A 72,089-nucleotide genomic window follows, 5' to 3' on the forward strand; every position below is an offset into this window, starting at 1 on the left:
TCTTTACTATTAGAGACATCTGATTTTAACCTAGAAAAAGATTCAGCTCATCACAATAGATTTATGAGTAACTAAAGATGGAGCGAGTATAAATTTGTATAACTTCTTCATGAGTGACAGACTACAGAGTTCACATTTCAGAAATATTTAGCGACTGTTCATAGTCTGCTTCCACTGTTCTGAATGTCTTCTTTAAAATGATTATGTTATAAAATGTTCCATAGCTTTTAATGGCTTCAGTTAATACCTACCAATAAGAGAGATACCATAACTGATGAAAACACTGAACAGTGACATTACTTGGCATATTCAGTGTTTAAAGCCTGAGGTAAGTTTTTTGTTTGTGGTTTTGGTGGGGTTTTTTGTTTGTTTGGTTGGTTTTTTTACCCACAGAATAAGCACTTCCCTGTTCCAGACACCAAGCACTCTGTGCTTGCATGCTTAACATGGCTTATACATACCAAGACAGATTTTCAGTCCGAAGTCCACAATACGATGACTCAGAGTTACTCATAAGACTTTAGTCCAGCAAATAGCAAACTACATAAATGAGTTTTTACATATTTAAGTACATTTTAAGTGTGTATTCAGGTTCTGTTATTTGAGATCTTTGGATTCTCATCTCTACTGCAAAGGTCAGAAATTATTTTTTTAATAAAAATCTAAACACTCTAAGCACTACAGCTTTAAAGTAAAAAAATGAGTATTGTAAGGCTCATAATAAAATTGCAAAAAACATGACCACACAGTTTTCACCACATCAGGATACAAACCTGTACACTAGAAGAGTTTAACCATGATTTACAATATTAAGAGGGGAGAACGGGAAATAGACTTCCTGCATAGGATTTATGAAAGCTTTCAAGTTAGGAGCACAAATCCTGCTGATTTACATTTGAAATCACAGTGGGTTCTTTTCTACATGCAAAAGTGAACTCCTGATACAGCATGACCAGCCATAATTCAGGGAATTCATAAATGAATTAGTCACAGCCTACTATGTATTTGCAACAAATACATATTCATATGTTAGTGTTCCCAAAATAACGAGTAGTAATGGAGTGTTCTGTACACGTCCTTTCTGCTGATCATCAACCAGAGCCACCAAGGTCCTAGGCATCTCCATGAGTGACTCAGTGTTTCAGTGAGGAAACTCAGCATGAGCTGGGGAACTCAAGACCTAGCAGGTTCAGTCCTGGAAATTCAATCCTCCTGTGATGAGGACATTAGTAGAACCATTTCAAGATGACTGATCAAAGGCTTAGGACATTTATCTGATTTCATCCTTGTTAGTCTCCTGCTCTTATCACTATATTACCCAGCTTCCTGCTGTAATAAGTCTAACTTTTTTAAGAGGCCTATGGCAGATTTCAATGACAGGTACTGAGGTGAGAAAGTACAGTGTTCTTACTGCAAACCTGAGAACATCGCTTTAAAATACTTGTTTTTTAAAGAAACTAAAATGTTTGCATGAAGAAAACAGACAGGAAATCAAGCTTAAATTCACATACAGTTTGTGTTTATGCTGTGTATAAATGTATCTTTGTAGAACTGGGTTTAGTTCTAATAGTTATAAAAAATAGCAGTTACTAGTGCAGGAGGGAGTAAGGAAAGAGTAGAGCTAGGCAGAAGTTCTGTATGAAAAAGGCAGTAAGTGTGCTGCTCATAACAGCGAGTGTGAGAATAGATAAAAAGCAAACACTGGACCAAGTACAAAGCATGGACTGCAACAACTTATTGCCTCTAGCTATTATATGAAATTCTTAAAAAAATCCTGAAGGTAATGGACTTGGATCATAGAGTGGGCAAAGAATATTCTTAGAACTTCACAGGAACAAATATTTAACTTTCAGAGCGTGGTTTCATCTGGGACTCAGATATCAGCTAGCATGTATTATCGATCTTAAGTGATTTTCAGCCTCCAGTAATTACAGCTTCAGTGTTTACTGATTCCTTATTGAACTTTCTATTTGACAATAGTATTTTAATTCCGTGATTGAGACCATCCATACAGCAGACCATAGTAAGCCTGTAAAGCCATTCCTCTTCTTTCTCACAAATGAAGAAGGCAGCACAGCTGAAACAGCACAGAAAGGAAAAAGGCTCCCAAAGGTTACCATCCTTCTGAACTAATGGGAGAATCAAGTAGTGACCAACTCCCAATGATCTGACTCCCAGTGCAATCCATGGTCTATTACCAGAGCTATGCACCTCAACATTACTGCTAAAGTTATAACCAACCAGCCCTGTCCAACCTCAACAATCACTGGGGCTCAAAAATATTCAAAATAGAGCCTCAACTTCTAGACATCTTTAATAAGCCAGTGCTTGCCACCACTAATCTCTTCAGAACAGAAGAATTCCTTGTTAAGAAATCAGATGCCTCACTTCATGTACCTAGCCTTGAAATTTTGGGACCAAGTCATTCTCCATGCTTTCTGTGTAGAGTAAGAATCCCATTTACCTCACAAAGGACACATTAAGATGAGTACACACAGACATTTCATAAGGAAGTCTGATCTCCAAAGGTGGCTAACGCAAAGCATTAGCGCTACCCTTTCTTTCAAATATTAAAAAAAAAAATGTGTAGTTTCCACTGGCATTGAAGTAGTGCCTAGAACCCAAATATCCTCATCACAGGGAGAATGCATTCCAAAGTGGATAGTGAACTAGTTTATTTGACTATACTTCCAAGGAGACTTAACCTTTACACAGAACAAATGGATGATGAACAACATTATTATGCTTGTTGCAAAAGTGACCATGTGTTATGCTAATAAGAAAAATGTTCAGCTGCATGAAAATAACCTTCCCCCTGAGATTATTCCATTAAAGTTTAATGTTTGCACTATACTTTCTTTTGAATACAGATCATCTGTTCGCAACACTGCTGTCCCATAGAATCATCTGTTTTTTCCCTTTAATGTCAAGGCCTCACTAACACCGCACTCTATCCTCATTATCAGGTTTATTGCATTATGCTGCTGTTCATAAGCTTTCAACAGTGGGAAATCTAATTAAATTCCTTACCATATTTTCCTTTTCAGAATTGTTCTTTTGTGAAGGGTGAAGTTAAATTTAGATGAATTATGTGTCACTTGCAACTCCTTTTAAACACAGCTCATCAGAAGCTACCTATGAACAGGTTCAAAATACTTCTGAAGTGGGCCTGTCTTACTGCATTCAGCCTAACATAGGCTGTTGGTTCCAAGATGTCTGACTTGACATTGAATTCATGTCCACTCAAAGCAAACTCCCATTCACAAACCGTAATAGAGGGTAAAAACAGAAGAATAGGACTTGAATGGGGGAAGAGAATGGTTCTCCCTCAAGCCAAAGACAACCATGGTTAAACAAAGCTGGCTCTAAGTCATCTTTACACTCTCCCTCTCTACTAGTTGCTCTGGGCATACCAGTATCTTCACACAAATCAAAACAGCCACACTGTTACCTGTGCTCTCATAAGTCTATTGGTTCCAGCAGTTAATATTATACCCTGAATTCCTTCTGCCAAATTCACAGGAGTGGTGGTAAATGGATGCACAGCAACACCTTGCCCACACAGAAGATCCTTTCTTACTAAGGATAAGTAATAGCAAAATGGCTTCCTGACTAAATATGCATTGAATGTTACTACAGTGCAGGAAATACCTGGTTTAATAACTAAGTAACACCTCTGTAGCACAAAATCACAAATCTGCGAAATCGTTCAGATTTTTGCCAAGTGATGACTAATTCAGGAAGACAGTTAATGCACTGGACTGGAACTCAGACTACATGGATTAAAACTGCTGCTCTGCTATATGCTTTCTGTGTGACCTTGGTGATATTCTATGCTATACAGGTTCTTATGCTGTGCTCATCCCTCTAACATCCAAGCACCTTCCAGCTCATCCACACCTGCACATTTACATTAGCAAAAGGGAAAGGTTAAAGGAACAGATCTTGCACCCACACAGGAAGATGTTGTCTATGACGACAGTCAGTCATTCCTAGAAAATTAATTTTTTCTGGAGAAGTTTTCAATCCCTCATTTGTAAAGTGTAAATTAGCCTCCTTTACAAGGTCTATAAAGGGATATAGCATTGCGTGCTTAGTCTCACAACACTTTGCACTAGGCAGCTGTGAGGAATGCAAATTTATGACACCCCAGCCAGCACAAGAACAGCAGTGCTTCATATACATGCAAGGTACTTCAGTAAAAATTTAACATGTTTAAGTAGGCTGAAATACCTAAATATTACGTAGTAGGATTTGTGGATCTTGGGATCCCAAGAAGTTTCTATAACTCCTGAAGTATCTTTCCATAAGTTATCTGGGGTGACAACTGTGCCTTTCGGAAGTAGCTGCTATAATAAGGCCCATATCTCAGCTGCAGCAAGGCAGTACTGTAAGAGAAAGCTGTAAAGGAGATATTTAAAGTATTATTGTGGTCTAGGAGGAAATAGACACTATTTTCTTTCCTGCTACACTTAGGCATGTGACCTCTTTACATGCAGAGCTTGCAGGGGAAAATAAGTGTAATGAAAAACATCAGTTATGCAGACACTTACATTCCCCGTGCAAGATTCCTCATCACCTGATCTCTGACCAGTAGCTTATTCAGCAAATTAGCTTTCTCTGTTACAAAACTCGAGAATGTGACTTACTGCTTTTCAGAAAAAAAAATCTTTAGAAATAATTAAATTACTAAATGTTATACTATACATACCTTATTGCGAACAGTTTGCTTTGGAAAATGGTGATATGCTTGATTGGGAGAGGAAAGCTACAATCTTTCTGTCAAAGATCAGTGTTCAGACCTGATTTAAATTCATGAATAATTCTGGTATAATAAACACTGGGAAATGGAAATACTGTGGCTCAAGACGTGAACATAACTAACTCTGCCTCAGAAAGCACTATGCTTAAAATATGATTTGAATTCTTTCCCAGTTCTACCCACAGTTTTAGCTTGCTTACTACTTTTTAATAAATAAAAATATTTACCTTAAAACACATTGTAGCCATGGTAAAACTGCTCCCATAGGTTACATTACAGAATTAACAGCTGCCTTTTGGGCTTTCTCTGCAGAAAAATAGCAAGTATCATCTCATTGTAGGGAATGCAGTTACCCAAAGCCTGTGCCCATTTAAAATACAACAAAATCATTTTGTACCTCTTCCAGCAAATGCTGCAGTAAAATGAAAACCTATAATTCTATAATCAACTTTTTTCCCTTTCCCACCCAGCCTTCTCTTTATATATTCCCCACCTGGGACTGATTCTTACTATTTGACAAGTCTCAAGTGATTTTTCTTCCTTTCATCAATCCTTTCAAATTATAAATACCCAAAGCCACATATGAAGTGGATCAAACCCAGCCTCCACCTCAGTGCTTTTTCTACCCTGCTCGTCCCAGCAATTTCTTACAATCTTTTATCCTATGAATTTGGCAGAAGGAATTCAGGGTGTAATATTAACTGCTGGAACCAAAGTATTTTTAAAGTCTACACAGTACTTTTATTAATAGCAAAGCAAGTACACTCTAGCTTTAGCCAAAGTGCACAGCAAGCCCCAGCCTGGATCTTCCCATGCCATCCACCCGGCTTTGGAACAGGCCCTCTGTCGCCTGTCAGTGATCTATAAGCAAAAGATTCAGACCAAATATAGCGCTTAAAGCAAAGATGAAGTATTTCGAGAGAACTGAAAAAGATCATGTCCAGCTGAAGATCTGAACTGATTTGAACCCTCAATGACTGCAGTTAATGCTCTCATCTTTCTTACTGCTCATGATTCTGCAAACATTTGCCTTAGACGTGCTCTATTTTCCTATCCCTGCAGCCAGTGACTCCGTACACTGTTCAATAATTTTCTATTATGCCTAAGAAGATGGGGTGTAAAGTTGCTCATGTTTTCTGAAGAAAGTATTTCTTATGTCATTAAGGCACATTTGCAACAAATTGCATTTTTCTGAACTGCACGCGGCTTTCTGCTTTGCACATGGCTTTGGGCTGGAACACCTCATCCCACAGTAGAGCCTATGGGGAGACAAGATGAGTCTGTTATGCCCCCTTGTCAGTCAGTGGCTGGGGCTTGTCCCTGTTCTCATAGAAGAATCACTGAGTGTCTTCAAAACCAGTAAATATCAGCAGATCACTGGCCATATATCTCCATAACAGATCTGGCCCTGAGCTTACCACTTCCGGTTCCACCCCCCCAATCCAGTTTCAGTTCTTTGCGTGAGAACTACTCCGGAGAACTTTTTCCTCAGTAACCCTACAAACCCTGAGCGAGCAGACAGGGTGTCCTTGCTGCCCTCATCACCTCAAGACCTATCCTCAGCATATACCTGTTTTCCCCACCAACACCTCCATGTTGCTTCTGCCACACACACCAGCTCCTCCTCCATATAGACTTAAATGACATTAACCTGAGCTCTGACAACAGCCCAAGGTAACAGAGCTTGACTTGGTTCACAGCCACAGAAGCACACTATTGCTTTTATTCACTTAAAATGAAATTCTGCACTTAACCAAAAATTGTCTCAATAAATGTTGAGATTTAAGAAACTGGAGCCTGAAGCTAATAACACCTAGAGAGAACTGATTTTTTATTAATATATAATTAATACATGTCCTCCTGCAAAGTAAATGTGATTATACGTGCAGTTGCAGTAAGACAGATGTTGTATTAACATAGCTCTGACTGCTATTGAGCACAAATGGGAACCCGAGCTCCCTTTGTACAAATGGCTTCTCCTGTTAACCGTCCACGCACTAACACGGGCAGCCAAAGCACATTCTGGAACTATGCTGTCCATTAGATTCTCAACATTATCCAAAAGCAGTCTGCAACTGGCAGCTGTTTATTTGACTGAGCAGCACAAGCACTTAGCAAGCTGTTTACATGGGATATGTGCCATGGAAGATATCCCTTCTTTGCTCCTATTTATAGATATTTATCTCCATGTAAATAGCAACAATTTTACTTTGGAAATCTGAGGAAAGGCCAAGTAAACACAAGATTTGTATACAGATCCATTTCCAGGAGTCTTAACACAATATTAATCTCTTTACAGAACTTCATGCTGATCAATAATGATTCTGTCTTGGCTGAATTAAGACAAAAAACCCCATCAATTCACCTGATAACCTCTGGAGGGCTGCATCCATATCGCAGAACACATTAAAGCACAAAGGTAAGTCTGTTGCTGCAGAAGTACACAAAGGTGAAAAGAGATAGTTTCTGTATATTGCCTAGATAGAGAAGAAAATATGCCCCCAAATCTGCTCCAAATTATACTTCAGGGCAGAGGAATAAAGGAGGTGTCTCACCCTGCACCTAAGAAGTTCTGTTCACAAGTTTTAGGAAGGGTTTTAAATTTGCTCTTTTCACTAGAGATATCACTGTCTCTATTTGCAAGAAACATTTAACATGCTTCTGACCTATAAACATTCAAACTAGTAAGCAAGAACAAGCCTGCCTAGGTAAATGAGTACCTGGTTCTACCAGGTCATAGTAGGTATCTTGTCCATATCCAGTCTCACTTGGACAGGTCTTAAGAAGCAGCAACAATAGCATGAAAAATTCAAAGTTCCTTATGAAGTTCACCTGTTAATCAAGGTAGTGCAAAAAAATTACCATAGCTGATGCACTGACATATAAACTTATATAGCCAACCTTTAACAGGACTCTGCACAAATGTTCAAGCAATCTGGATTAATCAGACTGAACAATATATAAGAAACTCAGTAAGAGTGGTCTTGCTGGTGTAACAGTAAGCATGTCTACAGCCTACAGAAGGGAAGAAGTACAGCACTTTTTCTCATGGCCACACCAGCCAGAAGAGTAAAAACTACAATCAGAAAGTAGTTATAGTGGCACAGTTTTGACACAGGGGATATGGAGTCCCACTCCCTATCAGGAATTAATAGCCTATGCTTGACTGCCAACTAAAATAGCTATATAGCTTCTCAGTTGGAGTTGCGCCACAAGCATGCAGCTTGTGTGCACCCAGCTGCGTAGGATGCTCGCTTGATCTCTGTCATCTTGCTCCTCTATGCTGTTTATACATCTTACACAGCAAGGAACCAGATTCATACAACTCCTTACTTACATTCCCTCTTATCTACGGGAGAACTAGTTCAGCTCCCCAACACCACTAGATCAGAGCAAATGCTGGGAAAAAAAGAAAGCATCCAACAGCCCCACACACACTTCATAACAGCATCAGGGAGCTTATCCTCAAGATTACCCTCCAGAAACTACCAACATTAGGAAGTCATTCATTTTCAAGACCATCCTAAAGTAACATGGCAACCTAAATAAGAGCACTGAGCAGCCCATGTCTTTACATGACTACAATTAGAACAACCCAGGCATTCATCGTCCCCACTTATGTACTGTCAAGCCTTTGACTGATGCAATGAAGAATGGAAAGCAGAAACTTTGCTTGAAAGCAAAAGTTTTACTGGAAAGCAAATATTACCTTATGTGAGGAGACCTCTCTCTGCCCACTGAAATTTTCAACAACAAATATCTTAGCATAGTCCTGAGGTGAGCTTAAATACAGCCCCAGACCATGGGCAGAGTGTGGGTGGAGGCCCCAGGTGAAGCTAGTCAGGGCCATTAGGGCTTACTAGTGCCCTCAGGACCCTGATGCACAGGAACACAGCATATGGGCAAATACTCTTGAGTGATCCAAGCACAGAATTTCTCTAAGTGAGAAATGGGTGAAAAGTAGAGCTAAATCTTTCATATTGACATACAAGGGAGACTTCTGCTGGCAGAGCAGGTGCTTGCAGTCTCCTGGTATACACTCATTACTTCTGCATCCAGACATGCTATATCATGAGCAAGATTAATTTGTGAGTGACATAATGCCTTGGAAAATCTATTAGCTTATAAATACTGTTTGAGATCAGCAGCTCCCTCTATGGAAGACTGGAGGCATGTTTTCAACTATGGGGCTTGCTTACCTTCTGTTTAACTTCTGTGCTAGGCACACAGTCCAAATGCACTGGCATGGGGTGACAGTAGAAGACAGTCAAATCTATATGACATAACCAGAGAGAAGGTCCTTGGATGAAGAGCTGCTACCATTGAAGGCAAACCAGCTTCTCATGTCTGAACTCCTGCAAGCCAGAGCACATATGCCAGAAATCACATCTGGATGTGAGACTTTTGTAATCACCAGAACTTCATCACAATCCAGTGTGGTGAGCAGAAGTGCCCAGTAGGATAGTATATGGACACTAAGAAAGAAAATCTGTTCACAGAATCAATGACAAACTGTGCCTTTCTACAGCAAAAAAAAACCCCAAAACCACCCACGTAAAAGACAAGTAAGTATAATAAAGAGCAGTTCTATTTCTTCACAGACTTGATATCATATATCCAGTTCACACAAACATTAATGCAGAATCTTCTTTATTGAACCTGAATAACTTAAGAATAATAGTGATATTGGATGAGAAACAAGTGGGAGTTTTGCAGAATAGTTAAAAATAGACAGTTGTAGGAAACTTTCAACACTTACTGTGCTGAGTTAAGTAGCAGACAGTTCAGACACTTCAGTGTCTGCCTTCAGCTTTCTTTCAGTGTCACAGCTTGTTATTTACAAGTCACTTATAATAAAACTACCTGAAATGAATTGCGCAACATATTAAATTCCACAACATATTAAACTATACAGAGGATTAACAGTCAAAATATAAGAAGCACATAAAAGAATGCTCAACTTTCTCTGGGAAATAGGATTTTAATTCTGTAAGTTTAAATCCTAAATAAGAAGTAGTGCATGCCCCATCAACCAGAACAATATGGTGAAATGAGATTAACTATACAGTAAAAATGAAAAAGGTTCCCATTTTTTTCTGGACGATCTATTTTGCCTGTGTTATTATTTAATGTACAGTCTGAACTGGCATTGCTGCCAAAAGAAACAGCCCAGACTTCCCCGCAGACCCAGCGCCAAAAATTTTTCTTGCTATGCTACACCTCCTACTCTGTGCAGGCATAACCACTTGCATAGTCATACAACAAAGCCATATCAGGGAAGAGCTACAGTCTGAAACCAACTATTTCATCATTATTTTTTGTTAAATTAGCTAGCGCAGCCAAATCCCTGATCCTGTTTCTTCATGTGGTCATGACAATGCTCATGCTGGCACAAGCAGGAGCAGCACAAATACAGAACCCAGAGGTTCGGAAAGGACCACCTCTTGCAGTTGCAGCACCACCTAATGCTGTCTTTAAATGTGTGCGAAAGTTCAGCAGTCTCGGGTCTTCCTTCTGAGGCTTTGAGCTTTTCCACCACTGTAGCCAATGAAGGAGGCCCAAATCGCATCCCTACACTGCTCTGGGCAATGGACACTTCTGCCCTTAGTGACAGAATGTATTGTGTCACTTATCAACAAGCAGCAAGGTGAGATCCTACTCTGACACTGCTGTTACTTTAATCTACATCTTGGATGAGAGACCTAACTGATTAGGACTACCCCAACTGGATAATTATTTTTGATCTGTGCTGACCCTCCTTCATAATGAGCCAGAGGATTAAAAAGTATGGTTTCTAACTCTGCTCATAGTACTATACATGTATGCAAATTAAAATATATGCAAAATGCTTGTTTATGAGAAAAAAAAAATCTCTTACATACTTTATTTTGAACATAAGGTGACACTGAAAATTTGAAAAGCACGGGGTGTTCGAGAATTCAGCTCTTTGGAAACTCTGAGCCAGTCATAGAGAGGAATATAAATATTGAAAACAAAACTAACACTAAAAACAAAACTATACCAGAGACTATGGTGGTTAGCAGCAGCTCTTTTTTTCTCTTAGATATCTGTGCCTCCAGACCATGCTGGTTTAGGTGCATCTACTGGTTCAGAAGCCCTAAGGAAATCTGTAGAGGAGGAAACATTCTGGCATTCATGTGATGGTGTCTTCTCTGCCTGCAAGAAAAAAATATGTGCTGGAAAGATGAGAATGCTAAGCATTTCTTCTGAGTCCCAGCTTCTTGCTCTGTCTGCTAGGAACACTGCTCGAATAACAGAAACTGCCAATAGCATGACTGGGTTGTAAGTATAACTAAGAAGCTGAAATATCATTATTTTCATCAAAACGGCCTCACAAGTAACATATTTTCTGATTTGGCATGAAATTCACTCTCAAAAACTTTCAGGATTGACAAAAACTTTTTCACTGAAGGTCTGAAATGAACACATATCAGCACATAAGCTGTTGAAGCTTTTTTCTTTTTCTCAGCATTGCAAAATCACTAGTGGTTTTCTTATTGTTCAGTAAGCTGTTTAAATATTTAGAGAATTTGAAATATACTAGGATCAGAATCCAATTCTGAGTTTGTGTATGGATGCTCTGCAATTGCAACATTCACTCCAGATATTGACTTTAAACTTAAGAGCAATTGTTTTCTTTGGGTTGTCAAGCCTTCCTTGTGACGGGTACAATGACAAAATTTGATGTTGTTAACCAGTACAGATCTGAGTTGAAAGCAGAGTAAACTCTGCAAGTCCTATAAAGTTAGCTTTGTTTAGGTTAAGAAAAAAGCTGTTTGTCTAAATAAAAAGAGATCACTTACAATCTGAATATCAGAGCCAATAAGTGGTTTAGTGGTATCAATAGTTCATTTGATAAAAATAACAAAATGGGCTGAGTTAAAATAATCATCATATATTTAGCTGTCAGAATAGTTGGATAAAATTGAAATACTGCTGTTTAAAAAACTGATGAAATAAAAATCAGATTTTTGTTACTGTTCACTCGTCTCTGCTAAAAGAGAACAGTTTTAATTTATTTTTTTTTTTAATAAACACGTAGCAAAAAAAAAAAAGGCAAAGCAAACTGAAAGGGTACTACAGAAGCACCGAGCGGGAATACTTCGGGCTTCGGCGCCATCTAGGGATAACAGCTCCTGCGGACGCTGATGGCCAGTACCAAAGGTGAGCACGGCAGACCAACCCTTGTCATGGTTTGCACAAATGTCTTCTCTTGCATTTGCACTCCTGGAAGCTCCTTTCAAAGCCATACTCTCAACCAAGAAAAATCAAAAGCAGCTATGTCTTACATGTATTTTACCCAACTGCAGTGAAAGCTTCTCCTCCTTGCAGCTTAAGATCACTTTTGACTTCACAAGCGCTATTTGTGATATTGAGAGTACTGAAGTGGGTTCCTAGGGCCTGCATTGCACCTCCTCACAGCATGAGAGAGTTCAGCCTGAATGGAGGTCACTGCTCAGTCAGCATCCAGTTAACAAGCTGTATGCAACTTCAGATACACTGCAAAATTACAAAGCCATATATAACCTTTACCAGGTGCTGTTCCATAGTAAAGAAATTAAATAACATTAAATACTCCCCAGTAACTACCTTCAGCATTGTGCAAGAGGCAGTATTAGCCCACTCACAAACACTGACTCAAAAGGGTTTAAAACAACAGATTTCTTTCAAGAAAAGGAGAAACCACACCAAAAAAAAAGCAATCTGGTAAGTCCAATAGTAGGCAAAACTATCACCCTGTAGGGCATACTTTAGCAACAGTCCTGAACCCAGCCTTGTCCTCCATCCTTGTGAGTAGCTGCAGAGGTGAGCACTTTTCATTTTTCTCATCACTGATGGCCACTGCTTGGTACTGCCACCTGCACACTGCTGAGCATGTCACAGCACCTTCCACCCTGCTTCAGCTCTTCAGAGGGAAACCAGGGCATATAGGACCCAAGACACAGACAGGAAACATCCCTAGCTGGATTCACTTTTGTCCTTTTTTCTTCCTCTCCCAGGTTTTATCACTTTGTTCAGGGACTCTTTTGTTCCCCTCTTTTGACTACAGCGTTGATAAAAATAATTTGAGCCTGATCACCTCTCCTTATATTTAGACCTAAATAGCAGGCTTTTACTCACCATAACAGCAACATTCAACCTTGTTTTAATTTTGCTTTTTACGAAAACCCAAAATAATCAAAGCAATTGCCACTGGGTGAGGTCTGGCTGTAGAGCTGGCAGGTTCCCACAGCACAGCATGGCACAGCCCAATTCTGCAGTGGTGCAGAGGAGACAGGAGTGTCAGGGATCAGGTGAGAGCCAGAGCAGAAGCTGTTACAGCAAAAGGGAGCTGCACTGGTAGAAGAGGGCCTTGAGGGGAACCGGAGCCCTGCAGCTGCCCCCTTGGCAGCAGTCTTGTCTGGAGCTGGTGGGAGGAAACCTGTACTTTTTGATAGCACAGGTGGAAAGAGTCCAAGCAGTTACCCCAGACTAGATGGTATATTTCTAAATTTCTTCATTTTCACCGTAAATAACTCCAATGTCTCTGTCAAACTTGCATATCCATTTACAAAACCTGCGTGTTTGCTGTTAGACTTCTATACCTGGAAGACACTGTACTAAAATGGGATATGATATCCAAAACAGAACATCCTTTCCAGTTGTCCTTTTGGCCCACTTAGTTTCCTTCCGAGCCACAGTACAGCTGGCATTGTTTGGTAGTTTATGAATCAACCTGTTGAATTGCACTGAACAGTCCAAATTCTGGGCAGGAGAGTTCTTCAATCTGCAATACCTACTTTTTAAGCTTGCATCTGATTTTCTTGTTAGCAGAGCCTTTCACAGGTCACAAGAACAATGGATTGCTATCACCCGAAGTCACTAAGTTTGTCTCCTTTTTCCTTCCCTCATCTCCAACTTCCCTTTCCCAGACTAAGCAAAACATTTTTTTCAGTCTTTCCTCAGTAGACATCCATTCTAAGGTCTGCTAGGTGTTCTCCTCTGCATTTGTTTGCAGCATCTCCAGACAAACTAGACACGTTATGCCACTTATGGCCCTAACAGAATGGAACAAAATATGTACCTGAAAAAAAAGTACTCTTGCTAGAATATCTCTAACTACTTGTCTGTTTTTTTACAGCACCTTAATAGGTATTGGATTCTTTCTGTTTTCTGAATAGAGTTCAGCTGCACTCTAGTGGCTGTATTCTATGATTTCAGATATTTTAGAATTGTCGAAATTCCGTATTTCCACCTACTCAAAGTAACACAATTCACTAGCAACAGAAAATATGCTTCTTCAAGTCTGCACATTTTTTTTCCATCCAGAAAAATCATTGCTGAGGGCTGAGTTCAGAAAGAGTACGCAGAATTTTTTTTTTTGTGAAATTGGATTTGAAGCCAGTGTCTCAGACACAGTTTTATTCAAACCATATATTTCAGATGCAGGTAGGTTGGTTAGCATCTACCTCGACTGCTAGTCCAATTGAAGTGCCATGTATATAAACCAAGTATCAAATTTGTACAGCGTTAGCAATTCAGTGTCCATCCCTGCTCTTGAAAATAGCAGTCGTTCGTGATTGGTGTCGGTCTGTGACTCAGCCACAAGGTGGTGAGGAAGACTCGTAGTTCCGTTCCTGCAAAAGAACTTTTTTCAGTTGGCAAAGACTCAGTTTTGGATCTTGTATTAATGCATTGACATTGCATTAATGGTTAATGCTTGACTACAAGAATTAAGGAAATAATGGATAAGGACATTTGAGGAGTACAAAGTGTGGCTCAGTGATTATTAAAGACAGCAAGGAATATATAATAATACCGTGGTGATTTTTAAAGGGTATAAAAATGAAAGCTTTTTTTCCATGTGTTATAGTTAGGTATACAGCTTGGGAATAAGGCATGCAATGTTAAAAAAGGAAATATAGGCTGGCAATGGTAAATATTCCCAGAATAAAAGGAAGAAAGTACCCAAGTCTTTTAAAAACAAAATTGAGCAGGGCAAAAGAAAAACATGTCATAAAGATCCACTTTACTTTGGGACTGAGATGAACATGAAGACTAAATTCTTATAAAGTTTGAACTTTTTTTGCTTTGCTCTAGGAAAATGGACACGTCAACTGAGTTATTCTAGAAGAATAAGCCATTCTGAAAGCTGTTCAAAGTAAGCCCTTGACTCCACTTAAAGCAGGGTGCTGCGGCACAGAACACCACCAGAAAGACGTGAGAGAAAATGGAAAATACTGAGGCTCTTTGAAGGCAGCAGAATGTGGGCAGTGTGAATTTCCCTCCTGCGGTGCCTGAAATGGTGAGGCTCTCACATTTTCAAAGATCAGTCACCAGACCATCACTACATCTGAAAGAACTATACCATTGGCAGCTGTTATTTGAAGAAACACATTTTTTATGTGAAGGTTGTATCACTGCAGGCATCAACTATAAAAGATCTAATTCTTTAAAAAGAGGGGAAAAAAGGTCACAATGGAAAAGGTATGCACGTGATAATAGTTGTAGTGTCCATGTTTCTCAGCATCTGAAAATCTAAGAAAGAGCTTCAAATCCATTTCATGGAAGATTGCCAGCTGAAGTATATAACAAATTATATTATAGAACAGATGTATCTTATGCTGCCTACTTATTGTGTCTTCATTTCTTGCAATATAAGATTGAACTACTAAGATTCAAAGCATGTGATCATTCACAGCAGACAGTTAGGATTGTTACCTCTGAAATGTATTTAGTTATCAACCAAATTTCTGCATGTAGCCTGTCAAACTTGACATTCTTCCCCAGGAACTCTCTGTGGTCCTGTCTGTTGGCTGCAGTTCATTTGACTACCCTAACGCTATCCCTGCAGTCATTCTGTCTTCCTCTGTAAAGATCAGACGTGGTTACTTCCCAGACATCCTCCCTTACACTCCTACCCAAATCTGCCTAGAGATTCTGGCATGTGAGCTTGCATGAGTGTGGACATTTAACTTTTTCTCTCTTGATTTCCTTTCTTGGTGACCATCAGTGTTGAAATTGCCTCTCTGAGCACAGGATACTGGAGGCAACAGGAGCACCTAGGAGAAAGTGCTAATTCTGGAGATAACAACAGTGACTCTGAAGGGAGAAAGTGCGAAAATAGGGGAAGAGTAATCAGAAGAACAATGAAAAGAGTGAGGAAATAATGTGGGGTCTTTTTTCCAGGATCAATATTTTCCTTTTGTGGAATATAAGATTTGCCACATTGCATTTCTGGGCCACAAAGACAGACATTTAAAAGCATCTTTCAAAACAACTCTCTGCAGTCTGGGATTGGGGGCCATGACTCATGCATGGTTATTTGCGAGTTGAACAACATTTTCCATTGACATGTTCAAATACATACATAGGTTGGAAATGCAATTTTAAATTTTTGCACTATTCTAGCATTATATCTGAAAATTCAAATGTAGAACATACAAAGTGATGTTTCCTCAGCAAGCCTCACCTGGCCACCACATCCTAAGTGTTTATCACATTACAAAAGAAGTTCTAGACAAAAACAAAGCTCAAGTACATGTGCAGCTGGGTTTTGCTAAATGAAAACTGCATGTAGCTACAATTACTCCCAGTGACATAGACAGGATCCAAGGAAATAATAATGATGAGATAAATGTGTTAGAATTTCTGTGTTAGTTGCTCTCTAGACTAGGAGATTGACTTTAAAGGTGCCTGCTTTTCTCCTATCAGCATCAGAATAAATGATGCTATGATTCTTCTATAACATCATCAGAATAAATTTTGACCAGACTAATTAGTTTTACATTAGTACAAATAAGGAATAACATAATTGAAATTAGAACTGCTACACTGGATTTGGGATAGAAATTAGATTAGAAGGTAATGAAATACTGTAACAGAATGAACAATTAGAAATTATAGCACAGGCTTCATCCTGTCTCTGTACTGTAAGAAACTTGTTTCTCTGTTGAAAGACTTGCTGCGTGATTGGGTGTCTGAGATGTAAGCTGTGTAATCTCCCCTTTACCACTGCTGATAATGCACCATCAGAACAACTTCTCCTTTGGGAATCCTTTGTCACAAGTTAATTTAGTCCTATTTCATCTCCAGACCCAGATTTACAATGAAGAGGTGATGATATTGCTGTGATACTGTCAGTACATGCCTCAGATGATTCATACAGGTCATTTAAAATAAGAACCCATAAACACAGCTATATCATGTATCTGATAAATGCTACATTGTTTAGAACAGCTGTTACAGCAGTTTAGTTTTAGAGTTTTAAATACTATGCTGCCATCATTTACCAAAATTTCTCCAGAAAAAGCAAGCTACTTTAAATCAGACTGAATTTCAAAAGGAAAACTCTTATATACAATACTATAGAGACTTGTAGATATGACCTCAAATACATGCACTCGTATGCAATGCACTTGCAAATTACAAATGCAAGGTTAGAAGGTCTTCAACGACTAGAAATAGCGAGAGTAATGCATTTCATTAGAAAGAAGAGAAACTTTCCTTTCCAGTGTTTCAGAACTATGCATCTATTCTTATTAATATAGGAAGCTCAGAAAATACCACCTTTCGTGCAGACTGCTGGAGCGGATGTGAACAGTGACCCCAAGCATTCATACCAGCACAACTTTGGGAGGAAACTCCGCATCAAGAAAAGGGAGAATGGACATGCTGGCTTTTTTAAAAAAACAAGCACATTTGGAATTACTAAATGTAGTCTCACCAAAGGGACCTACTGATAGGATGGTGCCTGAACTGGCTATGCTGACAGATGCAGTCTTTCATGTCCCTGTGGTAATACCATGATTCTGTGGATTCTTTTTCAGACACAAAAATCCTCATTAGAGGTAGCCCAAAAACGGAGCACTGAAACAATGACAATGTAATAATTTTTCATCTAAGCTTGTCCATTTTTTAGTTTCACTGAGAAATTCCTTATTTGAAGGAATGCTGACTGTAATTCCATCCCTAATTCATGCATACTTCCTTCCCTACAACTCCAACAATAACCTTTTATTGCTGTACAAATCAAAGACAGATAATGTGACACTTCAGGTAGTGAGGTAAGTTGAAGAAGTTTCTCTTAAGTGAAAGTTTTCATCTTTGGAGGGGGGCTTGCCTGGGCTAGACTTGCACAGAAGCAGTAACCAATGTCTATGCAGATAATATGCTAATATTTTTATACTGTATGGAGTGTGTAAATACATAAGTATTTATGTATGTAATTACAAGCAAATAGGGTCCATAGGCGCTTACTTGTATGTAGCAGGCAGAACATTTTCAACACTTTGCTGTGCTTCCTTGTTTACTTATTTATATTCAGACAAAGGAAGTGGTAAGGCTGACTAGCTGACAACTTTTCTGAGAAGAGACCATTTTGAATTAGAGGAAGCAGTATCTCTTGGAGGTCCTAACACCGTAGTTCTAAATTAAAAAAAACAACTTAAACAGGACTTAAACAGAAGAAGCTGGGCATTAGGCAAGGAATTACTGGACACGCTGGAGGTGGTCACACACAGGGAATATATGGCTGTTTCATCAATAGCACTGCTATGAACATCCTCTGAAGAGGAGAAAACTTACAATGGATTTACGAAACATTCCCTACCGTTCAGACGTGGTTACGTGGAACCCAGATGACTTAGCAGAATATTTTAGGACGGTAAGTTTAACTGTGTTTCGTCTTTGTATGATGGAGGAGCAAACTACTGTAATGTGTTAAATTTACATATTTTTATAACTGGCAAAGCTTGCTGCAAAACTAAAAGCAAAACCACTGACAATTAAGAAGCTGAGCTAAACTGGCCAGTGAAATCTATAAATGAATCTTGGAAGTGTGTTTTAAATTGAGTATAAGAGAAACTCATGGCTTTTCAGAGAAAATATACACTTTACTACAACAATCGTTGATATAACATATTAACAGCTGTAGAAGGCATTAATGTGTGAAGATTGCAAGCTTTCTAGGTCTTCTTCAATGATTTTCAGAAGAGATTTTTTTTTTCAAATTGCTCAGTGTTCACAAATGAGCCTCTGAGTGTCTTTGCTAATCACATCCATGAGAACCCAGCCAGAAACTTAGCAGTTGTGGATACACGACTCCTAATTTTTTTAGGCTCAGTTGGAAAAACCTTTCGCTTTTTGGTTTGACTTCTCTATTCTAAAACTTCTTGGGCTCAAGATTACTAGCTAACACTACTAGCATTTTTCTGATGTTACCTTTTGTGACTAGACAGGCATTTCTCTTTCTTTTGACACCTTTTTCACTTGTGACAATCTATAAATTTCATTTTACAATGCAGAGGAGTTTCCACACTGAGCTAATAATTTGACAGGCAATACAGGAATTCACTGCCAATATATATCCTCTGCACAGCAATGCTGACACCTTTGTAATTGCCCAGGAATGTGTAACTGAGCCAATTTTACTGAAATTTCATTTCTGTGTGTTCTCTGTAAATTGCTTATTTTTCAATTCACATCAGAGATAGTGCCTGCTCCATCTTCCTTGCAACTGAATACATTCCTCCCAAAGTCCAAAATTGTCAGCCTGGAATTTAACATTTTCAAGCAAAGCCAGCATAGCTGGTTAATATTCAAGTGAGCTGTCAGACTAGACTTGTAAAACCTGGAACAGTTTGGGCTTCATTTTGAAATAATGTGAAATTTATTGTTTCAACAGCTCCTATAACTCTGTAAGAGTTTTCTTTGGGGAGTTGAGGCAAGTTTGATACTAGTATGCAAAACTAGCTAATAAAAACAAGCAGATCAAACACAAAGTCTGTGTCTACTAAATCTCCAGAGATGTGAAACTGCCAACTACTTGCAAACCTCTAATTTTAGGGTGTAGGGGTTAGTGGCACAGGCAAGTGAAACGAAGAATTGGAGATGGAACAGATGAGATTATTATCAACAGGCAGCTTCAGACAAATACGAAAAACATTACAACACTGGTGCATGGTGGTCTGGATCACCATTTACAAGAGACTAAGAAGGGAAATAGCTTCCTGAAAGAGTTGATAATGATATTCTTAACAGTGATAAAAGGATAACTGTAAGTTCTATCATAACTGAATTTTTGAGTACCTCCCCTCTACTGATCCAGATACCCCCCAGGATAGAGATAATCTTGACATTCCACTTTTGGGGAGGTGAATGAGGGCAAAAGCTGCTTAAAGTCATCTAAGAAATATGTGTAAGACAATAATGTCAGCCTAAGTCAGCCAGCTCTGGACAACTGTCATAAGTGACCAGATCTTCTCCCCAGCTAAACTCATACAATTTCCCTGACACATATTAAAGGCTCAAATATTATAGCTTAGGAATGCTTTATTTGCATCTGACTAATATATTTTGCCTGCAGCCATATGTTCAAAGTCCAGGATTCATGTCCAAGAGGGATAAGCAATTTTTTTTTCCTCCTAAACTAAGATAATTGTGGGATGATTTTCAAAGGACAATCACATTCAAATCTTCTCTCACCTAAAGTGATTGGTCATGACATGAGGGCAGTGGTAAGATTTTCATCAATTCATTGTTAGCTTACACCTTCATATTAGCAAAATTCAGCCAGCATACACATCAGTAATTTATGTAAAAATACTATGATGTATTACTGGCATTAATAAAGTTCTCAGTTTCTGTCAAATAAGAATTCTTCATATTTAACAGAAATAACATCTAATTAATGATTCTAGGTGTGTTAACTTAAAGCCTATGTTAATTTAAACCATGCATTCAAAATAGGGAAGGACCAATAAAGAACCAAACCTTCAAATAATTTCTAAAGATTTTAAATTTTTTTTAGAAAAAGCAAAGATGTTTGTATTTGTAATATCCTGAGGGTTATTTTTAAAAGCAGAACCGTATGTCACACTGATGTGTTCTACCAAGTATAGCAATTGCTCACTGCTGCATACAGACTTGTGCTGGTAATGTCATGATCACACTCACTTTATGAAAGAGACATTATTTACAGGTTTAAGTCCTCAGTCTGCACAAAAATCTTAATCTGTATCCTAAAATATTTAGCAGAGTTAGGTCTGTTTCTGCATATGAGTAACTGAAGGTGGCTCCTAAAAATATTCTCTCAGCTGTTCAGATGTTTTCAGGATCTGTTCTCATACAATACCAAGTTACAAGATGACTCCTTAAAATGAATAAATAGGATAGAACTAAGAAAGGACATAATGCTCCCTATAAGATGTTCTCTGCTTTAGAGGAATTATCACAGCAGCACAAGATCATTTGTCTGCATAACTTTCACTAACTAAAGTTTCAGGCAGGACCAGAGCCATTCTTCTGTCTTGAAGGCTCCAAAAAGTCATGTTGTCTGCCCGCTCTTTGGCTTCCTTCTGGTGTGGACTTGATCAACTTGAAACAGAAAAAATGCATTCTAACCAGATCCAAATTATAAGATGTGTTCTCACATGATGCTTAGAATTTTTTCTCTAAAAACTTAAGACACCCACTGGAAATATTTAAGAGTCATGTCTTGCTAAATGTGGCTAGTTTTTTGGTTTGGTTTTTTTTTCGAAGTCCCCCAAATTACTGTTAAATTTTTGCCAGGTAGGACCAGGAGTCTTCTTTTCTTATGTACATGATCAACTTCTAAAATGCATGTCCTTGTCCTAGATGCTGCTGTAAAATATGATATATAAATAATAATATAATAATATAATAAAATAAAATATAATATAGTGGAAAAGCTTTCCAAATATTATAGATAATTTCCAGGATTAACAAGGGACATCAACAATGAATTCAGTGACTGGGATCAGGCCTTCGGTTTTCCAAGACACTAACGTTTTTGCTGTACTTCCTATTTTCCACAACTGTTCATCCTAGTCAGTACCACAACTATCCATTTTCCAAATACTTCTTTGGGCCAGGCAACTGTGAGGTGTTTTTTAAATGTGAGGAATTACATGTTCCTAAATGGATGAAAATCCTCAAGTCCACTGAAGAATCTTGTCTTAAAAATCTATGTTTACAGAACAAAATGAGCCATTTAGACAGGCTCTAGCATACAAAAGGGCAACCTGAAGCATCTACTCAAAGCTTGCCTTATGTCTAAGTGTCTTAATCCATTCTTATAATTAAGGGTGTAATAATCATCTTCTTTTCATTGACAGTTAAAGTATAAGGACTGTGAGAAAGTTGTGAGAAAGCACAGCATAAATGGACAGAGGTTTTTGGTAAGTAGAGTTGTAAAATTCCTTCCTATAAAATTCCAATTAAGTGATTGTTTCAACTCCTCCTTGCTTTGCATTGGCGGATGCAAAGTACTTAGCTCGCAGATGGTTACTGAGGTATAAACAAGAGAAGTAAATGCCTTTGCTCAAATCAGCCAGACTTGCTTTAAATATGGAATGCTGGGAACCCAAGCATGTTGTTTAATATGCATATATTTTAGTATTTTTTAAACTGACAGGGAAGTTATAAAACCACAATCTTGTCTTGAATTCATCTCTTCCTTTATAGAAAGTGCTTGTTTTCAAACAATAACTACAGAAAACTCACATTTATTAATTGCCCTCTTCTACTAAAGAAGACACAGACGTGGTCAGAATGACTGGCCTTCTATTGTAATCACTATTTCATGCCTCTATAGTAAAAATGAGATTTCTTCTGCAGCAATACACAAAATCAATGAACTTTAAGAGCACCAAAACTAGTAAGCAAAGTCCCAGTGGGTTTAAATCAACATTGCTCCAGGCTTTACCAACAACTTGGCTTAACTTTAGAAAGGCTGACAACTTCCATTGTTTTTAGGTCTTAAATATACACCCATGAAGATGTGTAAGGGCTTTTATTATTACTTCATTTTGCTTCTATTTTATTTTATTTCCAAATATTAACTATTCTATTTTCCCCAAAAGTAGTCATTTTGATCATTTATATAATTAGTCATAGTGGGGAAATCTATGCATACCTCTTCTAAAGCCTTCTTATTTTTTATTTACTTGTCCTAATGTATCAAGCTTTTTGACATTTCATTAAAATGCAACATAAAAATTTTCAAACAGCTTTAGTAGGAACAGGATATTACACCTCCCTCCTACTGGGTGGAGTCAGAATTGTTCAGATGTGTGTCATAGGATTTATCCTACTAACCCCTAAGAGATTCTCCTTACCTCAAGCACTAAGGATCTGTGGCTGGAGTGGGAGTTCTGGCGCTGGAGGCATTATGAAATTGTGGAAGTTTGTGAGGCACAAATAACAAGAGCAATAACTGTGTGATTCCTAAGCGATTTTTGTAATTTCCTATTATTTCCAGAGTGTTTCTGTAAACACATAGCTCAGAGTGCAGCATTTCTTCAGAAGCATCCTAGTAGATTCAAAGGATGCTTTTCTATTAAGTAAGCAAGCAGCTGCTCACGTCTGCTGAGACTTTTTTTTAAGCTTTTGACCTACTTGTCAATTGTATAATTGAAAAAAGGTTCACCTGTTAAACAGAACAACAAAAGGAGACTTTAAGTGGAATAGTCTAGAGTACAATGCAATCTTGAAAAAAAATTGCTTCTCTGTATGAATGGTTTTTCTAAGAAATATCTTTTTACATATTGTAAGTTATTGGAAACTGCCAAATTACATTCGCATGGAAGAAACTGTTAAGACTGAGTGTTTGCAGGTTTTGTATCTATTGTCAAATCTATATGGTAAACCTGACTGTAAAAATATTGCTGTCTTATTCATCAGAATAACATCCTAGTTTCAAAGTCGCATTTCTGTATCTACTGGGTACCACAAGGAAAGTCCAGTTGAGATGTAGTAGGAATAAAACCAGAGGGATTCCATGTAACTTATTCTAATAAAATTCTCTAATATTTAAAACGGCAGCATGGTCCTTTTATGAGAGTTTAAACCCATAATATTTTTCAGGTTTATCACCAGAACAGAATTCCAGAGAGAAGCTTAGGAAGTCTTTAGAAAAAATTACAATTCTTCAGTAAATTCTGCAGGACATTTCCATAAAGGGAGTACATTTTTTTGTGTTTTACTCCTGTGAGTACTCCCAGAGGCAAAATAGTGCTGAAAAACACAGAGAGGATTTGTTCTGTTCAGAAAATCATTGATAGCATTATGAACCAATGTGTAATTAGAAACTTCCTACTGTTGGCAGTAAGAAAGACAGAAAGAACCAGACTATCATCCATGTTCCAAAGACGGTTTGCAAAGCTTGTGATTTACTAAACAAAACACTTTCTCAGAAGTTTTCATAATGTACTACTCTCTTAAATTTGGAGTTGCACATGATGGAAGGAGAGAGGGGCTGACTCTCTCAGCCAGAGTATCCATAAAGCTCTCAAGACTTAGCACATCTCAGCTCAGGTCAGGAGTAAACTGCAACCTCATTGCTATATTATGGTTGAAGGGGGAAGAAACACTCCCCCCCATCCCAGTTTCTAGAAAGATTTTTCTAGAAGGCTGCCAAGGATGCTCTTAAGTCCAAGGAGTTTTCCAGCTACATCTCCACTAGAACATGTGATTTTACATATACTTTGATGTTTCAGATAAGGTTCTTAGCACAAAACCCTCCTTTGCTCCAGCAAATGGTGTTCTATTTTAAGATTTACAGTTTTACCCTGAAACTTTGCAATCGTACATAATTTTGCCTGATTTCACCATGCAGACATGAAGGAATTCAATATATCTAGCTTCTGAAGTCACTTAAATACCATATTTTTAGCTGTACTAAAAAGATGTGAAGCAAAATAGCATAAAATCAGAATGTATGGTAGAAGTTTGTCTTCCCTACCAGGAACAACTCTTTACGAAGGGCATTTCGTTGCACATTGTTTTAAAACTACAAGTGTTTAAAAAAGCGTTTGAAATATTCTGTCCTTTTACATTCACTGTGAGAAGCAGAATTCCAAAATTGCCAGCAAGAATGCCACTGATGATGATTTCAAGCAGACCACACATGTTCTATTAAGCTCACACCCATAATCAGTAGCACAGTATGTTACCAGAATGTAACTCTCTATTAATTGTTTGACACTGTCCACTGAGATGAATTATAGTAGCTGAAGATTTCTTTAAAAATAAATACATAAAGGATATGTTTTCCTGTATGCTAGGTGATGGCAATCTACAATGAAAAGCAATACCCAGAAAGCAAGAGAAAGAAAAGAGAAAAAACCCAGAAAACTTAAAAACAGTTCTGGAATTTTTTGGTTTACTGTCTGTTCACCTGCTTTAGCTTAAGTATCTTTGACAATCTCCAGGGAGGAAGCTGTTGCAGAAGAGGCTTTTATTTCCAGTTCTTTTGAGAAGCAAAGCAGGGATGGATTTTAACCTTGCCTGTAAGTCAATGTGAAAATATACCATCAATAAAGAACTGGATTAGAACCCAAACCAGAAAAGAAAATGGCTTTAACTTTGCACAGAGTCCCATTAATTTGATATTAACCCTAGAAGAATGGCTCATCTGCTGGTAAACAAACAAATTTAACCAACTCTCATCTGGTAAGAGCTGGTTTAAAGTTTTACTTCTCCTTACAGATCTTTTTAACAAACTATCATTAAAACATTCTAGCTACAGAAATACTATTCTTTGAAACTAGATGTGATTACTTTGTTGAAGTCCTTTGTGTGTAAACAAATACACATGATGTTTATGAATCTCCTAGCTAGTTTAATATAACTGGCAGCAACATAAAGTAAAAACCAACATCCAGCAAAACAAAAAAAAAATATAGAGAGGATTTTTTATTAAAATGGGTTCACTTCTCTAATGAGCCATGGGATGGGCAGGCTGTTACCTTGCATTGCTTTCCTATGCACTTTATGTCTCTATTAGTTGAAACTTCATGCCACATTTTTGAATACGCAAACTTTTGTAAATCTCAGGGTGTTCCATAGACAATTTTGTGATATATACCATGTGTTTCCTTTTCAGAACATGTCTGAAAATGACATTCAGAAATTTCCGAAACTCAGAGTGCCGTAAGTAAAACCAAACCAATTTAACATTAAAAACAATCTTAGCTGGTCTGCAGTGAAAACTCATAGGAAATATCGGGCAAATGATTGCAAGTGATTAGTTAGAGACCTGTTTATTGCACTGTACTGAGAGAAAAAGAAGAATATTCCAAAATAAAAGGAGCGTTGTCATGACTACTCAACAATAATGATGCAATAAAAAAAAATTGTCTGGGGGATGTTCAGAAGAACTTGTCCATAAATTTTTTGACTGACAGCAGCTACACAAAGGTTAAACTTTTTTGCCAGTATTACCTTCGAAGTATGATTTAACTGTTCACTGCTTAACTATTGACTTTAACTCACAGGAAAAAAGATGTCAGGTATGTTGAGGAGTTCAAGCGACTTTCATCATGTGATTTTCCTTTAGGTAGGCATTAAAGATAAATCAGTCTGGAACATTTGATTCAGTGTTAAATATCTTTCCTCAGCCCCTGTGGATTAGGCCTTGAAAAAGTTTTGCATTTATCTGAATAGCTTTCATAATTTCACAGAAGTTACTAAATGAAGAACAATATTCCCATTAAATCAATACTGAGTATCAGAGAAATTAGCTTCTTCTAATATTTCATGGTGAAAAACAAAGGATTTTATTTTGCTATGAGTTGTCTGGTACATATTTAAGCTGGAAGTTAGAAGGTTCCTAACCATAAGACACATGGAGCTCTTCACGATCTTCTAAAGAAACTAAGGAGAAAAAAAGAGGAACTGAAGTTGTTCCAGCATGGCTGTTTCTTTGTTGCTCATTTCCCAGTTCCAGACTCACTCCCTCTATGCGTATCTTGATTTTGCTCCGGGAGATACAGTCTGCTTCACCTTTTCTGGTGCATCAGAGCTTGTGTAAGATGTTTTGGTGAAGCTAAGAATACCGAAAAATTTTGAAATACCTGTGTGGTCTGCCACATTCATGCACTCATGGGTAAGCTGGTGGCTAGATCTGAGGGCAGGAGGATACCTCTGTTCGGATCAGATATGCAAGGACTTGAACTTGAAAGCCTCAGACATGACATGTTTCTTAAGATCATATCTATATTTTCACACAATAAATTTCCCAATAATAGGGATTGCTGGTATATGATGTGTTAGTAAGGGGGCCCACATGCTATAAAAAAAAGATGCCCAGATGTCTCAGCATTTTTGAACTTACTGTCAATTAAAAGCAACATTTAACTATGGTTACAGAGACCGAGGGACCAGAGTTACACCAGATTGTCTGTGAAAAACTCATCTTACCATACTGTAAAAACACATTGCTTGTAATTCTCTGATAATTTGTCTCTCCTTACCAGTCATTTAGCAAAATTCCCTTGTATTCTCCTTGTTTGAACTAATTTTGAGAACTTTTGGTGATTTCCTTTCAAATTCATGAGTCAAAAGTGGTCAGTGGGAGGTCTAATAAACAACATACAAGAGAGACTAATGTCATAGGTGAATAGTTAAAATGAAATCTAACAATGTGGAGTTGCTCCTATCTCGTCTAATCTATTGATATCTCAAAAATGTTTTGAAAATTCGATTTTCACAGTTCACTTACCTTATAACACTCTAGCAGAAAGTGAACAGCCTTTTCTAGTCAGATCTTTTGGGTTTCTCAACAAGAAGAGAACTTGAAATCAAGAGTTTTAAAAGAAGAGCGAAGCTTGGTGCACAACTTGAAGAACTGAATAAATAAGTAAATTAATAAATCTGAATGATAGTTTTAGACCTAATGCCCTTGTTCTCAGCTTTCTCCTTTCTCACTTACAAACAGGGAAACAATTCACTAGAATATTGTGAATATACATGGAAAAAGGTTGGTGTGATGTGGGGTCCTCCATGTAATGCCACTGTTTAAAACAAGAATTTAGAGCTTTAACAGGGAAGAGAACTGGTTGCCATTTAAAAAAAAACAACCAAAGAACAGAATAAAATTCATGGGTAGAATAACCTGCCATTCTTTTTAACATTAATTTCATTACTCAGAATTTCATTATTCATAACCTTCATGCTCTCACCAAAATGGAAAGTGCTTGCTGTTGACTTCTATTAGAACACATTCGCTCCTTACTTTTATATCATAATGCAAACTTCACCTAGTAGGAAGAGTTTTTCTAGAAGCTGAAATACACGTTAGTATATTGTAGTTATAGTACCTGATACACAACAGTGCTAAAATCTGAGCATATTCTGTAAAAATGTTTAACGTAAATAGCAAGTGTCACACTTAGAGCATTGACCAGTGGAATGAATAAAAAGTACATATACAAGAGAGATTGTTCTCCAGTAATTTTAGCAGGGTTATGCTGACCTACATGTACCAAGAACAGAACCCAGCACTTGCAACTATATAAGGTTTGCAAACCACAGCCTATATCCACACAGACCTCCGGAGCTGGGTATGTGGTTTTACTAAATATATACTTTTGAGCAAATCTACTGATCAAGTTTTGAATATAACTGTGTCACTACTTGGGGACGATTCTGTGACTTTTACAAGAATCTTTACGTGTCTAAATAGGTAACATTTGTCATTACAAAGAATGATAGACCACTTCCTGGAACTAATAAACCCCCCCACAATCTTCTATTATTATTAACAGAATTATTATTTTGAAAGTTTATCTCCACCAGCCATGTTACAGCTGCACATCTCCATGAATCTTACTTTTAAATACCAAAAAAGGATTTAAACACTATTTTGAAAATTAAAATACTTCATAAAATCTTTAAAACTCTCCATTAAAAGGGCTGAGCTCTTTACTGAAAACTTTGCTAAAAATTTACATATATAAGGACACCATATAAAAGTGGCTGATGCATCCAGACGGTCCTGCAAGTTTTATCCTGGCTACTGTTTTGCAGGCACAAGGGTTAATGGACAATAAGTCTGCGCAGGATTCACTGCACCAGCATATGCATAGGCCACACATAGATTTCCTGAGGGATCATAACAAACTCCACAGTCCATTTATCTCAGTAGGGATTTCCATCCTTGTTTACGGTCACCACCTAACTTTCTTGTATGCCTGCCAGAGATACTGAGGTCTTGTAGACAAGGTGATCTTTACTGGCATGGTTAAGGAAATCTATTCCGCATGTCTATTGGGGCATGATATCTTGTGGAGGATGGAAAATGAAGACTGAATGAAGATCAACTTTGTCATGGAGTATTTGAGAGGATCAAAACCAAAAGTTGTCCTCATTTTATGCGTAAAGCTGTGCCAAGCGAGGTAGATGTTGGTCTCTTCTCCCAAGTAACAAGCAATAGGACGAGAAGAAATGGCCTCAAGTTGCGCCAAGGGAGGTTTAGACTGACATTAGGAGAAATTTCTTTACTGTAAGAGTGGTCAGGCCTTGGAACAGGCTGCCCAGGGAAGTGGTTGAGTCACCATCCCTGGAAGTATTTAAAAGACGTGTAGATGAGGCGCTTAGGGACATGGTGTAGTGGGCATGGTGGTGTTGGGTTGACGGTTGGACTCGATGATCTTAGAGGTCTTTTCCAACCTGTATGATTCTATGATTCTATGAAACAGAGCATTAGACGAACCCACACGCCCTTCTTTCCTTGCAGTACCTAGGCCTTTAAATAAACCTGCAAATTTGAAACTATTCTTCCATTTGGGGCTTCTCTGATAAATATAAGTAAGTTTTTACTCTCATTCAGAATATTTACATTGATGATGCTGTCACACTTTGGAACCCTGTTTAGAAAATTAACTTTGCTTAATGCTATATTTTGATTTAATATGGAAGCCTTTCTTTCATTCCAACGTAAGTGCACAGTAGAATGAAAAGTCTAGTTCAGGCACAAGGTCCCAAAGCAAAAGGCAGAGTACAGCTCCACTCACTGCTTCACTTTCACTCTTTCCTTTAGACAACAGGGAGGTGAAAAAAGCCACTTGGTCTTTGCCAGTTCTGTGCTGTAGTTGAACTGCTCTGGGTGGACATAGGGAAGAGGGACTGAAGAGAGATTCTTGGACTGGTTTAAGGCAGCATTCAACAGAATGTGCCTTACTTAATGTGGTCAGAATTAATAAACAAGAAAAAGCAAAGATCTCATTCCAAATAACGTTGATGATTGCTTGATACATGAACCATGATATAAACACTGAAGTTAGTCTTTGCCACTCTTATTGTTTACTATCTTGAGATAAAACATTTCCATGTTTTCAGTAAGTCAAGGTACTAATACAGGCTGTTGATCCCTTCGGCTATCCTCAGTGGCAGGCTGCTAGCAAACCTGAGATTTGAAATTTTCAACCTTGGTCAGAAAGCTTATGGCATATCCCATAGCACTTGTGAAAATTTCCAGTAATAAAAAGAGCATCATTGCACTAAAGTACATAATTGCATCTGCCAGTTCAAACATGGTAAGTGTGTGAGTTCTGAACAGGACACATTCAGAGCCTGCAAATATGGCACAGTCTGAAAGTTGTTCTACGTTCAGTGCAAACCTAAAAATTAAGAAATCTATAATGCCCTTCTCTTTTAAAAAGGTATGCCCTGGGCATAGGTGAATGTGTGCACACATGCTCTCTCTGATGGGATGCTAAATGTTGTTGAAAGGTTTAGAACATTATTGATATTCAGTCAGTTTTGAAGCCAACACAGTAGCATTGCATCTGCCCAACAGACTTTTCTCAAAGGCCAAAACAAAGACTTCATCACCAACTATGCTCTTGACAGTGTTCAATACGCAACTACACAACTTCCTGGCCCTAGAGGACTTTGCCTTCCATCTCTCTCACCCATACTAAGTCCTTTATCCCAATACATGTAGAATGGATTCTACTCACGACAACAGTATCTGCAGTTAAGCGAACAAAAGCCAGTTTTGGAGTACTGCTTTGGGGGTTGGTTGTGTGGGGTTTTTTTTATTTTCAACTTCCTGCCAGTTTTAAGCTAAGCATCTGGTGGAAGAGGTAGAAAGAGAAAGAGAAGTCTGAGTAACATTTTCTGCAAGTGCTGTTGCCTTATCCTCTCCTATCATCCACTCCCACAAGTCAGAAAGCAGTGTGGTTTTGGTACTTCCTTCCTCACATGGCTACAGACTCAGCTGCTCAGTGCACCAATCTTCCGCAATAACGTTGCTTGTAAAGTGCTACCATCCTAAACTTTGCTTTCTTCTAATAACCTCCCTGAGCTATTGGTTTGAAGCATTTAAAACAAACTTGAAATAAAGATCAGACACTGTATTTTAAGCAGCAAATGATTAATATTTTGGCAGCAAGATAAGATGAGCAACTTTTTCCTTTTAATTTTTCCTCAAAAAACAGTTGGTGTTAATCCACATAGCAGCCAGCCCAGGTTTAGTCCAGAAAGCTTCCAAACACTCAGGTCTCATTCACACCCATGGAGTCTGAACTAGAAGAATTATTAGCTCTGAAACCAGTGACCTTCATTTTACTTCTTTAGCTGAAAATAAATACAATATTATGAAAGATCCTTCTTCTACCTCTTCTACAACAGAGAATAAGCCACACACAAGTTCCGTAATCCACTTCTCAACCAAAGCACTGGTATACACAGTGCACTGTTCACCCTGGAACGTTTCCTGATGTCTCACATGGAATTTATTATTCACACAGCAACTTCCTTACCACCTGCAGCAGAAGGAAATCTCTTGTGCAGAGGAGTGTTGATTGCATGGGAAAGAAGAAGAGCAAGAGGAGTCCTATGCCTATAACTTGGCATTTTTCTTGCTTTATACAATTCGCTTGGGTAATGATGTCAGATTTAGAGAGCTGTAATTGTTCTTAAATTATTAAAATTTGTGCATGTGCTTATTTCAAAAGGGGCAAGTATGACAAAATTTGCTTCAAATAAGAAAACTGCAAAGTACTGTCTTAAAGAAGAAAAACCACAAAATATTCTTCCTCTGCCTTTCTATTTTCATACTTGCATCCTTGAGTACATAACCTTAACTTCAAATTACCCATCTTCATCCTTTTCAGACAGCATGACCATACTGATCTGAAATTGCTTGTTCTCTGATACTTGCTGGCAGCCTGATCTGTCCCCATAGCATTTTCCCTAAGAAAACAGAGCAACCCTATGCCGTGAATTTATCTTTTAATCTGAATTACAGTAAGGTAAGTATTAGGAAAGTAGCAAGGGCAAGAGAAAGGATATTCAAAATAAAAGAAATATTTTAGCATTGTTCAGGGTAAAATAAAATAGTATCTTTTTGTTGGTTGTTTTTTTTTTAATGTTAGATTGCTTGAAAGCTTGTCTTCCTCAAGTCCCAGCCCAGAAAAGCAGTTAGACATGAAAGAGATGCACAAATTAGGTCATTTGGAAAAAACTAGGGGATTATTATTGCTGAGCAGCAGAAAAAGACATGAAAGAAGAAGAAAAACAAAATAGAGTGGTAACTGCCTGGCCATAAACAAAGATTTTACAATACTGAGATAAAGTTTGATTGGCCAGATCTAAGATGTATGGAAAAGAATTCTGTACTAACAAACAATAAAGTTAAGATTTTACAGAATTTAGAATCTGAGATAAACAGACATGTTGAGTTCCTGATTTTTTTCATACTACTTTTATTTCCACAGTTACTGTCTCTGATAGACCTAAATAATACAAGCTAGAAGGAAAATGGGGTATTTTTAACCAGATGTACGTAACCATTTTGTTTTGGTTGTCACAGGACTTTCTTAGTGGGACTTTCCTCAAAAAGAAATAATGAGAATTAATAATCAGACCATGACTCATCATAAGCTTTCTTTGAAACAAAAATTTCATTTGAAACAAAATAATCATAGAGGCAAACTTCATTACTAGCAGAGCAGAATTCTGTTGCTTTCAGTGGACTTAATTCTGATAATCTCAGTAATGACTATCCTGTAACCGCAGAGTTGTTCTCAGGGAGTCAGTCAACATAAAAACTCTCAGTCCAGATGTCTGTGCTGGCTATGGATGCCAGCAATATTAGCAGCATAAATGCATGCTCCTGACTGAAATTTTACTTAAGATTGCATTTCATGGGTTGTTATTGACCCTACTGCTGTATACAAACTACACGAGTGATGACAAATACATCAACATGCAAAAAATCTCTCTAGACATACAGCTATAGTCTTCATATGTTCCATGAATATTTCTGTCCTGCCCTACCCTGCAAATGTGTTGTAACATGGAACTAAATCAACCTTTTCACCCTCTTTACTGGAGGGATTCTGCATTAGGTATATTTTGGTTTCAGAGGGAGGGAGACAAAAAGAATAGAGAGTAAATATAGGGTACATTTAATCCCTGCTTTTGCAACCATAAGCTTGGTAGAAGTTGTTTCCTGATACATTATCTGCTTTTTCCATGCAAAATAATACAAATGCAATCACCATTATTTAAAGCAGTGTTATAGTGCGTGATGTCTACCACACCCAAAGTTTCTAAGGCTTGCTGGGTTTAATGTTTATTTTTAAACTTGTTCCAACAATATGGATTTTCATCTATGTAAAAAAAATCTAGTTTTCAATTGGATATGCTATAATGCAACTTTGCAATAAGATGGTAAATTCAATATTCTTACCACATAGTAAATAATAATTCTGAATTACCAGGTTTAATTTAGTAAATATTGAGGGAAAGCAACTAAGGAAAGTTTCAAGGAGTTTTTTGAAACTATTTTTGTGTTTTTTTTTAAATAGAATTGTAAGTAAACTAAGTCAAGAAATAAACAGAAATGAAGGGAGGCTATCTTTCTTTCCAAAATGGTAAGTAAAACAATTCAGCTTTCTTTTTCAAAGCTTTCAGATATATCTTTTCTGGACTGTTTTCCATTTGATCAATAATACCTGGATCAGAGGGACAGCCTGGAAACAATACAAAATAAAACTCTGTTTTGTTAATGTTATCTGTTAAGAATAGCAAAGCCTGGGCTCATGAACACCCTAGATACTTCTGCCATGTCCAGAACCAAATAACATATAAATTTCATACAATTTTCCACCTGAGTAAATTAATCTTTAGGAATGCTATAAAGCCTAGGCACATATTATTGCATTAATAAACCATCATTAATGCATTTCACAGACCTATACATCGTTACACTTCTTAATACTTTATGACTTATCATTGAATATAATATTCTTGCAATAGAAAAAGAGCAAAAATTGCAAGAACATTGCATGAGGAATTTATATTCATATGCAATGAAAATCAAAGTCTAGTCTACATAACATGGTTTTACATCATCTGATAACATGATTTTACATCTTTGCATTAACTAGAGTTCAAAACTAGAACTGAAAACCACAAAAATATTTATCAACCCTACAAATATTTATGAACTTGACTTTCAGCAGCTTGTATGGAATTACTAAAGAAAGTTGCTATTTTCAGGACTGGGGCCCCCAGTAAGTTTATTTACTGAGTCCCCTTGTTTCTAAACACTCGATCTTACTGACTTGAATTTTTTTCAAGACAGCTTAACTTACATTAGGATTCTGTATGTGAAATATGAAGTAGTGTGTTTTTGGCATTTTGGGTGGAGTTAAACTCACCTATATAAGCTTCATTCTACTGTTAAAGATAACCATTACCTTTATTTGCAATAGATTTTAGTATGCTTAAAATATTTAAGAATTGCAAAAGGAAGGAATTTATTTGTTTGTATCTTTGTTGTAGGGCCCAAACACAAAAATGTCCTGAAAATCCAGGTAAGTGTGTACTGGCAGATAGTGTCTAACAACAAAAAGTGTTTAAAAATATTAAAATATTAAGTTAATCCTTGCAGAGCAGAGTAAAGGTGGGGACAGGACGTGAAACAAAAAACGGGAAAAGATGAGAGCATAAAGAAGTTGCAAAAGGAATAAAGAGTAGTTACAGGAGAACAAGTAAGAAAAAATATTTTAAAACAGAAAAGATGGTGAAGAAAGGCAAGAGCAGGGACATCTACATGAGCGTTCCCAAACTGCCTTTCTTTAACCCAATACATAGTATCAGTGCTTATGTATTTCTGTTCTAACACCTCTGCCCCCTGCCCCTACTCCTAGCAGCACCCTATATTAGAGAAGTAAGCTTCTAGATGTCTGCTGTGTTCTGAATCTTTATTTCAATTATTTTCTTAATAGGTCACGAGCATTTAAAACTTCTGCAAGCTACCATGTTCTCCCAGTCCTACTGAAACTAAAAAAACTTTTGATATGAAAGATAAAATAATATTAAAAAAAGAGATAAGAAGTCTGTGCTCATTCTGAAAGCATTCTACTTCAAATTATATTTAAAACTGGAAGTGTAGGACAAAACTTGAAGTGATAGCACATATATCATCTCATACAAGGATAGGTATACTCTTAGTTTTGAATCAGAATGTTATTCGTAGTACCTTTCATGAATATCTGCCTGCCTTTGAAAGGCCTACCTTGTGCCTGTGACATAGTATTGTGGTTCAGAACTGATCTGGGATTTGTTGTGTCGTTTCTGTCAAGTTATGTCTTGATAGTTTAAAGTTGTACATGCTAAGAAGCCTGTGATTATGCTTCTTTACGCAGGATACAGTCAAGAAGACGGTGGCTGGTCTTCATTTGTGAGTATCAGGATTAACAAAACCTACTGGTTGAATGGATTGCCTCTTCTGTAAGGTCCATCATTTCTTGCATTATCTACTTTGGGCAGCACGGATGGAGTGAGCAATGGCAGGGGGTGTTAGGATGAGGAGAAAGAGAAGCAGGAGCATGAATGATTGGAGTAGCTGCATACAAATTTCTTCATTGAGAAGAGGGTCTCCCCCAGTAATGCAAGGCAAAGCTTCAGAATGGCAGTCCACTGGCTCAAGTAGAAGCTCACAGCCTGTGACCAGGTCTCCACAGAACCTTAGCTGAATTTTAAATGGCCATTTCAAGCTCTTAAAAGAGATGGCTAGGAAAGGAAAGGTTGCTATGTTATTCAACGGCAAATTCTTGCCATTTTATTCTCTAGAGTTGATTTGTTGAAGAATCTAATTTTTTGAAGCCAGCTGGACTGCAAAAGTTCCTTTTGCCTTTCAGCATAGAAAATGCATTGGTAAACGTCATTTGGTGAAGCATACACAACTCAGCTAGCTGACTAATCAATAAGCTGACTGATGCACAGTCCAGGTTTATGAAGATCTCTTAAATTGACCAGTGCCAATGCTTTTTTTGCCAAAAATGGAGAGGGATTTTTAAAAACCACTTCTACTAAGTTTGCAGGAGATTTGCTGCTATTTTAGGAGCACAAAAGGTAAAAGTAGCCACCTATAGAGCACCTGGGCTCTATGTCAATACAGAACTAGTCTGGAACTTTTAGCCAAAATACCAATGACAAATTGAATATTCTTTTTCTTGTAAGCCTTGGCAGGTTGCACATAAGATATGTGCAATGACCACTACCATATTTTCACTGTGATCTTACTAGTCCTGCAAGTTGTATAAAGCTATTTTGGTTCTGGTCAGTGGCAGGCACCAAGACCCATACCAAAGACCTCATTTTTTCTGAAGCATTTTTAAATAGTTGAGTTGCAGGCTGTAGAGTACATGCTATTAAGTAAGAACAAATATCAACAGGCATCAACTGCTGCTCCAATGTGTTTCTAGGAAGCACTGAACTGTTTGCTGGCACCTTGTCTGTTACCTAAAACAAAGGCACTGTACATTACAATAAGCTATCACCTTATCTTGACCTTCCACTGCAGTTACTGTTATAAAATCATACTCGTCTCCTTTCTTAAGCTGTTGAGTGCTGTATGCATTAATAAAATGCTGCTTCCTTTCCCCATTTTATTTCAACAAAAAATTTTTTCACTCAAACTGGTTTTAAAAAGTTGATATCCTCCAGAGTGAAAGATACCACAGTGAAAGGCCATAAAGAAATTGTACTGAAGTGTTTAGTATCCTGTTACAGCACCCACCTTTTATGTACATTTGCCAGGATGAAGATGATGACTATGAAAGCCCTGATGATGACCAGGAAAAGGAAGATGAGGCTGACTATGAATCACCAACAGAAGAACCTGAGGAAGCAGAACATGACAGTGATGGCTATGAGCCACCTCCATCCAATAATGATGAAGCACACCACAATGTCATATTTCCTGCCAAGTCACTTGCAAACAACACAGATTATATAGGTAATTACTAAAAATTAAGTGTTATTAATAATTTGTAAATGATATTTTCACACATTATCATCCACATTTTAGGTGGCTGGTAATGGAATATAGAAGGTTTTTCTTGAAGTCAACAGTCTAGTTCATGAACAAGATCTAGTGACACAGACTTACAACATGTTGGTGGCTTTGTGACTTTTAAAGCTAAATTTCCTACTTCAGACAAGCTCCATTAGATCAAAGATTAGTTTCGTGTGATGTGTGCATTATTTGGCCTTTGGTTTGAATCTGCATGAAGTTAAACATATGTGCATACTATATGAGCTTTAGCAGTGCAACCTTCAACAGAGCAAGTTGTCACAACAGTGGCAAAAAACTCTAGTAAAAATTGGGAAAAGACAGAGATCAGCTTTCTCTGCCTGTCATTTTTTTATGTCTGATTCTTCAGCAGTCTGCAGTTGTGGAGTCAAATACAGGAGTACAAAACTGCCATTTAGACTGGCTGGTGTTTCACACCGTCACTGCACTGTAGTGAATGAAAATAAATAGTGTGGGCCAACATACTAGCAGATGGAGTCACCTCACCACCAAAGGGGCAGATGAGCCAGTAAACTGCCAAAACAACATTGATCATAAAGCAACTGTCCATTATATACTAAAACAATGCCTTTATGATGTATTAACTTAAGTATGCAGGTTATTGCAACAGCTCTTTTTCATAAAGATCTAATGAGAATAAAATAACCAAACTCTGCGTAGTTGTTTAGTTTGGGAATTTTGTTTTCTTTAGACAGACCTCCAACAACTAGATCATCACATCAGCCTCCAGTACCTCCCCAGCGACCTGGTCCATCCCCAGTACCAGCCTCATTTGGGGGAAGATGTGCTTCTGTATGTTTCTTTCTTAATATTTCACCTATTTCTTTGCCAGTACCTTCTAGAAGTCCAAATGTAATGCCATTTTTATTCAGATAGTGTAGGTAGAGGAAGAATTTCAGTCATCAAAATAGATTTGAAATCTGTTACAGGGTGGCCATTTTTTCATGGAACAATTAAATTTCATGGGACAAATAAATTATTTCACATTACTTGGCTATTTCTCACACTGGAAATTTGTACCCACTTGTGAATGCCTCTCCCATATAAATTATAGTTTTATAATAGATGCCTTTCTGTTTCTTCAGTGATATTTGTAAAAAGAAAAAAAGGCTAAGTCTTTCCAAGCGACACTTCTAGCAATTGTCCAACTGAATTAAGATCACAGAAAAGTATAAGGGACTGTATAACGCGAACCCTGATGACCCAGATTTTTTTCCTCTTTTTTGGTACTGTGAATACTTCAAAACCAAAAGCTATTGTGCTGTTTACAACTGGCATTATAAGTTCACAGTATGCCAGAACAGATGTACATTAGACCTACCCATGTACACAAGTAAAGGTAATTTTAGGATGTGACAGAGGGATTTTTGGTCTGACCCAGTGTCATAGTTCATATATATAAAACACACAGGACTCTTGGGTGTCATGAGTTCTCAAGACTGCTGTACCAAATTGCTGCTCTATTTTTTTTTGGAATAAGACCGAACATTGGAAGGCATTTGTCTGGAGAAATCTAGGTTTAGATGCAAACATCTTTTGCAGCTGCTGACAATACAATGCTGTTTGACCCCAGCTCTCCCAGCAACAAAGAACAGTCCTTTCTCTCCCTGCCTCAGTCAGCAACAGTCAGTAACACAGACTTAATACGTATTTCTCAACTTCAAATTTACATCCACTAATTTCAATACTGGTTTTCAAAACTAACATCTGCTGCATTGAAAGGGCAAAGATACAACAGCATGGTTGAAGCTCCTGTTTCCTTCCTTTGACAATACTCATGCCCTCTCCAAAGATAATATCCCACTACAGTATTCCTTGTGAGACTAAACAGGTGGAGGCAATTCTGTATCTAACAAAAAAACCATGTATGTAGGTCATTCTTCAGGAGTGTTAATGGCTCCTATCCTCCCTGCGTTGAGCAGAGACCTATTCCTTGTGCTGTACCAAACATTGGCAGATGTGGTGGGGTGGAGTTAATACACTAAAATTAAAACAGAAAGATGAAGACACACTTTAACCACATGTAAAATATTTGTTTTAGCTGCCAGCTTTTCCTCCTCCACCAAGCAACAATGACTTGAGTAGAGACAGAAATATCAAGCCTTTGAAACGTAAGTACAGCTGGTTTTCTCTTTGTAAAGCTTTTCCCACAGGCTATATAGCACTTCACTTTTGCCTATATCTCCTCAATTCCACTCTATTCTACTATTTATACAGAAGCGTCACTTGTTATTCTAAGAAGTAACACCAGTTCATGGCTATGCAAAATAAAGATATATTGACTTATACTAGCAAATTATCTTACACAGCTTTTGTGTTTAGCCCCAGCTCCTTCTATAGACAGAAGCACAAAACCTCCACTGGATCGTCTTGCTCCACCATTTGAAAGAGAAAGCCAAGTATCAGGTCAGTATTTGCTTATGCTAATATCAATGGGGTTTTTTTAATTATTCAAAATTATCAGTTTGAATATCATTCATGCAAAAGAACAAGGCTCAACCAAACGCACTGTCATCCAATCACATACACGATCTGTTTATGAATAAATAATGTGAACAGTATTATAAAGTGAGAGAAATTGTATCTAGAAACTAGCAACCCTAGCTCAGGACTAGCTGAACAGAAAGACATTAAGAGAACCCTGTGCAATAAAGGTCTGATGTAATACTTAGGTGAATGAACAAGGAAATATTTAGTAGGTTAAAAGAGGAAATAACTTTTGCATACAAAGCTAATGAAACTCTGCATACACTACTATATGTAATTTGGCACCCAGACTTAAAAGAATGCTGAGAACTGAAAAAACATAGAAAAAAAATAGCATTTGTTTCAGACCTGAAAACCATATTTTACAAAGAATCTAAAAAGACTACTGTATGATTTTTATTTATTATCTAAACACTTTCATCTGTTATATGATGGCATAAAAGTATCCAGTAATTCAAAGTTGAACCATAGAAAATATGATTGTAAAACATGCCACTTTGAAAATTTTTAAATTTTCCTTTAATAAGAGATATTGCAATTTTGCCATCTCTTGCCAAGCCAAAATATTTTTCTGGCTTACATCTCAGGAGGCTGAGTGCTTCAATCTGCAAAATTCACTTTCAAGGATATTCAAAACTTGTTTGTTTCATAGAAGGTTTAATTAATTACCTTAACTTTCATTTTTTCTAAATGTAAGCTTTTACTATTTTCAGGGAGGAAGCCAGGCTTTCCTGAAAAGGTAAGGTCTTTTTTGTTTGGTGCTTATTGGTGTTTTTTCACCTATTTTGATACACTTACACATTCTCGTAACTATTCCTTGTTGTTTTACAGCCTCTGACTTCACAGCTAAGGTAAGAGTTTTGCCTCTGGAGATGAGACTCTCGATGCCGGTATTACCCAGTTATCTCTTAGTAAGCAGCTTTTTGCCTTTATTTCATCATCTTGCTCCTGCTTTAGATCCCTGGGGGAACAGCTAGCAATGATGCCAAAACCTCCTGTCCCACCATGTGACAGATATGAAAGAGGCAATCCATCTCCTCTTAGGAAACAAACCCCTGTAAAGTAAGTGTTCATTTAATTGAAATTTAATAAAGGATAAATTAAATTTAACAAAAATATGGATAAGCAACACAGGATAGTATAATTTATTGCTACTGCATGACTGCAGTGTCTGCGGATATCAAAGTTTTGCTTTATGAATATGCATGCGATGTGCTGTGAGCTACAGAAAAACGTGAACACACAAAAAGCTCTCTCTCCAGTCATATCTGAAACAGCCATTACGTAGGGCATGACTCATTTCCAAGTTGCACAAAGAAATGTATGATCCATGTTTTTTCCACCAGATTAAGTTCTTGCTCTAGGGAACATTCTTTCATGAGTTCTATCGCTATTTTTTTTTTAGGATGTTAGAAAAAGAAAGTCTTACTTACCTATCATTGCTTTTACTAGCCCGCAAAACCCTTTCTTAATAGCAAACAGCATTCTCTAGCAGAACTAGATCACTCTCTAGCATTTTCTAGATAACTTGTGGGCTGAACAGTGTGACTGATCTTAAAACAAAATAAGAAAGTAATTGAGATCTGCTAATCAGCCAGGATAATTTATCAGAGAAACAAAGACTGGAAGGCTTATCATGTGCCTCAGCAATGTTGCTAAGTACTATAAATGATTTCAAGACTTGAAGTCTAATGTTTCATCCTTGTAAAAACTTGTTTTAAGCTCTAATCTTATAATGAAATCATCAGACATTTTCCTTGTTGAAAGAACAAAGATGGGCTAAGGACTAGCATAACGTCTTAGATTATGGCTGAAAATTAGAATCTTAGATATTTTTATGAGGAAAAAAATGTTTCTGCATTCATTGGGTCTGTAAAACTTACTATAAATTCATGTCTTAGTTGAAAATATGGCCTAATGCACACGAAGTGAATGAGTAATATTCCACCTATGATTCATGTTTTGTTTTCTGTGTTTCATTTCAGACAGGGTTGGCCACCACACAAAAAAAATGAAGTAAGTATAGTCTCAAAGCAAATATTTAAAGGTATAGGGACGACAATAAAATGAAGTATCTGTATAAATTAATAATTCTGGAAACGGTAAACTCATTTCTTTTATCAGTTATAATGAATACTCATGGATCTTTCATAGCACGTAGTTTCTTTTTAAACAGTTCTTCTGTGTCAAGCTCAGTTTATTCCCTGAGTACTTTATCTTAGATAACAGGAAGAACAAGGACAGAATTTTTTTATGACATTCAAGAAGTGATTTTGCTTACACTAGGTTTTGGGTTTTTGGTTTTTTTTTCAGCTTAAGCTGACCTAAGGATTTCACTTTCAGATAACTCTGAGAGCCTACACTTACTGAAAGAATGAGGGAAGTTTACATCAGCTGAGAGTTTCTGACTACTTTGTGTCAAGGTCCATTATGGGACATCTATCTCACAGCCTCTTTGTAAATAATAGCTGCACCTTAACACAAGAACATTAAAAATTATTTGGTGTTGCATGAAGATAGAAATCCCAGCATTTTAGAGGAAAGTGACAGTATAGATTTGGAGTCCTCGTATACTCAAAATTCACCAACTTCCAGGTTTTTGTTTCGTAAAATATTTCTAAAAGCTGTGCTATAATACATTGCTAATGTTTCTTTTCTTTTGGCTCCCCAGGAAGAAGACGACAGTAAGTATTTCTACAGTGATTTTTAAAACTTAAGGTCTTTCTTTGTCTTAGCTCTAAAAAAAAAAAATGATCACAGAGTTGTTTCTTTAGAGCCATTTCAAAAAGTCAGGTGGTATCTTGACAGATTATAGAATGCTTATAAAGTACCTTATAGAGATTTATATATCAAAGTCGCAAAACACAGAAATCAATAGCTAATAACTTCCTTCAGTCAGCCAGTTACAAGACAGCAGGATTTCTTATTTTGAAACACATTACATTTTAGAGATTTGTGATCTGCACACAGCTTCAAACAGCTAGGCATGTAAACCCAGTGTCCTCTGAGTTTTCAGCAAAACATTCAGTCAAACTGTGCTGGTACTAGTCTTCTGTGTAATGTTATTTACTCTAACAAACAGAAGCAGAACTTTTTTTATGTAATAATAGTATTTATAAATTACTTCAGAATCCCAGTTCCTAAAATTAAGTTGGTAAAGTGATGCCGTAACAGAAGCAGAACATTTGGCCAAGTCTCTACAAATTATCGCTGCCTTTAAGACTCCATAAAGAATAGGGCTATTTAAGCTGTGTGGAGCACAGTTAATTTGTTCCCCTCTTACCAGTAGTTGAGGTCTGAGGACACTGCAGAAAGGAAATGTTTTATTTTATGCTGTTGTTTATGATGATATGAGAGAAATCTCACAAAGGAATGAAGTTCAAAAAAGTAACCTCAAATCCACTATTTAGAAGCAACGTAACAGAGAACATGTGGTTACGTACCACCTTCAGCTCTACTGCAGTTAAGGTATCTGAATTGTGGCTTATCCAAAACAGAAGTTAGAAAATGTAAATGTTGCTTAAGCCTGTTCCAGTTTATTTTTAATTTTAATACTTAATTTTAATACTTAATTTTAAGTTCTCAGTTGACCATATGAGTTTACAATCTGTAACTAACACATCAAGGACTTTTTATAGAACAGTTTACTCCATTATGTTCGTCTAATTAAACAGCAGTAATGTGACAGCATTTCTTCATTCTTCATTTAAGAATGTCTCACATAAGTTTTAAGTTTCCTTCTCTTCCTCTCCACAGCTGCACCCCAAAGACCAGTGCCACAGCTATCTTTGCCCCCATACAGCTCCAATACATTCCCATCCAAATCTGTCAAGCCTCCACCTAAGCCAGGATCCAACAGTATGCCTGGTGCAGAAAGGTTTGTTTCACCCATTATTGTGTCATTCCTTTTAAATCTCAATCTCTTTGCAATTTACCAAATAATAGTATGTATGTGGCTACAGGGTTCTCAGGCAAACACAAGGTAACTACTTGAAGTAGTCCATTATTTTTCAGGCTATACCCTTGCCTCCACTATATGTTAATTTGTGTTGTTCCTACTGTCAAGGAGAATCCTTCATATAATTGAAGCTCTGTATTCAGTGAAGCACATAGTGTACATAAGGCAACCAAGAAAAAAAATGCAAATCTCTTAGTTTTATGTCAAGGAAGTATTTTAGGGCCTATATGGTACAATGCTTCCATTCTTGAGACATCTCTCCCATTGCCTGCAGGATCCATAAGAATGACAAGCCCTTTCGGGAAGGGATCATCTTCTCCTACAAGACTATGCAGGATGTAGGTCAAAGAGGTCTTTCTTTAAAAGGATTCTGCACACTCTAGTAGCCTAAGTGCTAGAGCTGTGACTACTAATTGCTTCAAAACTAAAAAAACCCACAACCTTAGTTGTCTAGAGTTGAATCTGAAAGAATTTCACCACCCTTTTCTAATGGTTAATAATTCCTATTTAAAATTGTGAACCTTGCTTCAACTATGATTGTTTTTAACTTCAAATTCCAAAATATTCGATTGTTATGTCTTCATTTGCTAGATGGAAGAGCCCTTAATTAAATTTTGATAGAATTTTGATGTAGTGTGCAACAGACTGAGCTTTTGATGAGTTAGAGTGGGCTCCTTGAGTCTAAGTCTGAAGTACATTTTCTAATCTCTTTTTTTGTAATGGCTCTTTGATGAATTCCTCCCATTTACCATCATCCTCTGCAACTGCTGACACCCCAGTAGAACAAATATTGCAGTAGCAATAGTAAGGTCATATGCAAATATGAACTATTCTATAATGAACACTCCTGCTTATATTCAAACAGCATTGCCAAATTTTGCTATAGCCTCCATTTGGCTGATTCTCTCCCATGAATCACAAGTCATGATAGGGTGTTTTTGTTCTGCAGACGTAATTAACATATTAATCCCAGAGCTTTTTGTACAGTTCATTTAAGCAGAGGAGAAATATGAGCTGTAAAGGAAAAGTCTGCTGACAGTTTGTTCCCAATTAAGTGAAGAAATTAAAAAAAAAAAAAATTAAAAAATTGAAGATTAGGACTCTTCATTTTGAGAAGTTTTGGATGTGGGTTCTGGGACCAGGCCATAAAAGGAAATTGTAGATTTTCTAACAAAAAGCATAAAAATGAATACAGGAGGGAAAGCATAGGCACATGGAAGTGTTTCAGGGCTGAGGGTATAAGCTCTGTGCCACTGTCAGCTCATAGCTCACAGAATCCCAGAATGGTTGAGGTTGGCAGGGGCCTCTGACATCATCTGGTCCACACCTCCTGCTCAAGCAGGGTCACCTAGAGCAGGCTGCCCAGCACCATGTCCAGAGGGCTTTTGAATATCTCCAAGAACAGCAACTCCACAACCTTTCTCAGCAACTGCTCCAGTGCTCTCACAGTAAAAAAGTGTTTCCTGATGTTCAGAGGGAACCTCCTGCGTTTCAGTTTGTGCCCACTGCCTCTGGGGCCTGTCACTGGGCACACTGAAAAGAGCCTGGCTCTCCCTTCACGTATTTATATGCATTAACAGGATCCCTCCTGAGCCTTCTCTTTTCCAGGCTGAACAGTCCCAGCTCCCTCAGCCTTTCCTCATATTTGAGATACTCCAGTCCCTTACCATGTTAGCGGCCCTTCACTGGACTCTTTCCAGTGGCTCCACACCCATCATTGCAACACTAATGATAAGAAACTGCATTTTCATCAACAATGTTATAGAAGCCACAAGAAAAATGACTCTATAAGTGGAACCCCACAGAAAGAAATATTAGCAAGCTGTTGCATGTGCTTCCTGCTTTAGGGGAATAAAGTAAGTAGTCATTCCCTGTGAAAACTCAACAAGCTGAAGTAGTTTTCTGCATTGATCCTGATACAGAAGTCTTGGTGGCCCATTACTGATTCCCTCTACCTTATTCCCAGATACTGAGCTTCAAGTAAACTTTATGGTGGATCTACTTACATAAAAAGAAGGAAAGAAAAACAAAAAGAAGAGTTAAGAGAAGGCTATCCTTATGCTGCATAGGTATCAAGAGGATCTCACATTCTGTAAAACAGGCACAAAGTCCAGATCATTTCTTCAGAGCACAGAAATGTTGTATAGCAATGCTGTATTTATACTGACTACTTTTTTTTTTTTTAAATAGTGCTAGAAACCTGTCTTCAAGTGGCTCACTACCACCACGCTTACATCTAGGTTTGTATCCTGCATTCCTGCATTTTTTGTACAAAAAATGACTGAAGGCTGAAAGGTGGTTTCCGTGCAGTTAATATTATTTTTTTTTTCTATGGATGTTTCTGGTTGGACTATGAACAGAAAACTATCAAGTTCCTGAAAGGCATCTTGTGTAACTAACTTAGTCTGAATCTAAGATTTTTTTTCCCTATGAAGTTTGGGCTTACTGCCTAGTTAAACCATTGTCAAAACTTCATATAAGCATCTTTTTCAGTATAGCTAACACTACTGAGAGCTGAGCAACACTACCTGCAAGTCACTGTGGTATACTAATACTCTCAAAAAAGTGAAATATTTCCATGTGAAATATGCTGCATATTTATCTTATAATAATGAGTAAAAAATAAAGGAAGCTTAGAAATCTACTGCTTTGCAAATAATTTGTCACATATGGTACTAGCTGCCAATGTCTTACAGTGACATTTTTTAGTTTCTACATGCTAAGAAGGCAAGGAATGCAAAGGGACAACATTACTTCTAACCATCTCTAAAGAAACCGGAGATGCTCTCAACTGAATAATTCTGGTACAGAAGCTAAGAAGATGTAACCTCTATTTCAAGTTAATCTGATTTTAAGGAAACCTGAACTGCAAGAGTTCAGTTCAAGTCCCTGTGCACCAAGGATGAATTTATGTAAAGAACCTGGTTCTCATACAGTAGCCTAAATCTGATTTCAAATCAATTCAAAATGTCTCAGTATTGGAGTGATGTAAAATCTTCATGCCTCATAAAATCAAGATTGTACACCCTGTATGCACTCCACAGATGAAATTATTTTCCTGGTTTTAACATTTTTTCTACTTTTATATCTTTGGAGGCAACAACAGCAGATCTCCTTCAAGAGGCACAGCTGACATAAGACCTCCATTGCCAATTCCTAGCAGACAGACTGTTCACCAAACGAATGTGGAGGAAGATGAGGTACAAAACATTACAAGTATTAACCATAACTGCTACACATAGCAAATTTTCTGATTTCGAGAGAGAATGTTTTTCAAAGTTGTTTTTCTGGTTAGTAGTCACTGTCAGGATGTTAGTAGGTGCTTTCGGTTTCCTTTTCTGTGTCAAACTTTAGTGCCTTATTTTGTCTTCACCAAGAAAAACAATAGCAAAAACCCAGTAGAACAAAATAAGAAAAATACTTGCTGGATTACTTGTTTTGCACAATTGCCTTCAACTAGCATTACATATTCAGTTCTCTTTCCACAAAACTTTGGTGAGTAAAGAATTCATACCCTTTAAGTGCATTTTTGTTTCACATTTCTTTAAATATGACAAGTTTAGAGCAAACCACTCCTGGTGATAACGCTGCTGGGCAACCATACATGGTATGTTCACAGGAAGTCTGCATTATTGTCTCAGATGATAGTTAAAAAATAAAAAATAAAATAAAATAATTTTTAAAAAACCCCAGAAAAATGGAGGCAAAAGATGCTAGTGTCCCAGGCAGACAAAAGAGAAAATGTCACTTAAAATCTATCTTTTACCGAAAATATTTGGAAATATCTGTTTTCTTAGCTTATTTGCAGACATATTATAGGTAGGTCTGTAATATTTTCAAATTTATCAAAGTGAGCAAAAAATTTTAAAATCATTTAGAGCCACTTACCATACAGTAATATATACTACGATCCCTAAAGCCCATACCTTCAGAGATTCTGCACATAAACCCAAATATCCCTCACATTCAAATTTCTTTCTACTTATTTGTATGTTGTTAACAACACAAGCTAATTCATTGACAGCTGACATTCTCTTTTATCCTCTCTCACAAAAAACATAGGACTTACTAAATGATGAATGGTACGTTGCTTATGTTAGCCGCCCAGAAGCAGAAGCAGCTCTTCGAAAAATAAACAAGGTACTCTTTAAATAGTTGGTGATTCTCACCATCTCCTAGCCAGATGTCCTTGCAGTCATATGGGAAGAGTGAATATAAATAACATGGTAAGGTTATAGCCCCAATATAGATACTTAGAGTGAGGAATTCACCTTGAATATCTTTACCCACATAAAAGTTACACATCTAGTCTAATCCAGCCATGAAGGCTATTGTTTTCCATAGTCCAAGAGAACAAATTATGTGTCTCCAGAAAGCAGTTCCACCTTGCCTCTCTTAGGAGGAGTGACTTGTTCTCGGTCACCGGTGAGGAATTTGTTGCAAATTCCAAGTTTTATATAGCTTGAATTAGATGAGATGAATCCCACCCTTTTTTAGGCCATATTTACCAGCAAAATGAAGTACAGATTCAATCCCATCACTGTGGGATACACCACTGTGTTTACTCTATGATGCTTCACAGCACATGCAATGAGCTGAAGAGGACATGTACAGCATTTCAATGACTTGTACTAAGGTCCAGCTTATGAGATCACATTCAATGCCTTTAAGAAAGGGTGTTTCAATGGAAGACTTGTTAAAACAGATCTGAAATGAAGAAAAGCAGAGAAAGAGCGCAAGACAATATCACTGCCTTAACCAAAATTACACAGACACTATAATTACTTTAGGCTGTCTGTCAATAGATCACATAGGAACCTTGATTGCTACTTAGCAGAAATGAACTCCTCTTCCGGAGTTAAAGTGACGTGAGGTTTGGCCTTTGATATTTTACTTCCTCCTTTAATGGAATCTCTCCCCTTAAAACACTATTCCTCCCTTCCCTAAAAATCTGCATTTGTATCAGACAGGAAAGTTTTAACTAGTAAATTGAAAGACAAAATATTTGAGAAATGACCTAACCTCTTTAATAGTGCAGTTTCTCTTACTAGGAGGAAAGAGATTTCAAAAGAAAAAACACTTAAAAGCATGAGTGCTCTAGCTAAGGTTGTTATGCTGATCAAACCCAGAAGTGACGTTTATTTGCCATCTTTCATTTTTTCATCTTTCAGGATGGAACATTCTTGGTAAGAGACAGCTCAAGAAAAACTGCTACTCATCCATATGTACTGATGGTGTTGTACAGAGATAAAGTATACAACATCCAGATTCGTTACCAGGAGCAAAATCACATATATTTGTTAGGAACCGGCTTAAAAGGAAAAGAGGTACTATGTGTTTTTCACACTACTTCCCTTCATCTTAAGGTTTCTCCTGTCCCATTTCTGTGTCAGGCTACTTAACCTGGCAGCTGTTTTACTCCAGTGGAATTCTGCTTATTGTCTTAAGTTATTCCTGACAGAATATGTTACTGCTGGAAGTAAAATCAGATTCTCCTGTTTGCACTCAGGGAATGAAGGGATAGCCTTAGAATACAGCCTTTAGAAATCCATATACTTGGTTAGGGAATGTTTGTCTACCACTAAGATAACAGATAAGGGAAATATACAGTTGAGAGCAAATCCGAATCTGCCAAATTTACTGCACTGCTCCCAGACTGCTGGTTTACTTACGTCCAGCAGTACTGCGTTGGATTTACTGGCACCAGGCAGACCGGTCAGCACATGTACTGCAGTTCTGATCGAGTCAGAACCCTCTCAAATTATCAGCCAACTTTTTGAACTTTCAAGCGCGATCATCATGTCAAGCAGAATGACAACATCAGGTATTAAACAGGCCAAGTCTGCACAAATTAATTATACAACATTGCAATAGGTTGTACACACACTAGATTAACAGTTATTGAGCTACAGATTATGGCAGTAATGAAAACAGCTGATCTGATAGTATTTACTGGACCTTATAAGACTGCTAAATATTTAGAGCTAAAAAAAAAAGTTTGGTTTTACTAATTACTAATGACTCTGACATTTTTGTCATAGCCTTCTCATGTTTTCCATTCCACAGGATTTTTCTTCTGTAGCAGATATCATTGATTACTTCCAAAGAACACCTCTTCTTCTGATTGATGGAAAAGACAGAGGTTCAAGAAACCAGTGCATGTTAAAATATGCTGCAGGACATATGTAAATGAGACCTTAATGAAGATCACATATAGTATCGAAGCCTACTGAAGTTCATAGACTTCAGGATATTTCCTTTTTTAGCAAACTAAAATAATGAAGTAATTAAAAATCCTTTTCATTTTAAGGAAGAAAGAAAATGTTGTTTTTAAATTATACCTTAAATGCAGTACTCTATAAATCTGATTTTCCTACAATGTGTTTATTACTGTCCAGTAATCATACAGTACCTGAGAATTTTTTATCTTCCAACATACGCGTATCTTCCTGAAATGACTTCCACCCTAAATTAGAGGACCCAGAAATAAATACCAATACTAGTCTCTGCTTTCATAGGAGAAAAAAAAGTAAACTATTTTTCAGATCAGAACTGCAGCAGCAATTATGTTATTTAATGTGATACAAGAGTAGACCCAAACCTTGTCAAAGTTAAGGAGTAGACAAAAGACAATAAAAGCCCAATTTTTTCCCACAATCCACCTCCCAATAAATTTAACTACTGCCACTTCTATGAGAAGACTGGGACTCCGACCTGGATCTGAAAGACACCTAGGTTTCAGTGACACCAAAAAAAACCCCAACCCTGGATATGCAGCTGCCTGTCAAGATTTGTGTCTGTGTTATTCAGCTGTGAAACTGTCTTTGTTGACAGTTTTCTGGAAAAATAAAATATCTATAGATATCATGTTCTCTCTGCCATATCACTGATGATTCACCGATGGCATGTCTTAACCCACAAATTTGAATTACGTATCTCCTAGGATCCTCTAGCCTCACTCACAGACAAGCTTTTCTCCCTTAACACAGACCTCTCTCTAGCCGTGGCTTTCTGACTCTAAATTAAGCAACTGCTTTTTTACAGGAGACACCTCAACAAGATTATCATCATGTGATTCTTAATTGGCAGAACACACCCAAATCTCTTAGAAAGCAGACAGACACAATCAGGCTAAACTTAGTTCCTCTTATACAACTGCTTTCCATTTTTAACATTCTCAGTTCTAAAATATAAGTTGCAGCTTAGGACCACTGGAGCATACTATATCAAGAGTTTTTCCCTCTCCTTTGTTAAGTGGGATTTATCCAACACTTTGCCTCAGTTTTCTAGTAACCTTTGTTTTCTGACAAGACCTTAGTTTGATAATTATGTTAGAATTTGTCACACTTTTTCTCCTTTAAAGCCATTTGTATGTATATCACTTGAAACACTTGAACCAAAATTCAAGGCACAAAAATATCTTCCATGTAATCTGCATAGCTTTTCAGATAAGATAATCAGATTTTATAAACAGTTTTACTTTAAATATATATGTTTTGTAAATGTTATCTTTCTTTCTAATATATTTAGCTAGGAGCTGGAATTCAAAGTAAGCGAATTTCATTTCCATGCAACTATGAGTCAAAAAACCCCATGAAAAATAAAATTTTAAAAATTCTTCAGATGACAAAACCTGGTTCTAGCCCAATATTTTTTAAAAGCTCACTACTAATCTTGTGAAAGAAAAGTCAGTTATAATGTATGTTTTTCAAAAAATGTTAAAATTAAGAACAGCATCCCCCATATCACCACTGATTTTGTGAGCTGGAGGTTGCAATTCTATGCCATTGCACTGCCCTGAAATGTCTGACAACCCAGAAATACCTCCTATGGAATTGTGTTTTATTTGTTTTAAATCATCTCATTAGTGAAAGAGAAATAAAACATAAACCAGCATAACAAATGATAATACTGCATATTTTTTTCAGGAGAGTAAATCTTGATTTGATTATTCAGATAAATATGTTTTGTGTATGAATAAAAACACACTGCAACATTCAAACATCTCCACAAGTAAGGTATGATTGAATATTAATTGTAATGAACTACACAAAAACACTGGCTACTCAAATTTTGGGCCAAGCAGATCTCAGGATAGAGCATTTAGACCACTAACTCTTTCTTTCTTTTGTAGCTAGGTGCATTAGAAAGTCAATACAGAAACTAGAATGAAAGTACTTTTGGTTTTCCAGAAATAATGTGCTCTTTGGCCTGCTTCCTCAGCAACATTTTTAGAATGAGGAAGGCAGATCAAATGACAAGTTGCAGTTGCTCCTTTACTGACTGTTTCTTATCCCATTTTCTGGAGCACAACTGAGATAAGAGAGCGATGACTTGAAGTAATTTAAAATCTTTTGATACTGTTCCAATATGTCTTTGCTTAAAAGGAGACAACCACATGTGAAAAACTTCGTGCCCAGTTTCCTGACCTTTTTAGTTAATTACATCAGTCTTTCCAGGCCTAGTTGGCTTAATTTGGGAAATTTGTGTTAAAAAAACCCCTTTCAAAATTAATAAGCTATTTATAGCATTTTTCCACTCTACATTTTCAGTTTAAAATAAAAACAGCCTAAATGCAGGAAACCATACTATCATTTTACATTCAAACTGAAGCAGTATTAATAGAAAACAATGCATGAAGATAGATGTTATTACTTAATCTGTCAAACTCCAAGTTTTTTCTTCAGCCTCTCTTAAATCTTTGGCCTTCATAGGATGGTTGAAATTCAAAATAAGGTCACAAAGCAGTAGCTGGCTTTCCACTGAAAGACAAAGGGCAGTGTATGATCATGGTATTTATTGAATGGTAGATGCTAAATGAATGGCAATTTATATACAGCACTTTTTGAAGTGTTCACCTATCAACTCTTTCAAAAATTTGAAGGATTGCCCTGTTTTGTTTACTTCAAGATGGTTAAATAAAGTTTGGTATTAGCATACTGGTAATATTTCTATTAGGAGACTATTACTGTTCCTGCAAAGGAATGACTTCGACTACCTAACAGATTTTTTCCACGGTTAGCTAACACGATTCCATTTCAATGTAATTACTGTTTCATTAATTTTTCAAAACAGAAGAGCAACTGTATTGTTTCATTAGATTAAAAAACAGTTGTATGACATAGAAAACCAAGCCATTCGCAACTGCACACTTTTTAAAACGATGCCTTAAACAGCTTCTTGTTTAGCTGGACGATGAACTCAGAATTACCATTTAGTTTCTTCAGCTCACTGGACATTTTGTCAACATTTTTAATCGCAGCCTCAAGGTTAAACTGCCGATCAGAAGCAGCATTTTTGAACACCTGTATGAAATAGAAACAAAACATAACTGGCAGTGTACATATGATTCATAAACTCAGTAATCCGGCTAATCATAATCTTTATGAATTTTTTTCTTTGATTTTCTAAAATAATATTTTAACTAAAACTTCCCCCCTTTTATAATTATCCACTTAGATATGGCAAATTGCAACTACTGAAGGCAACTACTAAACACTCAGGCTTTGTTTTTGTTTTCTGTTCCTTTTTTTTTTTTTTACAAACAACTGCAATGAAATTAATTATATCTAAAATTTCCTCTCCTTACCAGCATTTTTTTCATTTTTGTTTTCGACCTTACTTTTCCTACAGAATCTAAATGAAAATTAATCGTCAATTAATATTCAGTCAACCACAAGATGGAGCTACTGTGACATTAACATGTGTAAAAGAAATTAATGTCACTATTAGCACTGAATATTAATGAATCTGCTAGTGCCTGGCCAGGAACATTTATGTCTGTATAGGTAATTATTTTATAATCAACATATTTTTGCTTATTTTGGAGATCATATTCCCTCCCTTTAACATTTAATTAAAAAAAAAAAATCAAAATCTGGTGATGATTAAGACTAGAAACAGTTTGAAATTCAGTATAATTTGAATTTTTAAATTTATACTACACTCCTTTTTAGGATTTTTTTTCCTTAGGAAAAATATTAAAGAAAATTACACATATAATATTTTCTGGCCTAGTTATAAGCTCTCTGTTTCTTGTTCAGAAATTCTAAAAATAAAATCTGGAAAAACTCTGGGTGATTCATAAATAATGCTCGCTATGTAGAACATCTCAGCACATTGAGAAATATGACAAAAAAAATTGAACATACGTTTAACATAGATTCTTCGTCCAAGACTCTCTTCCTTTCAGATAGTGGCTTTGCATTGAGGTCATCAGCCAGGGCCAAAGATCCTAAAAGGACAAACCCCAAATTATTATGGAGTAATATATATATTTTATATATATGTATATAGCTCATATCAAATAAATCAAACATTTGATAGATATAATGACTAGACCTTGTTTTCATTAGTGTTATTTGAAAGTAGAGTCTAAGGGGTTGAATAGTTTTAAGTCTTCTTGAGGAAGAATAAAATCTTGGATTTTATTTACTTTACTTTCTTTTAGAGACACTGTTTCAGAAATTTTTTAGGCGTTAGACATAGAATTACTAATAGTGAATAAGCATATTTATAATAGTGATGAAGAATTCCTCAAGCAAAATTCTGTAATTTTTTTAATTGAAAACTTTATAAAAGATCTAAAAAGGCATTGCAATCAGTTTCTATCATCAATTTATGGAAGGAGAATCTAAGGCACACATGCAAAAAAAGTCAGTAACAGAGTGGAGATTAAATACCAGATCCCTCAGTTCTTTCTTCGCCCATTCTCTGTGCTCTTCTCTCCTTACATATTAGGACACCCTCAGGCAAGTTTAAGTGTATGACGTCATTGGAAAGCTGTTTCAACACTGAAAAGGGAAAAAAAAGGAGGGTTATTTCACCCTGGTACTGTGTGTGTTCAGAAAGGGTGCAAAGAAATGAAAAAGACCCTGCTCTTAGCTAAAAGGGCAGACAGGAGAGCGTGCCCCTCTTTTACTCCCCCCAGGAATGGCCTGTAGTGAGAGCAAAGCCCTCTGCGGGGTGGGCGTGTGGGCTCAGCCCCAGGAGGCACCACCCCTGATGTCCACATGGGCCACCATGAAGCATGCGATGAGGGAGCCCCGCAAGGCTTGAGGATTCCCCTGTCACCAGAGGCTGTCCTGAACAAGCAGTAGTGCAGAAGGGGTGCCGCACAGGAAGGCCCAAGGACTGAAACAGAGCGATGGCAGCTACCTCACAGATTGGTCAGGCCATGGTGACAGCACTCTCCTGCTCTTGGGGGTGCTTCATGGGCAGGTACATTTGCTGAGAGTTGGAACCATCGCTACCAACCCCGCCGTGGCATACCGGCGTACAAAGCCTCACATCTGCCAGGGCGCTGGTGCCCACGGCCCTACTTCCAGGTGTAGCCTGCAGGGACGGTCCACCTGCTCTTGAAGGCCGGGGTGGTAGCACAGCCGGGCCTCCGGGTTGCCCCCATTCCCTAGCGTGCACAGTGGGTGCTAGCAGAAAAACTCGCACAACACCAGATATCGCAGGGTGATCTTGCTCCTCCTCCCCTGCTGCCATGACAGCAAGCAGGGCTGTCCCCGAGGAAACCGCAGCCTGGCTGACCCCTGGCACCTCACAGGTGCTGGTGGGGTCTGCAGGCAGGCAGCAACACAGCCCTTTCCACCAGAGGTGAGGAGCTGCCGCTACCACAGCCTGGCTGCGCCATGGCTTCCTCCCAGCAGGCAGCAGGACGAGCTGGTCACTCCAGTTCGGCCCTGGGAGGCACCGATCCCAAGGGTTCCCCTGGCCTGGGGCGGGCAGCAGCCCATGCAGGCAGGAGGAAGTGCATGCCCCCGTGCAAGGGCAGCCCTAGCGCTTCGCTGCCTTCTGCTTTGCTCAGCAAGGAAAGCCCCATGATGTGTCCCTCTTCCAGCACATGAAACGTCTGTAGGTTGCAAGAGCCCTGTAGGAGTTGTGATTTTAAGAGTGGGAGGTAAAAAGTAACCACAAATGTTGCAAGAGCTGAAGCAGAAACGGAGGAGAGAGGACTGAGGTGTCAACAGGGGAATGGTGAATGGCGATTTCCTCTCGTCCTTTGAGGTCCTGCCTGTGGAGCGCTTACTGCATGTTGCGGCAACTAATTTATAACAGTCAGTTCCTTTTTGTCATCAATTTAAATTCACATGGAGTATGGAGAATGTGATGAGTAAAGGTCAAATAATGAACCTAAATTCAAGTAAAACAGCACTTTGCTATACAGATTTATCAATTTAGACTACAACAATGAACACTGCCCTTAGATGCACTTATCTTACTTGAGTTGAAATCAACAAAAACTGCTAAATAATGACCTGGAGCTGGGAACTGTTCATTTCTTCCCCAGTGTGTGCCCGGTAGTACTTAAAGCCAGGGTCATCAAGCAAGGGAATGGCTGTCAGCACTTTCATTTAATTTACTGCAACCACACTTCCTGCGGCTCAGCGTTCATCTGTATTTCGAACTTGCTGTTTGGCACCAGTGGAGGAGGGTTACCAGTCCCTCAAAGAAGAGTGGAATTACTTGGATGTGCAGTAGAGGACAGATGGACAGAGAAGTCAGCTGCCTGCCATTTACTTACTCTTCCATTTTTTTCCGTCTTTTTCAGGGGTGTGCTTTCACAAAACTTCTTCTTTAAAATAAAGCATTCTAAATGTATTGTTTTGTGATTGCGGGTGAAGCTAAATTGCAACTCAGAATAGCATTTTCTGTTAAGGCACAATTAAACTGTGATTCAGAGAGAAAACACGATATGCTGCTTAGATTGTGGGGCTTTCTGAAGATGAGAAATGCAGAGCAGGAAACACGTCACACGTGCACTAATTCCTGTACTATAGTCTTTCAGTTTATAAGAGTTTGCAGGGACCCCAGTGCAAACAAGTTAGCTGTGCCCTTTCTGTTTGCCTCTAAGGAAAAAGTCCTCTGTGGTTTGCAGAAGGTGGTGATTTTGCTGGCAGAATATCAGAGTATAGGTGTCTACAAAGAAAACATACAACAAGGTGTTTTTATATATCTCCTATATATAAAAGAATGTATAAAAGTCTATATAGAATATATGTACAAGTAAGTAAAGCAGTAGCCTAGCAAGTTCCTGAAAACATTTGTGTTAGTATAAGCAGAAGTTATTTTCTTCAATAACCTGTAAAGGAGAATGCTTAAATGGCTGCCTGGAATGGGGTTAGCAGAGGAAGCTATAATGAAGATAAAAGGCACCTGCTTTACTGTACAGATTGCTAGGAAAAACAGGTGTAGTATCCTAGTATGGTAGTAGGGAAAGGGAAAGATACAGCTGACCTCAGAAGAGGTGAATTACCAAGTAATGGGGAGTTTTTCGAGACATGGGAGGCAGTTCCACAATGACCTCTGTTCAAATATTTTATTTAAGTTTACTTTCTACATATTTTTTTTCCACATCCTATAAATAATCTCTCACATTGTACTTAAATTCTTCTGTGAACTATACTGTAGAAGGAAAAATAGAATATTGTAACCACCAGAAAAACGAGATTCAAAATATGTACAATAAACTGAGTTGCCAGAACTAATTGGATGAAGCAGGTAGAGTGGTTCTTAAAGGCAAGGCCTTTCTAAAAATAATCTTCAATAATTTGAGATATTAACAAGCAAGATGATCAACGGTGTAGGAGGTAGACTGTATAAGGCATTTTCTTTTAAGAAGAAAAAAGAGAGTAAGAGATATTTAATTTTTACAATCAAATTTACTTGGAACTGAAATAATTTCTGGATTTCTTTATAAGGTAATATTTCAAAATGAAAATTTGAAATTAATACTTTAAACTATTAAGTTACACCTCTGTGTGAGGAGTGTTCTCATAAGTGTTGCTAACAATTTCAGCATGTCAGTTTATGAGCTGCAGTTTCAGCTTTGCCTGAAATAAACCTACAGGTTTATATGTAAAGATACATGCAGTTGAATTTGATTGTAACTTTTTTTAATCATGGGCTGATCTGGCTGCTTATGCTACTTTAACACATGAAACAGCTGTCTCCCTGGAGTCTTTCTGAGAATACATTCGGTTATGGAAGGTGAAGCCATTCAACCACCTTTATGAATCTCAGATAAAGACAGAATTACTACCAAACCAGTTCTCTAAGGAGGAAAAAAGATCAGGAAGACTAGAAATATGTTTCAAGTCATGAATTTAGGATTACAATGTGAATCAGCAAGCACTGCAGGCAACTAAAACAGTGTAGATCACTTTACAGAACTGCTTTCCTCACCTCTGCAGTAAAATCATGTTGAATAGAATTTCAGGCAAAAATAAAACAATTAAATACACAACCACTGAACAGGAGGATTTCAAAATAAAGGATATCCAAATTCATTTTCCTTTCATCAGAGATGAAGTAAAAAGAGAGAGACCATGATCTCATGTTGTATCTCACAGTTACAAAAATATTTTCAAGAACTTCTTCTAATGGGAAGTAGAAAAAATCTATTCACTTCAAAGACAAACAATATTTTAGTGAGTAGCTTAATGAACATTAATAGAGTCTATCTTTTATGGAAATCATATTTACAAACACAGCAATACATAGGAGATGAGATATAAGCAAATAAACTTTTACTGAAAATATAACCGTTTGCTGTTACTTTGAAAGCTTTAGCTTTCATAAAAATTTTCTAGTGGATCTAATAGAAGAGTTTGAAGTTTCAACACATGTTATTAAACTTCCACATGAAAAGCTCTAACAAAAGAGGAACTGCTTTTTTACCATTGCCTGAGTATAAAAAATGTTAATACAGATTGCAAGGAAAGTCAAATAGCAACCAAACCAATACACACAAAAAATCACACAACCTCAACTTACGACAGTTATTTCTGATGAAATAATGTATTTCATAAGCTTTAGAGCACATGTAGGATTTTCATTGACGAAAACTGCTAAATGCTGAAGGCCACAGTAAAACAAAAGCCAGACTTTGTCTTGAAAAGTTTACAATCCAATTAGTTGAGGCAAAGAGTGACTGGTAGAAAAGACTGCAAAGTGAACTGATTAACCTTAACACATGCTCATGAACCAAGAGGAGTAAACCCTGAGTTAGAATATATATTTGTGACATAGTATATTGGGTTGTGAAACTCCTTCGCTTGAGGAGTTTTCAGCCAGAAAACTTCAAGAAATTGTATAACACATAATACACTTTTCTTTCTGAGAATGTTTTAATAATACTTGATTAAGAAAATGTTAAAAACACTAGTGTTCACCTATAGAATGAAAACCATTAGAGCATTTCACAGCAGCAATATAAGTCTGTGTTGCTCTAAGACACTGATTATATTAAATGCATACATTTAAAAAAACCCCAACTGTTCAGACCATGTAAAACCCTGCACTTAATTTAGTAAGTTTACATACTTAACTTTGCTGATTGCTGTATGCATATCATTATCAGACTTAGAGGCACATATCATTGCCTTCCATTTTAGATACTAATTTTCATTTAAGGAGATCCTGAACAGCAACAGGTTATAGAAGGCAATACATGAGGATGCCTATCTAAGCATCTACTTTAATACCTTCCTACAGTGGGCAAAGAACTAGGAAAATACACAGTGGCATCTGAGTGGAAGATAGACATCACTATATAGAGTCCTGTTTCCTTCTGTTGCCTGACCTGTAAATATTTTTCTGGTCAGTGCTATGTTTTTCAGGCTCACAGCACATCAGGTTTTAACATCTCAGATGTTCTTCTCTTCTCTTTGTTTGCACGGACAGCTTAAATTCTAACATTAAATCAACAAGGTGCTTCCTGTTGATATGAAATATTTTTCTGAAAAATATTTTAAACAATAAACAGCATAAGCTTATGCTTTGTAGATACTCTGGAAGGTCTCCACTTGGTGTTCTGGAAAGTTCTTTTATGTGGTAATAGGTTTTAAACTATAGCTTTTAAAGTAGTTCTTAAATATAGTATTTAAGATAATTATATGGGATGCAAAAGATTTGAATAATCAATGACTGAAGACAAGTGCATGTATAATGCTAACACAGACAGAATCGTCTGGTGAAACTGCTTAGTTGATATGAACACTTTCACATAAAAATAAAGGCATATTTCCTGCAGTTTTTTCTTATATAACATTTGTGCTGTTCAGTTTTTTAGTAAAGTCAGGTGATTAGGTGGTGAATTTTTGAAGACATAAACAGTAAATATCAGTTAGGTTCTGATGGGATAGCTTCGGCAATTAATCATAAATGTTATGCTTAATGGAACTTTGGGAGATTCACAAATATTTTTGCTTTCTTCATTGTCCATATGTCATTTCTACGTATTGATCCATGGACTGGAATATTAAAACCAGAACTACTGAAAAAGATGGAAGATCGGTTACAATGGATTGGAAAGGCTGCATTAAAGCCATTTCAGAAGGTTGACATCTTGAAGGGATATACAATTCCATGATTGATCTACCTAGTGGACCAAGCCGATGTTAAAGTCACATACCTGGAAACCCTTGATTTGGCTATTAGATCTGCCGTCAAGGAGTGGTTACATCTACCGCCAAGTACTTGTGACGCCATTTTGTATTCCAGCACTCGAGATGATGGTTTGGGTATTACCAGGCTGTCGGGGTTAACACCTAGTGTTCAAGCAGGAAGACTACACAGAATTGCGCTGTCTTCGGATGAGACAACGAAAGCAGTAGTATGACAAGAGGGCATTGAAAAAGAATTTGAGAAGCTGTGGATTGCAGCAGGAGGAGATAAGGATAAAATTCCGTCTATTTGGGACCCTATGTCCCATATGTCATGGAAAGGGAGAACTACTCATGAAAGCAGAAGTCCTGCTTGGCATGCAAAGTCTGAGTCAATGGAATTCGGAAGCACAACTAGTCTTGCAGGGCTTTTTAAAGTGAAATTCAGATACTTCCGGGAGTTGGGTGGAAGATTTTCAAGAAGCATTCAGGAATTCCTCATGCTTTTTGGATTTCACAATAAAAGTGATTTTTGATGTTATCATCTATTTTTCCCATTCATAATAAAACCATTGAAATGACACAGGACTTCATAGCAACTGTGAACCTTTACTCTAGCACGTAAAGCTTCTAGAGCTATAGAACGGTATCTGCTTCTAGTTCTTATATACACTCACATACACTTCTCTACATCTTTTCACATACCAAATGCCATTCAGTCAGATTTTTCTCATCCGCATGGGGAAAGTAAGTTTATAAAGCAAGCAATTGTGAAATTGTCTCCAGATCCTAAGAAACCAGTGATTCCAGATTGCCTTTTGGGAAATGTTGAGCCCTTTTGATTGAGATGGCATTGCTTAATAGCTCAGTTTTCACAGCTATCTTACCATACTGCTGTTTTATCTTCCTAGATTTTCATAGCAATAACAGCATACTACCTGAAAGACTGCAGAGAAAAATAAGAGAGTATGCTAATATCAGTAAGTCAGGTTTATCATTTGCTACACTGCAAATTATCCCTTCTTCACTTAAATTCATTTAATACTATAAACTGTAATGGTTAGAGACACAATGTAGATATTACAGCTTCTATTAGCTGTTTCTATTGTAATCATCTACATTATTTTTCATTTGCCAACTTGCATACATTACTACATGAAATACCCTATAAGCATTAGAGGTATAGAAATGAGAATTAAAAAGAACAAAAGAATAATGATCTGCTCAGAGAAATTCTATTACTATTTTGAAATTACAGGCTTGATTACTTTTGTTGCTTTACCAGACTTCTTTTTTATTAATTCATGAAATGGCCAGTAGGAGGCATAACAAAAGATCCTGAAACAATTCCTGTCTCAGCTGTTCCACTGGGGCATTTCCCTGTAACTAAGGCTTTTCATAAATTGACTGACTAGAATAAAAAACCACAAAAGATGTAATTTTTGCAATGACGTTTGTGCTGTATAAATACAACTATATCACAAATTCCACATAATGCACTCTCAGTAAGTATTACAATCTCTGAAAATTGGAATGGTAGAATTACAGAGCAACAAAAGAGAAGCCACTAGAGGCCCTCTTTCCCACAATTAAAATATGGCAAAAGTAAATTGAAAGCAGCAATATGCTTGGCTGAAAAGGTTTGTGATTTAGTCCAAATGTGAAAATGACAAGTATGTGATAGATGTCAGATAATTAATGCCACTGCCTTAATAGCATATTGTATTAGCTTCCCACTCAGTGATATTTTAATGCTAGGGGGAAGGGATGTAGCAAGAGGAAGGAAGACACTCACAAAAGCTACTTACACTAGCCTCTCTCTATACTGTCAGAGTGATTATCCCTCACAGTGCCATCCGCAGTAGGTAATTCAGGCTTATTGAAATAACCCAAGAGGAAGCCTCTTCCATTCTGTTGACTACAGTGGCTGTTGAGAGAACTGAACCTCCTCTTACTGAAGTTAGCTTTTGACAAATAACTCTTCCAGGTCTCATGTTACACACAAATGTGCTTTGCTGTGTTTTATCTGTGATTAGTGTGTGGGGAAAAAAAAAACCCTGTCATCCAGGTTGTTCTCTTTACTGAACTCAAGAAACAGCATCAAGTTTAGAGGACTGCTGACTCTAACAAACTGTAAGTTGCTAGATTTTGACTCCGGCTTTTGCCTTGATCTTGTGGAAAATCTCATATTTACATATCCTGGCCGTGTCTGCGTCTGCACAAAAATCATGATGTGTCTACCTGGATGAGCTGCCATATTGTGTGTGCAGGCATGGACGAAGTTGCGTTATCTTCTGAAACACATAAGTAAACTGAAATACTAGCATTTTGTTCAGATTCGTTTATCAGAAGAGAGAATGTGTGAAATCAGTTCACACAGGAGTTTAACAGTCTTTCAAATATGAACAAGACCGCTCTGAAATAACTTTGACATAAGTTAGCAAGTTATTAGCTGTGATCATTTTATGGCAACTACTTAGCATCAAAGACTAAGACCTCTTCTCCACACATTTGCATGTCCTGGCTCAGATTTCTCACAGTATGACAATGGCCACATTGTGTTAAATGAGTTAGGACAGGTACGAATGCGAATGTTAGCTTGAAAACAAATATGCAAAACAGAGCATAAAAATAGAACTTACTAACAGTAATAAAAGTCAATATTTATGTTAAAAATACTTTCAGTGAGAGAGAGAGGAACTGGGTATGTGACAAGTGGAGAAGGAAATGTAACATACCTGTACAAATGCAGTAGATACAACTCTCAACATTTTTCTGACCCAGCATCTGAAACTCTGTAAGCTGAATCACATGCTATGGGGGTTGTACCTGCACGTACATCACTTAGCAGAGGAGGGAGTGTGGGAAAGAAATAACAACAATGGCCTCTGTCTCTCTCTTGCATTTGGCACCTGGGATCATCGAGCCAGAGGGAGACTGTGCTGCTGCATGATTAATGTTACTGAGCTGCAGGTGCCAACTGAATGAACTTCACACATAATGTACAAGGCCTGGTGGGTCCAGATGGGAGCACAGATGAAAAAGTTTTGTCTGCTGGATGTATCATGAGCAATGAAGTATGCCATATTATTGTTTAGTTTTACAAGGATGTCAACATGAAAAACAGTTGAAATAAGACACAAAAGAGATCTTTAAAAGTCTAATCAAGCTTCAACTCCCTGCAAAGGATAAATGGACTCATTAACATCTCAGAAGTCTGTCTGGCTCACAGGCCAACTAAGTTATGAATATAACATCCTCCCAGTATTTCAGACTCCACTGATGAGCATTAATAGGCAGATAGTGTTTAACAAATGCTTCTACATGTCAAACTTAAGGTTTTTCTTGAGGTTCCTACACAAACTAAAATGTAAAGTGAACAATTACATATCTCTTTGTAATATTATTGATCATGTTTCCAAAAATGGGAATGAGGTCCTTCTCCCCATTGCTTCACCACACTTGGTTTATAGCAAAGAAATTCAATAAAAGTTAATGCTAAAATTATTCTTCTTTTCAGAGTCTGTCCTGTTCAGGTTAATTTTACATAAATATCATTGCTTTCATTTTTTCTCTAATAAAAATAATTTAAAATATACCATCAACCTGCATAAGGAAAAGAAAAAAGAACCCAAAACCCCTCAAAAAGACAAAAATGAGAATTTGCAAGACTGTTCCAGGAACCAGTCTGAGAGTATATAATTTCTCCTGTAAACTCTAAATGGGTGAAATCTCTTATGACATTACTAGATTTCTTTGGAACCACAAAGAAATTATTTTATGACAAATCAGGCATATTTAAATGCAGCAAAATGTTTATAGTTATACATAATACCCCTTTCTGTGTGTTCTGATATATTAGCACTGACATTTAACCACAGAAATGTTTCACAATCCTTTTTTATTATGCTCATTTCTCAAGAAGTTTGGAAGCTAGATAAATCATAAAAAGGATCCGTGTAATTTGGTTACCAGAGGTTGATGCATGCTACACACTTGAATAGCATCACAGCACAAAGAAATGGTAGGTGCTTCCAGTTCCCACAAATAATGCAGCAGCTGGCCTTAGCTCTAAATAAAGGAAGTCAGTCCTAACATTTGCAAATTGTTTGAACAAGAAATAACACCATATATAAATTTAACAAAGTGGAACGTGGAATAAGGCTGTCAAGAGTTATTAACAGCTGACAATATATTCGTCCTATGAATCCAGGCATCCTTTCAGAGCCCTCACCTCTTTCATTCCCTGCACATGATGGACCTGTGCATCATTCCAGGAGGGTAAGAAACAGATTCCAGTCATCATCGGGTACAAGTTATGGCATGTTACCCATACCAAATGCCTCTTTGCTTTCTGTAACTATGTCAGCTGTGTGGCGACTCCAGTAAACTCAGAAAAAATATTTCCTGCTGGAGTCCACTAGTGTCACCACACAGCTGATATCAATAAAAGGATCAAGAAAAGCTTTTTCTTGGGTTTCAACAAATCCAGAACTAATTAATACCTACACACTGTACCATCTATCCTCATCACAGATACTCTAAAATCCAGAATGTTTAGTTTCTCTGCAGAACTGCATATTATCTGCTTGCAATCAAAATATCGTATTCCAGACCAGGCAGATACTTTAGTTACCCCTCAGCAGGAGACAAGTCCATTTCCTGAACCTTCATAAAGTTACATTGTGAGGATTTCTCCCTTGACATCACAAGTATACCTTCTGGAAGCGTGATATAATATTTAAATAAAAGGGTCCTCTATTTGCTAGATGTATATTACATCCAGACAAGACTTGCTTCCTGAAATTAGCTTACTCAGTTACAGCCATCACCAGTAGCAGCAATGTCTCCCAGCTACGTGCTTGGATGGGGTTAGTCATTCAGCCTTGCAGAAAGCATGTCACAAAATAGTGGGTGTGCCACTAGAGTTGCATACCTCCAAACATTTGTAGATTCTTGCACTCTGATGTGGCTGCAAAGACTGAAATTACATGTCCAAAGCTATGCCCTTTTCTGCTTGGCTCTCAAGGAAGATGCCAAGAAAGATCCTTGCAGCAAAGAATTGTGGGTTCAGCCAGAAACAACATGTTTACAAAGCACTGGATTAGGATCTGTACGCACCAGGAAAATAAAAATGGCCAATTCAAAGTGGATCTTTACAAACCAATTTGACAGTAGGTTATTTTTGTTCCTTTCTTCCTCGAGCACTTGAGGAAGTTAATAGAAAATAGTTAGTTTAACTTTTGAGAGTTCATAGACGTTCACACATAACATTACTTGACAGGTATTACACCAATTTCCTAATCCATTCACATTACTATTCTCCACAGTCTGCAGAAGGAATGAAGATAAAGTGGGATTATTTCTTCACGCCTAATACTACTTAATATCTCTTTTGACACCTCCGGAACATGTAAATCACTATTAATTTCCTTCTAAAGTTAGATGAAATATACTGAAATTAAGTAAAACAGAAAAGATAAGAATATTCTGACATTAATTGCCAATTTACGCATAATACTGCAGTTTTTTTGTTGCTGACAATTATAAGAGCTAATTCTAAATAAGTAAGTAACCTATGAAATTGAAAACTTCCTTACCTGTGTAAATATTTACTTTTTCTGAGCAAACTTCTCTCAATATTTTATTCACATAATCCCTCCTGGAATTTTCATTTGAATTAGTATCGCACGAAGATATTTTATTGTGAATTTACACTCTTGCAATGGAGATATTGTTTAAAAAATAAGCAGCTACATAGTAAATTGTTCACTACTGGTCAGGCTCCTTGTTCATGATTGTAATGAATCTGCAGGTTATTGTTACAGAACTGCAGAGGTTACTGTACCTCAGATTAGATTTTCCAGCTCCCTGGCAGTGCCATCATGCCTTTTTATACATTTTACCAGTTTTTTGTCTAATCTCATTTTAGATTTCTCAAGCAATTCTTTCATGAGTGTATTCTGCAATGTACTGCGTTCTGCATGTTCTACATTCAGCATCCTCTACATCCTGCATCTGCAAAGCTTTCCTGAAATATACTTCTGAGGAACTCTGTGCTACCTTTCCCCACATCCAGTTACTGGTAGGCAGGTTATGTATGATGGGACATATATTTAGCAGTACATAAAACAAAAGCACGTTTACTAATAGCGGGTTTGTTTGTAAAACATCACAGTAGATTGAAAATAATTATAGCAAGTTACAAATCCTGTAAAAGAGTCAGCCACCTCTCTTTTCAGGTAATCAGGACAGCTGATCTAGAATTTTTTAATAAACTTTCCTCCTACTTATTCTGTTAAAAAGCATAAACTCAAATATAAACTGTTCATAAAATTGAATCAACACCTGTGAATCTGAATTTCAAAAGCCAGTCTCAACTTGCCATCTTTAAAGTATGAGAAGTAAATGTTTTCATTATTCTGACATAAACACTTTTTCACTTTTTTTTTTTTTGGTCTTCATTTGTCAAGTCATTGTTTTTTTTGGTTGAGGTTTTGAATTTTGTCCCAATTAGACCAGTTTTTTTTTTCACAAACTTGAGAAATCAAGATTGTGACATTCATTTCCTTCATTTGCTGTGACAGCCCTTCATTGTGACATTGCGACATTCATTTCCAGTCCAGCAACTTTCCTCTCTTCAGAAAGCAAGACTACAGATTCCAGGGTGTGTGTTTGTATTTTTATTTTCTAAATGGAATCATACAAAGACTACAGATAGTGATTGAATATGACTTAACAGAGATCTTGCTCTGCTAACTTTTGTCCATTTCTGTGTCTCAGGGAGAAGAGAGAGAGCACAGAGCAGATTCACACAAACACCCTTTTCGTGAGGAGCAGGGGATGTAAGGACTCGTCTAACTCTTCATGCTCCCTACCTAACACCTCATGGCTTGTTAACCAACAGTGTGTTCAATACTGAAGTGTACAGTATCTCACAGCACCAACAGCCAGGCAAACATCACACAGCAGTGAGGTAATTAACATCATCTTTTGCCACAGGATAACCAATGCTTTTAAGAATGACCCAAGCCCAGCTGTGGGTCATTTAACAAACCTATCTTGTTCTTGCACGGGTGAGAGAGAGGCCAAAAAAGCCAGTGGTTGAATTAGGAAATGGTCCAAGAAGCCACAAAATCTCTTGACTTGAAAAGTTACGGAAACTAGTTGCTATCTCAAAGCGGAGGCTTGGACTCAGAGCAGGACCCAGACTCCAGCCTAGGCTTTGCCTACCAAAAGAGAGACTTAGAGGGACCCTAAGGAGCTGTCTCAGAATCCAGGCTCTGCTAAAGAGCGGAAGAACTGGAATTAAATCCGTGAGAGCACAAAAATGGTATTCAAACAGAAGTACAAGATTTTTCTTTTTAGCTTTGTGTAAGTGAAGATTTGAATACAACAAAAAGTTTGCCTTCTGAGGGCTAAAATACTGTCATTTCAGCAACTGAACAGTTAAAATCTGTGTGTGTCTCTAAAATAAAAAAAGAAAGTAGGAAGAGTAAGTATCACGGTATAAAAGGGCTCTGCTTAGATAGTTACATTAGTCTAGTACATATTCCTCAGTAATTTACATACTAATTTTTATGCCTTATCATATGATCATGAGTTGTGGTCTTAGCTACCTCGGCATGGCTGTTACCAAAAACTGATCACTAAACCTTAGGATCATTTCAGTGTCACTGCTCTGTGCTCATCACTTTTTAATCTCCTTTCATTAGCCACATGCTCTCCTGGCTCCACCTTATTACTTAAAGGAAGCAATGGGCCTCAAGTGAAAAACATGAGAGCATTTATTTTCTGGAGAAAAATGTGACATTTTACTGCCCAAGCTTTTTATTCTTTATATATAATAGATCAAATTGCTTCAGTGGCTGCTTTTTGTAGCTTTTTTCTCTAACAAGAACTTTCAATGTAAATGTTTAAGAAAAGTATATAAAACAGTAAAGAGAGGATTTAAAAGTGTAAAATCCCACGCTGACTTATTTCAATAATCGTATCTCATCAGAGCAATGTGCATTGTGTACATATAACAAATCCTAGCCCTTCTTGCAAATCAACATTTGGTGAAGCAAAAATTCATCAGTTCTCTGATACTCAATGTTTTATTATCTACTTTTTGGTTTTACTCTCAAGAAGTCTGTCTTCTATCTGTTATACATTTGGTTTTGATAACTATACCAGTGGAAAAAAAAGACTAGAAGTGCCATAAAAACATTCACAAATATAAGTACATAGTCATTCCAAAATAAGGAGGTCAATTTACTTCACAAAGATGATTCATGTAAGGTTGTTTTATTGCTTCCTTCTCAAAAGTTTCTCTGACACAAAGGTCTATCAGCAGGTGAATATTACTGCATAAGTAGCATGGTAGCATGGCCTTGGTCACTTTTGGAAAAAGCTGCAAGAAGCAACTCTCATGGCATTGTTCATTAACATTTTGACCACATTAGCCAGGATTTGTTGGCAACTGCTGATGCAATAAAATATGTCTGTTAGGTCTTTTTAATGCTTTGGAGGTAGAGTCTACTGTGCCTAATCAGATTGGCATTGCCAACTGTTGGAAAGTTGCATTATTTACCACTTTGCCCAGCCACTCTCATCTGATTAAATCCCTCTTTCCTTGCTGCTGGGAAGCAGAATTGGCAGCAATGAAGCATCTTTAACATTCTGTGTAGTGCAGCTCTAGAGCTCTTGGAATACATAAGTGCAAACCTTGGTTTAAAAAGCTCCCTAAATTTGATTTTACTTGGCTGCAAACAGGCAACCTGAAAATGAGCAAACAAAACATTAAAACTGATGCAGAAGAAATTTAAACTTCCACCTACCAATGTACTTCAGTCTAAGGTGAAGCTTGATTGTGAGTAAGAGCATGAGCCACTGATGCTTTCACACCTCGTCTCTCTGCAGAGCTTGCAAGCCTAGCAAGCTTGCCACTAGTAACATAGTGACTACAGGGTCCAGTAGCTGGACAAGTGACATACAGGCACTTTAAATAAAGCTCTGTACACCTGTCAGATGGCTAAAAATTTTGGACAGTGCAAACAGCTCATGATGTGAACGGTAACCTGGTTAATATGCCTAGCAACAACCCATTTAATTGTTTTCAGAAGGAATTAATCTGAATAACTGCGGTAGCAGCAGTAACCTGCCAGTAAAATGTGACTCTGTATTTGAGGTCAAAGAAAGGCTGAGCTGTATTAAAAATAACTGAATAATAAAATGTATTTGAGGGGAAAAAAATCCATATTTAACTATGATATGGATATAATATGGACAGCAGAATGAGTCTTAAGGTGAGATTTCAAATGATCTTGCTGGGTTTACAAATACAGCGTTTTCATTGTGTATATAAAATATGATGCACATTACTCAGAAATACATGTGCAAGGACATGAGATATATCAACAATTAGCAATTCTATTATTCCTATTCATTTGTCTAAGCCTTAACGGTGTGACCAGTAAATGGAAACACTTTGGACTGAATTGTTTACATGTTAATTCGACTGCGTCTGAAACTATTCACTCGAATACTACAATGTGGATAGCTATACAAGCAATGAGATTTTGGGCCAGAAATGGCATTCTGGCTCACCGTGACTTTCACACAGGAAAGAAAAGGGGTTAATTTGATTTATGGATTTAAACTTTTTCAGGGATTTCAGGGAAAAATTTAAAATTTTTCAGGGATTATGTTCCTATGTAAGAAAGGCCATCCATTTATTCCAGTATTCTGCATTTTTCAAAGCATGCTCACAATAGTGATTATTCCCTCTGTGACCTCAATAAAGAAAGAAAGAATGAGAGGTAGGTATTGTCTTTTGTGACAGCAGGAGAAGTTAATTAATTATACTTTTTAAACCTCTTTACATCAATGCATCCAAGCTACCTAACACAAAATGAAACCTCCTTTAAAGCAAGGCTACTATCTAAAATGACTACATAAAGAGCATACTTCCTCACCCAACAAATTGCTCCTTGCCTAAATTTGGAATCATGTCAGCTCTTTGTTAATTAACATAGATTTTTCCTATTTTTTGTACCCTGCAAAACCAGCATGTAAATTGGATTCTGTGCCAGCTTGTGCATCACCGATAGGATTAATTATTTCAAGAAAACATTTGTACTGTAGTGTCTTTATTGTTCATGATTTGCAAGCTGAGAAGAACGCACTGTAGCTCTTGAATCTCAAGTTGGCAGGCATAAAACAGTCTTTTTTGGGAGTTGGTGAGACAAGCAGTCTGGATTCCTGTGGCACAGTTAGGGGCAGAAGCCCATATTGCCATTTGAGACCCAGTTTTACAGATGTACACTTTGGCAGATCTAACACGTATGCTTATGAATGGGGGATATCAAAATGTCACTGAAAACACTATTTCCTTTCATTCCCAATCTTATCCACCTTTTTCTATAGCCAGTACTAAAATAATTCAGTGACATAAGCAAGGCAGTGCTTATTGTTAGCAATAATGTGTTTAATATTCCCTCCAGGAATGAACTCATTAAAATGAGAAACTGATCTCCACATGAGCTTTCAAAACCAATATAATCAGGAACAATAACACAAAACTCCCAGCAAGGGGCACTGTTTCACTAAATGTCCCTCACTACCTATTTTACACTAAAAAAAATGTTATCGTACAACTCATCTATTTAACATGAAACGTAGAACCACACACACCTCACAAAAATGTTGAATCTTTTGTCACTTTTAGATGAAGGTAATCACTTTCATTAAAATATTTCTGCTTATTTTGTTCTTCAGTCAACATCTTGTCAGGTATAGGACTTGCAGTTTGACTAAATTAAGATATACTTTTGAAAAATGAGATAGAATTTACTTATTCACAAATGCTTGGATACTTCAGAGAGAAATAGAGGTGTAGATACAAAGGATGAACTATATAAAGGACGAGCCGTCAAGAAATTTGTGGGGGACATTGGAAGGTGTTTGGAGACAGGATTCAATTTAAAGTGTAAGTGTGGTGTGCAAGGAAATAACAAATCCTTTGTATATTAAACAAAAACAAAATTAGGAGATATTCAGCAGATCCTGCTTTGGGGAGTCTAAAAACAAGAGTAAGCACAAATCTGAACCAGTGTGCTATCATGAAAAGAATCCCTTTGGAGATTTGGGTCTTTTCCAAGACTAAGAGGAGAAAAAGAAAAACTTTGGTCATTAAAATGACAGAATTTCCAAGAAGGCAGTTATAAAAATGAAAAGCAAGGCATATTTCGTAACAATCCATTTGCAAACAAAATATCAGTACTACATTTGGTATGTTTTGTCTCAAAAATACGTGACTACTGAAACCTTGCCAATGTGTAGATATTCTCCAAATTAGAGTACATGCTGCAAGGAGGGCAACACAATCAAACTCAACAAACTTTTAAGTAGAATAAGGTTGTTAGCAGGAACGTACCATTAAAATGCTGTTGAGGAGCTGAAGTCATCTCATGTTTTTCTTACCTTATATTACATCCCGGGTTGTGGCTAGTACAGTCAGATCTAGCCTACTCTCCTTTACAGCAGTATTTTTTTCCAGATAAACATCCTTCTGAAAACTTCAGAAGTTTCTGGAAAATGCGGTTGTCTTATTTTTATGCTACAATTTCTTCGCTTCCTTATGATGTTTCCTGGCTGTTTTTCATGTACTTTTTGTAAACATATTTGTAAAAAATCATTGGATAAGGACTTACTTCTCTATGTGTCTTATTTAATGAATTTGAGAATTTGGGGTTTACTCTGAAGAATAAATGAGTATGTTAAACTAATCAGAGTGCTTCTCCAGGGTTAAACGCAGCAGACTTCAGAGGTACTTGCCCAGACATCAGTTGGGAAATGAACCATGACCTTACTTCTTCAAGCGTTTAAAATATTTTAATTTTTCTAAGCGTTTTGCAGTAAGTAAAACGACTGTCCTCTTACCTCTGTTAGTCTGAGCAGCCAACCAGTGTCCTGCAGATTGTTTAGATCTGTACAAGGGAACGATGCAGTCGTGTAATCCTTTGCAAAGACATAATGCAGAAGCAATGTTAGACAGTTTCTTTGCCACCACTTCTAACCTACCTCATACTTGGCTGTAGAGCACTCCCTTCCCTACTGTGCTTTTTCTGTGATGTAGAGCTACACTACCAGTAGTTATCCAGCTGCCTGTAAGACTTCTTTGCTGCCTCCTCTGAGCATTTTTTCACACACTTTGACAACTCAGGCTAGAAAAGAAGGTCATGTCTTGGATGGATATAATTTCTTCTTCAAAGAGGCATTACAGTCCATTTACTTCTGCCTGTAATACTGTGGTGTGGTCACAAGTGAAGTGATAACTAGGTAGCCCAGAAGGGCTACAGAAGG

General features: G+C 37.2%; 1 protein-coding gene across 3 annotated transcripts; it reads left to right on the forward strand.

Moving 5' to 3' along the window:
- Positions 1-18,124: 18,124 nt before the first annotated feature.
- Positions 18,125-49,927, forward strand: LCP2 (lymphocyte cytosolic protein 2). 3 transcript variants are annotated; one of them, XM_075164091.1, is made up of 21 exons: positions 18,125-18,428; positions 21,901-21,963; positions 24,997-25,074; positions 25,671-25,717; positions 33,385-33,450; positions 34,364-34,395; positions 35,230-35,264; positions 36,626-36,824; positions 37,594-37,694; positions 38,944-39,013; positions 39,225-39,308; positions 40,103-40,128; positions 40,221-40,240; positions 40,347-40,451; positions 41,375-41,416; positions 43,144-43,266; positions 45,538-45,587; positions 46,444-46,547; positions 47,410-47,487; positions 48,519-48,674; positions 49,414-49,927. In XM_075164091.1, the coding sequence occupies exons 4-21, from the start codon at positions 25,674-25,676 to the stop codon at positions 49,534-49,536; spliced, it is 1,458 nt and encodes a 485-aa protein (XP_075020192.1). In that variant the 5' UTR covers positions 18,125-18,428; positions 21,901-21,963; positions 24,997-25,074; positions 25,671-25,673; the 3' UTR covers positions 49,537-49,927. The 3 variants fall into 3 exon arrangements, with proteins under 3 accessions (XP_075020192.1, XP_075020191.1, XP_075020190.1); XM_075164090.1 differs by lacking the exon at positions 24,997-25,074 and adding an exon at positions 42,061-42,073 and having other exon boundaries at positions 41,375-41,405; positions 43,146-43,266; XM_075164089.1 differs by lacking the exon at positions 24,997-25,074.
- Positions 49,928-72,089: the final 22,162 nt, after the last annotated feature.

This window comes from Calonectris borealis, chromosome 15, assembly GCF_964195595.1.
Source record: "Calonectris borealis chromosome 15, bCalBor7.hap1.2, whole genome shotgun sequence".
Classification (NCBI taxonomy): domain Eukaryota; kingdom Metazoa; phylum Chordata; class Aves; order Procellariiformes; family Procellariidae; genus Calonectris; species Calonectris borealis.

What these genes read in the sequence shown, in the direction of transcription:
- LCP2 (XM_075164089.1), top strand. Translation starts at nt 18,351, where the DNA reads ATGGATTTACGAAACATTCCCTACCGTTCAGACGTGGTTACGTGGAAC. An exon ending in TTGGGGGAAGATGTGCTTCT is followed by an intron (nt 37,695 to 38,943) that starts GTATGTTTCTTT and finishes TATTTGTTTTAG; the next exon opens with CTGCCAGCTTTTCCTCCTCC. An exon ending in CCGGCTTAAAAGGAAAAGAG is followed by an intron (nt 48,675 to 49,413) that starts GTACTATGTGTT and finishes TCCATTCCACAG; the next exon opens with GATTTTTCTTCTGTAGCAGA.